At 36.7% G+C, this 72,089-nt stretch overlaps 2 protein-coding genes and 1 long non-coding RNA gene across 37 annotated transcripts; 2 read left to right on the plus strand and 1 right to left on the minus strand.

Annotated features, from left to right (window-relative positions):
• The first annotated feature begins 20,930 nt into the window (after positions 1–20,930).
• LOC121805244 lies at positions 20,931–29,176 on the plus strand. 10 transcript variants are annotated; one of them, XR_006051321.1, is made up of 18 exons: positions 20,931–21,190; positions 21,637–21,715; positions 21,858–21,945; positions 22,420–22,576; positions 22,741–22,857; positions 23,349–23,552; positions 23,857–23,939; positions 24,711–25,178; positions 25,342–25,424; positions 25,507–25,708; positions 25,821–25,945; positions 26,278–26,391; positions 26,921–27,292; positions 27,455–27,539; positions 27,622–27,737; positions 27,827–27,975; positions 28,340–28,422; positions 28,956–29,176. XR_006051321.1 is itself a non-coding variant. In XM_042205047.1 (7 exons), exons 2-7 carry the CDS (start codon positions 21,684–21,686, stop codon positions 28,978–28,980), a joined length of 549 nt encoding a protein of 182 aa, XP_042060981.1. In that variant the 5' UTR covers positions 20,931–21,190; positions 21,637–21,683; the 3' UTR covers positions 28,981–29,176. The 10 variants fall into 10 exon arrangements, 3 of the variants coding, with proteins under 3 accessions (XP_042060981.1, XP_042060980.1, XP_042060979.1); XR_006051318.1 differs by having other exon boundaries at positions 26,924–27,292; XR_006051320.1 differs by having other exon boundaries at positions 26,309–26,391.
• A 94-nt stretch (positions 29,177–29,270) lies between these two features.
• On the plus strand, positions 29,271–29,731 carry LOC121805255. Its single transcript, XR_006051404.1, has 3 exons — positions 29,271–29,355; positions 29,515–29,599; positions 29,681–29,731. It is a non-coding gene; the product is annotated as an uncharacterized LOC121805255 (long non-coding RNA).
• Positions 29,714–43,057, minus strand: LOC121805246. 26 transcript variants are annotated; one of them, XR_006051323.1, is made up of 21 exons: positions 42,798–43,057; positions 42,273–42,351; positions 42,043–42,130; positions 41,440–41,568; positions 41,137–41,253; positions 40,443–40,646; positions 40,056–40,138; positions 38,820–39,284; positions 38,574–38,656; positions 38,290–38,491; positions 38,053–38,152; positions 37,607–37,689; positions 36,694–37,074; positions 36,447–36,531; positions 36,248–36,364; positions 36,010–36,158; positions 35,563–35,645; positions 34,650–35,030; positions 32,340–32,424; positions 32,141–32,257; positions 29,714–29,732 (listed from the first exon to the last, which is right to left on the minus strand). XR_006051323.1 is itself a non-coding variant. In XM_042205048.1 (7 exons), the coding sequence occupies exons 2-7, from the start codon at positions 42,302–42,304 to the stop codon at positions 30,899–30,901; spliced, it is 552 nt and encodes a 183-aa protein (XP_042060982.1). In that variant the 5' UTR covers positions 42,305–42,351; positions 42,798–43,057; the 3' UTR covers positions 30,552–30,898. The 26 variants fall into 26 exon arrangements, 2 of the variants coding, with proteins under 2 accessions (XP_042060982.1, XP_042060983.1); XR_006051329.1 differs by having other exon boundaries at positions 34,650–35,033; XR_006051325.1 differs by having other exon boundaries at positions 35,563–35,676.
• Between the last annotated feature and the right edge of the window lie 29,032 nt (positions 43,058–72,089).

Consider the following 72,089-nt stretch of genomic DNA (forward strand, 5'->3'; position numbering starts at 1 on the left):
ACCACTACACACTATATACAAAACACTAAATATAAATATTATAAATATATTATACATACGCAGCACATACTACATACATTATTACACACTATAAATAAATTACACAAAACACATGCACAACACACAGACATAGCACAAACTACGAATACTAACAAAAAAGACACTATCTATACACTACGTCAAATGCACAAAGAAAATACACAATTTATACATGCATGGTATTACAAACATTAAAAGTGGTATAATAAAATACACAAACACAATACAAATAAAATACACAATTTATAAATACATCTAATCCTATTTTTGCATTATCTGTAACAGTTTCGTTCCTAGATGCTCGATTAAACTTTGACTCCACAGAGTCAGCTAAATACAAAGAGCAAAATCTCAAACATTCTTCCGCTAGATATCCTTCGCAATCGAACTTTCAGGTTTACTTCGATTACGCACATATGATTTCAATGTGCTCATATATCTATTTACATAAAAAATCAAGTATTAGATTTTCAAATATTTTAAATGGTTCATCATTGAAAAAACATCATTCATTATATACACTATTAAATTTCATAAATATAATATTACCTCTCTACTGGATACATCCAACGGTAGAGAACCAGCCCATATAGCTTCACTTCTGTAGCCAAATGCAAAGTCAAGTGCACCATTACATCGAAGAATGATGATGGAAATATCTTCTCCAATTGGCAAAGTACCACAACATATCTTTCTCTAAACGAATGATATCAGCAGGACATATTACTTTAGAACAGAGTTCCCGAAAGTACTTACTAAGCTGAATCAAAGGTGAACGTATTGTCCTAGAGAGTGTATTTCGCAATGCTATAGGTAATAATTGTTTCAAAACCTGACAAAATATTATTCTCTCCTTCTTGCTCATTGTAAACGCTGCCGCAGGTAAATAAACTTTTCCCCGCTCCTTAGTAATTGGATGAAATTCAGGTCTTATTCCCATCTGTTCCAAGTCTTGGCATGATTTATAATTGTCTTTTGATTTACCATCCAAATCCAACAATGTGCCACAGATACTCTCGCAAATATTTTTTTCAGTATGCATGACATCAAGATTATGGCAAACCATATTATCTTTCCAGTATGGCAAATCAAAAAATATACTCTCTTTTTTCCAACTGAAAAGCTTTGGATTATCTTTAACTAGCTTACCATATTTCATAGTAAAGTCTCTCTAGTCATCCATCACCATATCGCCTGATAGTTGTTGTGGTGCTTCTCCATACTCAACTGTGCCATCGAAGAGTCGTCTATTCTTCCGAAACTCGTGTTCTTTAGGTAGGAATCTTCGATGCCCCATGTAACAATACTTTCCACCATGTTTCAGTCTAATAGAATGTGCTTCTTTGTTACATACCGGACATGCATATTCACCTTGGGTACTCCATCCGGATAAATAGGCATATCTAGGAAAATCACTGATTGTCCATAACAATGAAGCGCGTAGCTGGAAATTTTTCTTTTTGGATGCATCATACGTTTCAACTCCTACTTCCCACAAATTCTTTAGATCAACAATAAGTGGTTGCAAATAAATATCAATATTTTGTCCAGGAGCTGATGGACCAGGTATCAGTAGAGATAACATAAAAGAAGACTCTTTCATGCACATCCATGGAGGAAGGTTATATGGAAACAATATGACAGGCCACGTGCTGTGTGAAACACTCATATTTTTTAAGGGATTAATTCCATCCGACACTAATCCCAATCGAACATTGCGAGATTCATCGGCAAAATCAGAATGCAAACTATCAAATGTGCTCCATGCTGGGGAATCGGCGGGATGTCTCATATACCCATCCTTCGTAGGACTTTCAACTGCCATCTATATGGGATGTCGTTTTTTAAGACATTAACAACCTTTGCAAACTTGGTTTGAGTAGAAAATACCACAACACTTTTTGGGCAACCTTTCTTTTCTCACCTATGGGATCTTTATCAGTAGTACACCATCTAAGCTTATGGCATGTGTCACATGAAGTTTTGTTTTCATTCACCCTAATCATTTGGACAAGCGTCAATTTTCTCATAACCAAGTCCTAGCTTTTTCATCAATTTATCAGCTTCATAATAAGACTTCGATAGACCAACCATGGCATCAGGAAAATCATCTCTTAGTAAGTCCAATTGCATATCAAATACCTTATTATTCAATCTCCTAAGACACTTTAAATGCAACAAACGGATTATGAATGATAGTTTTGAGAATTTAGCACATCATTCATATAAAGGCGGTTGTGAATCATCAATCAATCTATAGAACTCTCTTTCTTGCCCATTAGCAATTTCAGAATCCATTTGGGAATTGGTACCGTCCGTATATCCATCTTCATTTGGAACTCCAAAGACGTCATGAACTAAGCCCTGCATATCATCATCGCCTAAATCCTCTGCATTATTATGTTGGTTTTCCATGCCTAGAAGTAAGAATACTAGGAAGTTCTCCATGAGATATCCAATCCGTGTATCCAGGAATAAATCCATCGATTGTCAAATGTTCATACGCCTCGTCTCTACTCGCAAATATTCCCATTTGGCAGCGTTTGCATGGGCACAAAATCTTATCATTTATGCTTGCATTGCGAAATGCATAATCTAAAAAGTACTGAAGTCTATTTTGGTACTCATCTGTTACTGTTGACTTTGTCATCCAACTTTTATCCATATTAATAAATTCCTACCAAACCTACATAGATCATAAATTAATGTAGACAACTTAGTCAATAAAAGAATGAATAGTCATATAAAATGTCAAACAACATGAGATAAACATATTAATTTTGTAATATTAATTGTGCTAGTTTCACGAACAATTCCCAGATTGTAGGGTTTTAATTCATTCTAATTATTGGACAAAATCTTTATAAAAAATATATATTGGTTTTTAACATTCAAGTCATCGAGTATTTGTTCAATTCATATGCAATAGAAAAAAAAATGTTCAAAAATTGTTATCTGTATGAGAATAATAAGTGCTTAGCTTAATAATTATGAATTCCGTATAAGCAATGACAAAAAACAAAAATAGCTAGAAACAAGAATATCGTAGGTTTTAAACAATTTGAACCAACTACTCCCTGTGAAGGGAACTAACAAATGTAGGTACAAAGGCTCCTTCAAGCCTTAAAGGTTACTTAACTAGCTAACATTGAGAGTATGGAATATTTTGCATCTAGACCCACCGAGTGATACGATATTATTGATCATTGAAGTGTATCCTAAGATATTTTATATAAAAACTAAATCCTCATATTCTGTGTACAACCACAAGTATAGAATAAAAGAGCAATTTTCACTTATCCAACAATAAAACTTAGATATTACAATCTAGAAAAACATGGTGAACACAAACATACTCAATAAGCACAAACTGGAACAACAGGGTGAGCAAGCAAAACCTTAAAGCTCAATCTTATTGTTCATATTCATTAAATCCTTCAAACTCTTTCAGTAGGACAATAGGCATTGACTATGCAAAATAAAAAATCATATAAGCAAATGTCAGAGTCAATAATTACCAATCGCTATGAAATTTGGGAGCCCAAAATCAAAATTGTTGTTAAAACAGTAATATGAATGCTCTTCACTTCAATCCAAAATATCCACTGCAATCGTTCACCATAGAAACTTATGTGATTCGATGTAAATCATGGGCAAACTAAAATTGAAGTGAAAGGAAAACAATAAACTACCTTCAAATTATTTGATGATAACAAGAAGCGCCACTTCTGCACATGGAAATCTTGAATAATTTAGTTTCTCTGTGTAGCTGGAAATATTAGGGTATTTAGTTATTTTATTCATTAGTTTGTTAAAAATAATGATTAAGTGAGGAATTGAAAGTGCAAGTAAACAAGCATTATTATGGCATTTGTATTTGATAGCATTAGTATTTGATATCAGTGCAGCAACACGCTATTGTAATGACAAGTGATTTATACTGTCAAGTTTAATATAGACCTAAAGATATCCTATGCTTTGGAAAGAATAACTAAATAACAAAAGGACAACTACTAAATTTAAAAGATTACTACTACTGAATTTGTGTCACGACCACAACTCCCTAGTGCTATTGAGCGTAGTTATTTCATAACCAAATTAAACTCATCGGTCATGGGCTCATCGTAAAAGAAATACTTAATTCAAGGCAATAGTGTAACATCCCAAATTTTGTGACATTTATTTATGATATGTCGATTGAAAATTTCTTTTATGAAATTTAAATTGTTGCTACGTGATTGAGTTTGATTATGTGGAATAAATCGTCATGGGGAAATTGGAATGAAGTGCTAGTTATATTTAATGTGGGAAATCAATTTAAATAAAGATCATGTATTTTGTTCTAGCCAAATAAAGTGGCTATTGTCGGCCCCTCCAATTATTGGAAATTTTCTTGGATTTAGTTAATTGTTTTGGGATATTCATCCAAATTAAATCCAAATCAAATTATCCCTAAATTGTGCTACATGAAACTCGAACTCTAACCTATTATTTTTGTGAGTTTCGGATATCCTCTACTTGAATTAAGAGGATGAATTAGTTTCTTTGATAAAATTGGTACCTTGTTGATTCCTTCATTTATTTTAAATCCAATTAAATCTTGCCACATTTTATTCCCTCAGCCCAATTAAATTAAGAGTTGCATTATTTCCTTGTGGCTAATTAAGCCAATTTTCGGCCCCCCTATTTGTAGAGGAGAATATATTTGTTTCCTATTTTGGGGAATTCCCTTTATTCAATACCAAATTAATACCTAAGCCAAATTAACTGGGGATGTGAATATTTTCCTTCTATTGTGTCTCCATCCCACACTTTTTTTAGCTTAATTTCCTTGGGGGAAATCTATTTTATTGCTGCATATTTTATGAGAGTCTTTTCCTATAAAGAAATTATCAAATTTAAATCATATTCTATTTAATTGAGGATTTAAATAATTTCCTTGTGCACACCATCAAGATTTTCGCCCCTTCCCTCATTATTTCCTACTTGGAGATTTAATTTATTTTGTTCCCTTGTTTATGGAATATTCATTGACTTATTTCCTAAATTGTGAATCTATTGCTCTCCAAGTAAATACCAAATAAATTCCTTATTGAATTTATTAACCTAATTTTCGAAATTTTTCCTTCCTTTTAATTGTGGGATATTTATTGGCCTCTATTTTATTCCTCCATAATTAATTAATTAATTAATTAATGGGATTAAACCTAGGACTATATAATCACCTAAACTAAACCCTAGCCACCATTCTCCCTCATAATTTTCGTGCCTCACATCTCCTCCCTCTCTTCATTCTCTCCAAAATTTCTTCCATCATTGTTCTTGCATCCATTGAAGTTTGATTTTCAAGATTTCCCGACGAATCACATCAATCTTTGCTTCTACCGTTTGGTTTTCGATTCAAGAAGGTATAACTAAATATTTTCCTCATCTTCTCCATTAAAACCTTGTTCTTGATTCCTTCATGCATATAGTGAGTGTAGGAATCATAGATCGCAAAACTAATCGGTGGGAATTTGTGTTTGTATGAGAAAAACTGTGAATATGCGATTGTGAATGAATATGTGTAAAGTTTGACTGATTCATTGGTGAATGATGTGTGGTTATATGAGAACATGATTGTGAGAACCTTTTGAAGCATGTTTGTGTGTGGGAAGCATGAAAAAATTGTGTTTGGTTGAATGAGGAAGAAACCCTAATTTCGAAATTTTGAAACCTGAAAACTGTGGTGTTCAGACAGTGGATTCCGACGTGTGTTTGACTGGCCAAAGGATCTTATTTTGGTTCGAATTTTTAACTGAGTAAACTTCAAGGTGTTTTCTGTGTGGTGTGTAAATTTCAGCCCCTTTTGACAAAAGATGAATATTTAATAAATATTTGAAGTTGACTATGCAATTCTGCGAGAAACTTGTATTCTCGTCCAGAAAGTTTCGTTTTCTATTTGACTGACCAAATGACCTCATTTTGATGTGAATTTTGAACTGGATAAAATTCGAAGTGTCTTCTGTGTTTTGTGAAAATTTCAGCCTCATTGGGCATCGGATGAATTTTTGGTGAATTTTTCAAATGAACTGCGCAGTGCTGCCAGAATTTTTATGTTCCGACCAGAGACTTGCATTAATGTTTTGACTGACCAATCCACATGATTTGAGTGAGAAATTTTAACTGGATGAACATGAATGTGTCTACTGTGTTGTGACCAAATTTTAGCTTCATATGAGGTCGGATGGATTTTTGGTGATTTTTACAAACAAACCGCGCAGTTCTGCCAGATTTGTTGTTATGTGGAAATATCACTTGTTGCCAAGTTTTAATGAATTATATGATGCATGTATGATTTGGAAAGGTATCCTGTGACGTGATTATGTGTGACACGTTGAGAAATATTATTGCATGTTGTTCCTTAGGTTGATGAATGTTGGGATGGGTAAATTAAGGGAATGATAAAAGGAACGATAGGACATGCATGGTAATGTGAATTTATGGAAGGCTGATTTGTGTTGTGATGATTGACAAGGGTTATTGTGTGTACGTGAGCACAAGGAACGAGGGTTGCCTTAAGTGGATATTGAATTGATTAAATCAACGAGATGGGCTTTCCTTACGAATCTTTTTATTTTCCGAAAATATGATGTGGTGTTATAAGGGTGGTTTAACTTGTTATGTCATGCCATGGATTGTTTTGATTGAGATTGTGTGCCTGATGCCTAGTTCGTCTGAGTTTACTCCGTTAGGCTATATGGCTGTGTTGTGAAATGAATTTGGGTCTGAGTAGGGCCGTAAACCCTATCAGGCTGTGTACACTGGTGAGATCGGGAGCCGTCCTTGCTAGTCAGACGGTCTCGTGGGCGAATAGTGTGGCCACACTTTCGTCGCACTGTGGATTGATGATTGTGATTGATGGATTGTTGAGAAAATGGGGAGATTATTTGACTGGCCAGTCTATGAAACATTTTTGTGTTCTCAATGATATTTCTTTACTACGTATAAAACTCGAGATCACTGGTATGGATGACATAACTGTATAATTATTTTCGGCATGAGCCCATTGAGTACAACAAGTACTCAGCCCTGCATATGTTTTTCCCTATGTGCAGGTTGAGCGGGATGTTGCGGTGGATGTTGAGTTGGCCTAGGAACTTTGGATGCGTTGTGTCTTCATACATAGATGTCATCCTTGACTCTCTTTAAACCTTATTTCCGCTGCTATATTTTTGAACTATGCCTCAAGACTTTATTCTGTTTCGTACTGTGTTTGAGCATGTTTGATTGTGTTAGGTGTTAATCTGATGTTTACCCTGTTACTCTGAAATGGTTTTTCGTGAACTAAACCAAATGTTTTTCTTCCTTTGAGCTAATTGAGTTTTCGTAAACTGTTATCCTTGTAAGTTGTCATTTTTGTCGTCCCTTGGTCACGATCGCCGCGTTTGTAATACCCCTAGTATGGGCGGTCGTGACAAATAGTCTTGAAGGCAAATGGGTTACAACCAAGTCAAAATCAGAGTATTTAGGCCAGTTACATTGTTCACTAGGACAACGCTCAAACATGCAGCGGAAGGTTCCAAGAAGAAGTAATATGTATGGGGACATATTAATTCAACTACCTAACTACTTATTCATAGGTTTCTCCCAACACCTTCATCACCTTGGTCACGATCAACCTGCACGTCAGAGAAATAAACATGCAGGGCTGAGTATTTGATATATACCCAGTGGACTTAGTGCCAAAAACAGTTCATATTCAATTGTCAGCCATACTTGAGTGAACGCGGGGTTTTTATTTGAAATAAGGCCCGCGTCACTAAATCCTTTTTCATTACGTGAATTTGATTGCGCAATCACATAGACATCATATACCATATATGATCTTGTGTGAACCGGGAATATGACCACATTCCACGACGGTCACTGGACCGGCCAACTCGAAGGCTAGCACCCAGTCCCATATGTGTACACTAGTCCGAGTAGGGTTTGCAGCTCTATTGGGACCCGAATTCGATTTAACATGATTGGCATAACCAACAGATAGGTAATCATAACATAAAACGTGGCATGACAACTCATTCAAAATATATTATCCAAGCCCCTTGGCCTAGCGGTAAAGGGTGCTGGATACCGCGTCCATCCTGGAGGTCTCGAGTTCGAACCCTACGTGGCGTAATTTGTCTTTCCTCCTTGTTATAGGAGTTGATTTGTAATTTCCTCCTTCATATATATGATATAAATATATGAAGTTAATTTAAATAAAAAAAAAACTCATTCAAAATATATTCAAGTTTTCACATAAAATCACATTTTGAAAGAAAAGCACACCTCGTTTGCTTAAATTCCCAAACGAGCGTTCATCGACTTGCTTTTACTTGTTGTGCGACGACTCCCCTTATACACAAATAATATACTTAAATTAGGCTTAAGTAATTATTTATTTACGTGCATGCATTCCTAAGCGTGCGATTATTCTTACTTTCTTTTTTCTAAATCCAAAAATTTTTAATTATTAATTAAATCAAACGATTTAATTATCTGGGCATTTTGCCGAATTATTCAATCATTAGTTAAATTTTAGAAGTTATAATTTCGTTGCCGTAAAATTAAGTGACGGCTGCCCCTCATTTAATTTGGCAACATTAGGAGATCCTATAACTTCATTCAAAGTTTTTATCCTACTAGTCTTTTAAATTAGCAGCCTATTCTTTGGTTTAAATTTTATTATCATCCCATTCTTAATTTAGTTCCTCTTGGATTAAATATAACATGAAATTTTAATTCGTAAGGCCCAACTAAAAGTAACCGGCTCCATCTTCCATTTGCTGGCCCAATTTAATTAATTTACTTAAGCAGGCCCATTTTAATTAAAATTAAAAAACATGGCCCAAAAGGAGAAGACCAAAACTCCCACTACACTCCCATCCGGGGGCCCTATCCCTCTCTTTATTCCCCAATTCTTCGAAATCCCAAATCCATGGAATCCTAATGAAATCGGCGCCGGTTTTCTCCTCTCGCCTCCTCCGGCGAGTTCGCGACCGCCGTCGGCTCGCCCTCCAACGCCGACGTCCTCTATTCTCCGTCGATTTCTCTATTCGACGAAGTCCCGGTTGGGAGGAAGGCGTCGCCTCCCCGGTGCCGTTTCTTGGTGAGCCGCCGCTCCGTCAGCCTCGGCGTCGAGGCTCCGTCGTCCCTCTACTTCAGCCGGACAGCCCTTCAACTAACCTAAGTCTCCTTCCTTCTCCCTCTTGTTTTAAGTGTATAGACACCGGGAGAATTATGAGAAAAACGCGTTTCTAGGCGACTTGGCCTTTAAAATAACGCAAATGTACCCATTTTGTTATTAATTCCATTTATGGGAAAAACGCCGATGAAGTTGGCGTGTTTATAAGTAAAAACGCCAGTGATATTGGCGTGTCTATACGCAAACACGCCAACATAGTTGGCGTTTTATACTTGTTCCGTATTTTGGGCGTATTCTTTCCAATGATCATTACGTTAAAACACGCCATTGGTGTTGGCGTGTAGTATATAAAACACGCCAATGACATCGGCGTGTTTAAAAGGAAAGACGCCAATAACATCGGCGTGTTTAACCAAAAAACGCCAATTTGAGTGGCGTGTTTTAACAGGCTGATATAGCAGCCTCCACCCCCAAATCGCGAAAACATCACAGCCACACCACACTTTGCGATTTTTCTCCAAGCAGCGCCAATCTCCGCGAATTCGCCCTCCTCTCCGTGATTTCGCCCTCCATTCATCAATCGGTGCTATTCTTCCCCAGATTCATATATTTTCTTCGGTTAGTATGCTTATCTTTTACATTATTAGTTGAAATATTGTAATGAGTTGTGAATTGAGTTGAAATATTATGCATTTTGGATTGGTTGAATGACATTATTGTTGATTATTATGTTGGATTGTTTGGGTTTAAGTGAATTTGTGTATAAAATTGATTATAAACCTAAACCCTAGGGTTGTTATAGCTAAAAAATTGGGCAAATTGTTTTGGTTTATGTGGGTTTTGGTTGATGTATGTTGATTAGTTTGAATTGTTAAATTTGTTTATATTGTTAGGTTTGTCAAATTGAAATTGGACAAATTGAAATTGTTAGGTTGGACAAATTTGTAATTGAAATTGTCAATTTTGTGTAGATGAATTGTGTTATGATTTTGGATGTGAAATGTTGTGTAGGTGAATTTGTGTATTGTGAATTATTTGATTTTGGTGTTCCATTTTGTGAAATTGGATTAAATTGTATGTAATTATTGAATGCTGTGTAGGTAAATTATGGCATCATCTTCGACTTCTGCTCGTCGGCTTGCGTGTGGTCCTGCGGATCCTTCTGTACTGTATCTTCAGAGACAACACGTCTCTAATAACATATGGGCAGGAGTTCCATCCGAATACGTACGCTGCCGACGATATGAAGGAATAATTTGGAGTGTTCCCATACATCACCGTGTTTTGGCACTAGTGGACCAGATGGGGTTCGGCGGTTTATTGAGGTGTGGTCAGCCAAAGGAAATTGACCACCATCTGATCACCGCTTGATTGAACGTTAGAGGCCAGAGACTCACACGTTTCACTTTCCAGTCGGTGAAGCGACTGTAACATTGGAAGACGTGGAGGTTTTATGGGGCCTGAAAGTTGATGGAGAGGCTGTGACGGGTTACATCCCTCCGACACAACCGGGATATTGGCAGGACAGGTGTTTGGATTTTCTAGGATTCATACCGGAAGCATCCGAGCTGAAGGAAATGACTTTTAAGCAGACAAGCTTATCGTGTCAATTGAGGATTGAGCTGAATGATGAGCACGAACACAACATATATGCTCAGCGGGCTCGTATCTACTGTCTGCTATTAGTTGGTGGTCTGATGATCCCGAATGCCACCGGAAATAAAATTCTGTTCTTCTACCTGCAATTTTTCATGGATATAGAACGGTGTTCTACCTATAGCTGGGGTGGTGCGACGCTTGCTTGCTTGTACCACAATTTGTGTGAAGCTGCCGTTGCTAAGAGGACGGATGTCGGGGGAGCCTTAACTCTATTACAGTTGTGGGCTTGGGAGAGAATCCCAAATATTAGACCGAGGATGCTAGATCCCGTGCATACAGACTATCTACCATGTGCAAGCGCGTAAGTTGTTCACTAATTCATTTTTGAAGCTTTATGTTCATCAATCTTCGTGTTATTTGCTCATAATTTACATTTTGTAGATGGAATGGTCCGGCGTCATATGTAAAAGCACCCAGACATTGTATTGAAAATTTCCGAGATCAGTTTTCCATGATGCATGCCAACCAGGTACTTCATATACTTATAAATTGTTTTTTGTTTGTTGTTTTTTATTGAAATTAATTTGAATAAATTTGTGTTACATGTAGTTTATTTGGATGCCTTATCTCCAACGGCAGTTGCCGGAAAGTTGTGATGCCGGTCTCCTGTATGGATGTCGATAACAACGCTTATTTGCTGGAATCTGGCTGAGCCACACCTGCCACACCGAGTGTTGCGCCAATTTAGGATTGTCCAACCGTATATCCCGCAACTCCCCTGGTTCCACGGTACTGATTTTGCGAAACAGGATCGTCGTGGAAAAGCTGGTCGAAATTGGGTTGATTGGCACGCCAATTTTATACAGGAGTGGGACAACAGGCACTTTTTGGTGTGGACTGATCTGGAGTACAGTGATGAGCCTGTTGCAACCGAAGAATATATGGATTGGTTTCGGCAGATAACTGTGGTTTATTTAACCAAACCCGGCGTCCATTCTGAATAGGGCTTCCACGAAACGGCATCTTCTCATAGATTCGCGGTAAATTATTCATACTTAACCAAACCCTAGTTAATTATTTAAATTCATATTATGATATGTATTTAACTTTGATAATTGTAGGTGGAGACACTTCACAACGTGCGCCACTTTCTAAGTGGCCAAGATACGACAGAACATCCGGCTTTGGGAACCATTTCGAGGATGATTGAAGAAGGACTGCGGATATCCGGGGAGGCTGAGCGGATGGACTACCGTCCTTCGCAGCGCTCTGCAATGGACGTGGACGTACCCGTAAGGCAAAAGGCAAAACGACGAACCAAAAAGAAAACCGCCTGCGGAGAGTCGTCATCTCAGCCCGTACACCGCTCCGATGACGATTTTGTGGAACCACCTCCACCTAGATCTGCAGTTCGAGGCCGTCATTCTGTCAGCCACACCGGTGGTACCGGAGAAGATATTGGCCTCAGTGATGTCCCCACTTCTCCACCGCGGTCGTCTGTGCAAGATGACTTTTTTGGGGTGGATCTAGAGAAAGCTGTTGTTCAAGATACTCCTCCCTCAAGGATCCCTAGATCTACATCCAGAATTGGGAAGGGGATACGGGGCTTGTTTATGCGGAAACGGCGAGATGATTAAACTAATTTGATACTTTCTATTGATATTGGTGGTTTTTCATTGATTTGAACTCGTTATATTAGTAATTTGATAAATCCTCTTTTTACACGTATTCATATTGATATTTTTAACTCTTTATATTACTTATTGGTCGACGATAGGAACAAACACGCCATTCCCAGTTGGCCTTTTCGAGGCGCTAAGATTTTGAAAAAAACGCCACTCCAATTGGCGTTTTTAACTTGGGGAAAATTTGGCCAAAATTCCCTACGTCGTAGTGGACATTCTGCATAAACACGCCACTGTCGTTGGCGTGTTTTAAAAAACGCCAATAATATTGGCGTGTTTAGTGGAAAACGCCAACGAAGATGGCATTTTTACCTTGGGAAAAATTTTGCCAATTTTTCCTTCGGTGAAGCGGACATTCTGCATAAACACGCCACTGTCGTTGGCGTGTTTTAAAAGACGCCAATATTATTGGCGTTTTTAGTGGAAAACGCCATCTTCGATGGCGTTTTTACCTTGCGCAAAATTTTGCCAATTTTTCCTACGTTGGAGCGGACATTCTGCATTAACACGCCACTGTAGTTGGCGTTTTTAGTGGAAAACGCCAACGGAGATGGCGTTTTTACCTTGGTAAAAATTTGGCTTCGGAAAATTTTGACGAGTAAAACGTTACAATGTTCAATTCAGTAAATAGCTACAATTATAAACAGAACAATGTTCAATTCAACTAAATAGTTGTTACACATTCAATTGTCTCGCCTTCTCCGGGTAAAGAAGCTACGGATACCCTTCCCGATTCTGGCGCTGGAGAGTCTAGACGGAGGAGTATCTTGCACAACGACATTCTCTAAATCAACCCCGAAAAAATCGTCTCGCACAGAAGACCTAGGTGGAGAATGTGGAATATCACTGAGCCCAATGTCGTCGCCTGTACCACCAGTGTGGCTGACAGAATGCCGACCTCGAACTGCAGATCTTGGTGGAGGTGGAGGCATAAAATCGTGATCGGCATCATCAGTGTGGCTGATAGAATGACGACCTCGAACTGCAGATCTTGATGGAGGTGGAGGCATAAAATCGTCAGCAGCATCATCTACCAACTGAGTATCCATCCTTGAAGAAGCATTCGGGCAGTTGCGTCTGTCGTGCCCTGGTTGACGGCAATGTTTACATCGGCGTTGGGCGCGTGGCTGGTCAGCTTCACGGACATCCATCTGATTAGGAATCCTAGTAGTACGATATCGACCTCGACTTTTAGGCATTAACTGGGCTCGTGAACATTGCAAAGTCCATTCAGGCACAGCCCAATAATCTTGGTGTCTGATTGGATTGAACACCGTAGAATATTGGTGTACCCAAACACTTGTGCGGTATACGTTATCAACAAGCGACAACATAGGCTCGTTTCTAAACCGCGCAACTGCCGCTGCATGTGAACATGGAAGTCTCCACATCTGCCACTTTTGACATTTGCAGTTCGACTCCAAGTACTTTACCTTCCACTTATTACCGCCCTTTCCACCAATTCGACGCTTTGTTCGAACCACGTAAAGCCCTGCAATTGTGTTTGGGACTCTCACATTATGTAATTGACCTTTTACATCATTTTTGCATACCTTTTCATGGGCCCCGGGGTAAGTGGTGTGGCACACTGTGTTGATGCAATTGACCGCTCATTAAACCATTCTATTGTCCTCCAAAATATCAGATCAATGCAAGCTTTAATTGGGAGTTGTCTTGCGCCTCTCAACACATTGTTGTAAGATTCAACCATATTAGTGGTCATCTCACCACATCTTTTGTGTTTGTCATACGCCAAACTCTATTTTTCTAACTCCACGGCATCAAGGTACTGCACAGCCTCGTTGTTGATGGTTCGAAGTAAACGACGTCTGATCTTAAACTTGCGTTTCTTTGTAGCAATACCAATTTTCCAAACAAGTTTTTTTACCATGATGCCTTTGTGATTCTGCAAAACATTTTTTCTAACATGTACCAAGCAAAATCTGTGATGCCCCACATTAGGTTCTTCTTTCCATATGGGAGAATTCATTGCATCTATGATTCCCACATGCCTATCAGATATTACACATATTTCATGCTTGGCTACGTGAATTCTAATACGTTCCATAAACCAATTCCAACTTTGTATGGTTTCCTCATCAACAATGGCATATGAAATAGGCAAACATTTCTTATTAGCATCAAATCCAACGGCAATAAGAATTTTACCTCGATATCGTCCACGTAGATGAGTTCCATCAACGGTTAAAACTGGTTTGCATAGTTGAAAAGCCTCCACAGCTGGACCAAAAGCCCAAAATACGTACTTGAAAACCTTGTTCATACCGTTGCTTAATCTTTCATCATGTAACCATTCGACAATTGTGCCAGGATTTTGTCTTTGCAACTCATTCAAATAACCTGGTAAAACTTTGAAATTCCACGCCCACGAACCATACACAAGCTCAATAGTTGTCCTCCGAGCATACCATGCTTTCTTGTAACTAACTTTCACATGAAATCTATTTTCAATATCCGCCACAATTGCTTTTACCTTGTAGCAAGGATCGTTTTCTATCTGATGTCGAACATTCAACGCTATCATACCCGACGAAAGATTAGCGTGCCCATTATAATTACGATCCCCCATGCAAGTATGAGCAGTGCTAAACACTCTAATTTGCCAGTGTTCATCATGCTTCCTCAATGTTGCTCGACACTCCCACAAACATGGCGGTAAGGACTTATCTTTCGGATTTCCTTGTGGCCACTTACAAACTGCATGCCATCTCTTTCCTTTACTTTCAACAACTGTATATTGTCGGATTTTTTCCAAATGCCAAAAAGTCACAGCTGACTTCAATTCCAATTTGGTTTTAAATTTAGTATGCAAACCGACATTGCTCGGATCTTTTTCACTCCAATAATGCACATTGAGATCATCAGACTCAAAGTTTTTTGGATCAAAACTATCATATGGACCTGGTAAGGTGCGAAAATAGTTCATACCAGGCTGTGGGAACTGTGGAACTACTCTTTCTCGTACTGCTCTTCCTCCAATTGATGTTTCTCCAACCACTGTTTCTCCAACCGGAATGGATGTTCTTGGAGCAACAAACTGGTCCTCATCCGACGAAGCACCATCTGAATCTGTACTATCCGGATCGACATCTTCAGAATCATAAGATGATTGTGGATCAAGAAAGTCGGCTTTATCAGGACCAATTATGTCCTCAACCACATAACAGTTGTCACTGTCCCCTAAATGCACGCCTCCAATATCAAAATCTTGTGTTGTATCGAAGCATGGTTCTTGGCCTCTCGTTGACGTACCAACATCAAAATCTTGTGTTGCAGCGACATATGGTTCTCGGCCTCTCGTAGACGTACCAACATCATTACTCATGAGATGATGACTATGTTGTTGAGTAATTGACGAATACTCAACATACAATTCAATTTGACCTCCTATAGTCATACTCTCACTAAACATTAGTGGCATGTATACTTCTTCTCGTAAAATACCTATATACGTGATTGAAGATCCATAGAATATATGACGTTTCCATACTATTTGAAGTTTGTTTTCAAATATGTTTATCCCCATTCTTTCACAAATTGTTTTCACAAGCTTTTCGTAGGAAATACTTTCATCCAACATAATCAATCCTTTTGCAAAAGGAGGATCATATGAAATAACTGTTCCGGGAATTATATTTCCACCCCAATATAAATGGACACACCACGTCATACTATCTGCATTAATGTCAAACACAAATGTTGGTCAAAAATATTTCTTTACAGTACACTACAATATATACTATCATAACAACCTATCAAATATGGGTAAAAATTAGATATACTACAACATATAATACCATAACAATTGGTCAAAATATTTCTATTAATTACAATACAATTTATAATACTATAACAATCCATTAAATAATTATATAAATTACACTACAATATATACTATCATAATAATCCATCAAATATTGATATTGGTAGACTAATGTTTGGAAGAATGAGTTAAAAATTAGCTATACTAACCTATTGCGAGTACTAATATTTGGAAGAAATGAGCCAAAATAGAAATCTATACTCTTCAATCCACCACCGGGTTGACCCGACCAAGGCAAGCGTTTTCGCGTTTTTCAGCTTTGGGAAGGTTTTTCGCGTTTTGGGGAGGGAGGAAATGTGATTAGGGTCTGCGATTTTGGGGGAGATCTGAGAAATATGGTTCAACCAAAAAATGCCGATCAGGTTGGCGTTTTTTACGTTAAACACGCCAATGACCTTGGCGTTTTATATCGTAAAGACGCCATCAAGATTGGCGTGTTCAAATTTAAGTATTTTGGTTAAAAATACGAGCAAGATACGGTGCCATTGTAAAATGCCAACTATGTTGGCGTGTTTGCGTATAGACACGCCAATATCACCGGCGTTTTTACTTATAAACACGCCAACTTCATCGGCGTTTTTCCCATAAATGGAATTGATAACAAAATGGGTACATTTGCGTTATTTTAAAGGCCAAGTCGCCTAGAAACGCGTTTTTCTCGGAGAATTATCTTGGAGTGGTTATTCAGCCTCGTTCGGTTTCAGGCCATTCTTGCCGATTAATACCATTGTGATGCCGTGAGATTATGTTCGATTTGTATGTGCCTAGGTGCCTAGGTTCCATTCATTCTCGGATTTGGTGTAGGGCTGACTTGTTATGTTAGCTTGGGGAAATGGTGAGCATTGGGCTAATGTTTTACCTCAATCTTAAGGCAGCATGCTGGGGTTTCTGATCACTTGAATGGAAACTTGTATATATATAAGTGTTCTTATATTGTGAGCACTACCTAGACTGGTGATTCCAACGTAGAGGCAGTAGTTTAGGGTTTCTAGTCTTAGTGTTTCTATATGTGACATGAGGATATGTTGGAAAGAGGGATGGAGGAAGGGTTACCTCTGTTGTTAGGGCTCTTGATTTTCAGCTCCTAAGCCTTCGTGGGTTGCAGGGGCTTGAGCAATTCCTCCTATTCTCCAATTTGTAATGGTATGTGGTGGTGAAAAAGGCAAGGCCGAGAGGATACAATATATATAGGGCATGTGTAACCGAAAGCCTGCTAGGCTGATTGTGTGTGCAGGGAAAAGGGGTTCTTGTTTTGACTGGATGTTGGCCGTTCTCCTGCCATTATGCAGGGCATGTACTCGTGAGAAATAAATGCAATTCCATCCTCATTTGCCACTTACTTTGTAAGCTTTTGGTAAGTTTGTTTTGGTTAGTTTGTTTTGACCGAAAGCCCGTCATTTTTGCTTGTTTTGGTAAGTTTTTGGTCTCCATTCTAAAGTAGTATTGTCTCCTACCTCCACTTACTTTGTTTGTTAGCTATTGATTCACTAATGGCCTTTGTTTGGTGTTGTTTGCATGTTGATCTTGTAGGGATGGAGGGAGTAGATGGCTGCAGAGAGAGACGGCCGCTCGCGTCACGGTTCGTTACTCTTGACCGACGGCCGATCGAAGACACAGCGTGGAAAGTAGCTTGGCTCGATAAGATAGACACATTTTTCCTTTCTATCATCTTGTACATCCCCATTTGTAACTTAGTCACTTTAGTGCATGTAAAAGACTATTAGAAGCTATGTTCTTAGTTTTCTTTCTTGTATGACTTGTTTAATTTGGAGAAGTTAATAAAAGAACGCGATTTCGTTTTAGCTTGCTCGTGCATCACTTTAGATTTTCTTTCTTTTACGAATTAGCAACACTAATCGTTCAATAATTACATCCATTCCGAAGCCCAAATTTAGAACTTAGAATTTATTTGTTCGACTTGATCGTTTTCTACCGGATGACAAAAAGGGGCGGTCATTACATTTTGTATCGCAAGGACTCATTTGAAATAAGTCTACTAACAAATCAATTCTAAAAGATGAGAGTGGATATTCATGTTTCCTGATCGATATCAAACTAAACAAAAATGTCAAAATTAAAACCAAGCTTTATTGTAACTTAATCAACCATTCAACCACATTATCTTTATTTGATTATACAATAGTTAATTGTGACTGAGAAACTCTTATGCAATAAAAAGTAGTAGAAACAAAAATTAATTATTATGGAAATTCTTACAAAAAAAAGCTATAAAACCAAAAATTAATTAAGAAGGAGAGATGATGATGAGCTGACCTGAGAGAGAAGACAATGCACGACAGTGGTGTGGTGGCACGACAACCCTTCGGCCGAGATAGAGCACACAAGAAGAGAGACATTGAATTCGTTCGACTCAAATAGAATCGGCAGATGTGGAGAACGATAGAGCAGTAGGGGAGAGAAAGACAAGAACGGTGTGGAGAACGATAGAGTAGTAGGGGAGAGAAAGACAATAATGGTGGGGTTGATGAAGAGAGTTGATTCTGTTAATTTAGCCTCTGTTAGGGATTCTGTTTTTGCTTAATGTAATTTTGACAATTTGCTATGAAGCCCAATATTTAATTAAAATGATAAAAGCCGGAACATTGACAATTTGACTATTTGCTAATTCTGTACTTTTTAAACTTGCTATTGTATTTGTGAATATTAAATGAATTTTGTAATAAATATAAATAAGAATAGAGCTAAACTTATACTCTCTCCGTCTCATAAGAATATACACTCTTTCTTTTTTAATCCGTTCCACAAGAATATGCATTTTCTAATTTTATAAACTCTTTTATAGATGGGATCCATTTCCCACTAATAATAATTTAATTATTTTTTCTCTCCATCTTTTTCTTACTTTACCAATTTTGTATTAAAATTTGTGTTAAACTTAAAGTACATATTCTTTGGGGAATTTTAGTGCAAAATGAATTGAAAAGCTGAAAAGTTTGAAAATTGAAAATTTAGGGGAAACGTAGGGTGAAATTTTTGAAGAAAATGTTTGAGCGAAATTTTTGAGGGGAAACATATTTGGAGTCCATTTTATTTTGAGGCGAAACAAATTTTTCAATGTATTATTTATTGGTACGACCCATGGCACAAGTGCCACTACATGAATCTCTTCATGGTATTTATTTGGAGATGCAATATTAGTTTAGGATATGAGTGTGGCAAAAGGTTGGTGTATTGAGTGACTATCTGTAGTGGCAGTTTTTAAAAAGTGCCACAAACTTAATGTAGTCTTAGGCTAATTTTCTAGTAGTGGCTGGCGGCGGATAGCAGCGCCGGACAACTATTGCAAAGAGAAGACGAGAGGGGAAAGGAGGTCGGTGGCTCTAGGCAGGGAACGTTGAACCTTCCTCGATGAAGCCGTGTGACAATGGTTCACCTTTGCCGCCAGAAATGCACCTCTTTGGCTCTTTCTCTCCCATCAAAGCTAAAACTAATTTTGTTAGTTATACTCTCTTAAAGTAGGGCTTCAATAAGAGTGGAAGCTTTTGGGTTGGGCTTTGCTTGATTTAATTTTATTTCAACTATATTTTGATAGTTAAAGAGTAAATAACAATAGTTAATTGTTTCTAGAGCTTCTTTGGGAAAAAAATTTTTGCATTATTTTTAATATGCATATGCCAAAGTGGTCCACTGTTTCATGCTCAAATTCATGATAATAAGGTACAAAAGTAAAATTATCTAACTGCGTTTGACACACGTTCTAAACACTCAAATTTGCACAATTTATATTCAAGGGATGTGCTATATTGATAACTCATAGTTAAGTTGCTAACTACAATTAAATGATAGGCATTAAATCTTAAAATCAAAGGCTAAGATCATTCAACTACGAGTATCAATACATTGAATAAAAAATGTCAATTAGGTATTTATGTCAATTAACACCAAAGTAGTTATAACTAACTTTTAAAAATATCTCAAAACTTTAAATTATTTTTTCACACAACATATATCAAATTAAAGATAATTTTAGAACGATTCCAACGATATCCTATATGCATATGTTTCGAAGTCAAAATTGGAAAAAAATCTTGAATTTTTTTATTTTTGAAGAAGCAGTTTTATATCAATACAAATTACATAATAGGTCAATATAATACTTGTACAATGTCAATATGAAATTGTGTTGACATTTGTCATGTCTTCGTGTTGATGTATTTCATACACTATATTGATATTGTGTTCCTAAACCCTAAATTTGATAGTTGTTATTATCTTTTTAATATTAAAAAATGAAAAACGAAATTACACATGGTAAATTATAGACCACAATATTTCTAAAATACTATAATTTTAAATAAATTGTAGTTAACGAGGGAAGAATTAGCAATTGATCATATTCCTATATAAAAAATAAGTTTTATGATTTTGAATATTTGGAAATATGTGTCACAGTAAAATATTATTGATTATTGATTGTTTGCCCCAAAAAGAATTAAAATAAGGTGGTAAAAAAGAACTACTCCTACTTCTACAAAACTAATGAACTAAAAGAAAAATGGAAAAAGAAAAAGAAGTCGAACGAATTTAAATATTTGCACTCTCTCTTTCAAAACAAAATCCCATTCCCATCCCATTTTCCCGTTGCAATCTATTTCATATAATAAAATTAGGGCTCCCCAACTTCATCCCATTCCGTCACTCTCTCTCGCTAGGGCCCTTACTCCGACTTCCTCCTCATCAGTTCTCTCCCGCCGGCGATTGGCCAAGTCGCTGTCCATCCCACCGTCCCTTCTTTCCGCTCTCTCTCTCCCACATGAATTGATTTGACTGGAGAATTTTGTTAATCTTGGAGACAATTGCGCAAAAGCAACCCGTGAGAAAATTAAGATTGTGGTATGAATGTTTTGCTAACTTTTCCATGCTTCAAATTACTGCTCATTGTTCCTCAGATATCAATGATGATCATAGATATAATACCTTGATATGTATAGGTAGCAGGAGGTGACGGGTAAGGTTGGTTTTGTGTGACATTCTTGTACTGACCATTAAACATTACTTTTTGAGTCCCTATTTGAATATTTTTTAGATTTGTCAGTGTATTGACCATGCTAACCAGATAACTACAATATTGTCATTCTTGCTCAAGGTGGTTCTTTATCATTGAAACATCATCTGAGCTCTTTATCAGCAGTGGTTTTCTTTGCATGAACAACTTTATTATAACATGTTTACATGTTAGCTTCTGGCTTTCTTTTTTGAGTCACATTCAGGTTGTTTAGTTCAGTCTTTCAATAATACGTTGTGTCATTATTCAATATGCTCTTCACATTGTTGCCCAGGTCTTTGAAGAACATCTTGAGGATTTACGTAAAGAAGGTCGTTTGAAATGGGAGAAATGCAAATTCCAGTCTTATCAAGGTTGATTTTATCTTTGGTACTTAAAACAAATCAAGTTGGATAATCTTGATAGGAGTGTCCTAAGCCATTTTACAATTATTTTGGTCTAATATGATTACATTACATTATGAAATAACTAACCGAACTCTGATGGATCTTCCAGCGTGAGATCTATTGTTGTTCTTAATCTTCCTAACTATGGAAGCGGAAGAAATCCATGGAGCAAGCTAAAGCCAGATTATCTAGAGAAGGTACTTAAATAATCCACAACTTATAACTTCAGCTGTTTAAGAAAATACCATTATTCATTTATGTTTTGTTTTCAAGAAAAGTACATATTATGGCTTGCTTGAGTGCAGGATTAGTTTTATATTCACAACATTTTTCTAGAAATGTGTTTTCTACAGCAAAGGCCAATCTTGGGTTTTAGATATTTATCTTCAAATCATTACTATTCTTGCACAGATGCATTTTGATTTCTCTCCTGCTGAGGTGTTAAATTTAGTTTTTTCTCCATACAGCCTGCTTTCAATGGCGCTTCATGGTTTCATTCTTCACATTAAAACACGAAAATATTTTGTGGGGTACTTTATAGATGGTGCATTTCGTCCTATTGAATGTCACACTATTCCTTGAATGCTTCACTTTCAAAAGTAAATTTTAAAATAGATAAGACATTAAGTAGAAAGTGAAACTGATAAAGAACATTTCTTTGGAGATTGCAGTAAGCGGTTGCACAACAACAGTGGATAGGGAAAGAGCCCCCCCCCCCCCTCCTGGTTTTTTGGGAGATCAAGGCATAGTTACTTTTATATAATACATATTCTGGTGGCTTCTGCGGCTCCTCTCAACTGATGCCGATAAATTTTCTCTATTGAGAATGTAGGAATTCTATTTTATATCTATTCATAATTATTTTCCTCTTAACTTTTAATTGACCAATTTTATTTGATCACTTAAGAGGAGGGTTTTATAGGTACACGATGATGAATCTTTTATTCATTTTTATCTCATTTTCTCATTCTTCCTCCTTTTTGTTTTGCCAGAGGGGGTTTGTTCAGGCTTACCCCAATGATGATTGTCTCGAAAATTTTGGTCTTAAACATGGATGGCTTGCTTTGATGGTTATGGCTGAAGTAATATCCTCCAAACACATAGAACAGGTAGTGTACTGCTTTTCCAGCTAGGTTGAACAAAAATAAGTAAAGTTCTTGTGTGTGGGTCAATGAAAATATATCATTTTTAATACTAGTTATGATAGAGCATAACATGATTGTTTTTCATTTGTCCCACCTCTCAAGCAAATGGCTAGCAACTACTGTTGGGGTGAGGGGGACCTCACTAGAAGTTTTCTTTTTTTTTTCTACCTTCTTTTTTCTCTTCGTCAACTTATGCTTGAATTTTTCTATCTCAAAATGTTTTTCAATGGTTGAACTTACATAAGTTGGTGCTCTGGTCACCTTTTTAGTTAGTCTATTCTCGTATTTTATTCCGTACGAAAAGTACAAAACAGTTTTTTGAACAGTCCAATGCACAAAAATTCCTATGTAAGGGAAGCCATCCATTGTGGTGCATATGAAAAGTTACTGCAGTCTTTAGGCCTTCTCCTAGTTGTGTCTGAACTTGAGTTAGTTTCTTGCTATGCACTCTGCAGATGGTGCAAAGGTTGAAGAGGAGAAATATATGCAGTACTTCTTTGATGATTGGTTTAGTTTCATTGATCAACATCAACCTAAGGCTGTCATATTCTCCGATGCTTGTCCGGACACAAGGTGGATTGGGGACGAGGCTGCTGTCGCTGGAGTACCTGTTGGTCTCTCTTCAACCGCATCAATCAATTACATTATTGGCAACACTGGTAAGTCCACATCTAGATCATTGCCCACATCTCACTATTCATATAATTGTTCCTCATATCAAATGATACTAATGATTGTTAATCATGGCCTAGGACCAAAGTATTCTGATTTTTAAGTTGTCTGACGGCATTTCTCTTTATATCAAAGTGTGTATGCTAAACGTAGTGATGCAATATTTTGGTTTATTTGTATGCTAAACTTTCTCTTTAATATGTTTATCGTTTGTATTCTAATTATTTCAGCATAGGTCTGTATTTGTATGCTAAACTTTCTCTTTAATATGATACTACATGGGTTATGAAGATATGGATGCTCAAGTTGCATATAGTTTCCACCATTTACGAAATGAAAAACCTTACCTTGCTCAAGGTCCCATTTCAAATAAGGTAATATCATTCTTCCATTTTCTAACACTGATATTGAACCATAGGATGCATGAAATTCTGATATAATGATCCAACATCAAGATTAGGGATGTCAATCCAGCTGAAACCCGTGGGTCAACATGAATAACAGTTTATAAAGTTAAAGGGTCAAGGCTAAAAATTGTGACCTGAATATGAAATCGGATTATTTGGGCCAGCCCTAATGGGTTTACGGGTTACTTGGGCTGGCCCGGTCAGGCTGACCCTATTTTAGTTAAAAAAAATTGGATTCGGATTTTGCCTATATTATATGCTGCAACCTACATGTATTATAGTTGCCCTTATCTACACACCACGCGTACACATACGGACATGTAGAAGTCACCACACCAATCCTCCCTCGATCTCTGTCGTTCCAACGTCCTCTTGGTTTCCGGTGATTGGTTTTGTTGGGAACCTATTTATTCCAAATTTGATCTTTATCGATTTTAATACTTTTCAATTCTTATACAAGACTTTCATTGATTTTGGCGAGTTCAATATGATATGTATTTTTGGCACTGTGTAACTATCCATTAGATGTCTTAACTTAAGTTTTCTTTAGCAAATATCTAGCCAAATGTAGGATGTGTTATTGTATTAAAATGGCATGCATATTCCTTCTTTAATAAGTTGAAAATGCAAGGTAGAGAATTGTATGTGCTAGTAGATAGATGATTCATAGAAGTTGTTATCTAGTTTTATGTATATACACTCAGATTTGTTATGAAGCTCCAACCTTTCTCCCTGCAGGACTTCTGTAATCAGGCAACACCAGGGCAGAAAGTGTAGAAAGAAACAAGGGAGGGTTGGAATAAGAGCAAGATGGGGAGAAAAGAAAAAAAAAGAGGAAGCAAATATGTGAAAAAAAAAAAGAAAAATTGGTGGAACAGATGTTGAAAAGCAGAAAAAGAAGAAAAAGAAGTGAAAAAAGAGAGGAAGTAGATATGAGGGAAAAAAAAAAGAAAAAATGGTGGAACAGATCTAGAAAAAGAAAAAAACAGAGAGCAGTATAGGCTATTGGAGAAAGGGACGGGGAGCTTCGTGATGGAGTAGGGGGAGGGGAAGACGACGATTTTTCGAGGTTTCAACCTAAAGCACTACTGGACGAGAAATCAAGAGAGGAAAATGAGAATGCAAACTTGACTAGGGAAAACCAGCTACCTGAATCAGCTAGTGGAGTACCCTCACTTAACAGATCCGAAATCGCATGAAAATAAGGTAAGATCATTCTTTTATATCCTTAACACTGATTTTAATCCACGGGATGCATGGATTTTGACCTTTTTATTCTGACTGAATGATACTAATTATTGTTAATCATGGCCAAGGGCCAACGTGTTTTGATTTTTAAGTTTTCTGATGTCATTTCTCTTCATGTCAGAGTGTGTATGCTGAAAGCTGCAAAGGAACTAGATGGATAATGTCAGCTTGCTATCCAATTTTTCTTATTCATGAAATTAAGAGGTAAAGAAAATAGAAACAGAACATTTTCTGCCAAAGTGTCAAATTTTGTTACGTCTCTTACTTGTATTTATTTTTTGAATAGGTACGAGAACTATTGTAGTGATCAGCAAAGTATATCAATCATCATCAGGAATCTAACCTGGAAAAAGATGCAAAAGTTGAGGAAACTCCTCCCCAAAAGAGAGCTCTAAAGATAAAAAAGAAAATGGTCCAGATTCGGGAAAAGCACCCAGTCTATTATTGAAGACAACGAGTATAGTTCCGTCTAAGACTGTCCCTTAAAGGTACCACAAATATTGCTTCCTTCTCCTTTTGAAATTAATGCAAATTCAATTTTTAGAAAGCTAAATAGAGCCCCCTAGTATCTACACAGCCTATATTGTCCTTGTTTTGAAGGCAGATAGTGCTACTGATAAGGCAGAATGGATAAATACACTAAGAAATATCATCAGTTCAAAAGGAGGACAAGAGAAGGGCGAATCTGGCCCTCCATTGCGCCAAAGTCTTTCCATGGTTCTCTTGTAAGTTCATTAGCTTCCAAGCACCGCCAAATTTTTCCAACATTTATGTCCTTCTAAGTTCGTTAACTTTGTGGACATAATAAATCCTTAAAGTTGTTCTTATTGCCGTTAAATTTTTCCGTCGCTTGATTTATAAAATCTAAATGTTTGGCTTGTTTTAGTTTCTTTCCGTTTGTAAATTAAAATTTTGGTTGATGTTCTTCTATGCTCATTTACTCCTTGTGTCCTTAGAAATAGGTTACGTGAAGCTTCATGAATTTGTGTTTTATAATTGTTTCAGCATAGGTTTGTATTTGTATGCTAAAACTTTCTCTTTAATATGTTTATCACAGACAATCTGACAAGATACTATATGTGATGAAGGTACGGATGCCCAAGTTGCATACGGTTTCCACCATTTATGCAATGAAAGACCTTACCTTACACAAGGTCCCATTTCAAATAAGGTAAGATCATTCTTTTGTTTCCTAACACTGATTTTGATCCACGGGATGCAGCCTGCATGTATTATAGTTTCCCTTATTCACACACCACAACTATACGTACGGACATGTAGTAGTCACCATACCATCGTCCCTCGATCTTTATCGTTCCAACGTCCTCATGATTTTCAGTGATTGGTTTTGTAGAGAACCTGTTTATTCCAAACTTGATCTTTATCAATTTTAATAGTTTTCAATTCTTATGCAAGACTTTCATTGATTTTGGCGTCTTCAATATGATATGTATTTTTGGCATTGTGTAACTATCCATTAGATTTTTATCTTAAGTTAGTTAAGTTTTTATTAGCAAATATTTAGCCAAATGTAGGTTTTGTTATTGTATAAAAATTGCATGCATAACCCTTCTCTAATAAATTGAAAATGCAAGGTAGAGAATTGTATGTTCTAGTAGAGAGATAATTCATAGAAGTAGCTTATCTAGTTTTATGTACATACACTCAGATTTCTTATGAAGCTCTTACCTTTCTCCCAGCAGGACTTTTGTAATCAGGCAACACTAGGGCATAATGTGTAGAAAGAAACATGGAAGGGTTGGAAAAGAAGAAAAAAAATAGAAAAACCAAGAAAAAAAAGAGGAAGCAGATATGTGAAAAAAAGAGAAAAAAAAATGGTCGAAGCATATAGGTGGTAAAAAAGCAAAAAAACAGAGAGCAAAATCAAAGAAAGAGACGGGGAGCTTCGTGGTGGAGTAGTGGGAGGGGAAGACGGCGATTTGGCGAGGCTTCGACTTAAAGCACTTCTGGACCGGAAAATAAGAATGAAAACTTGACTAGGGAAAACCAGCTACCAGAATCAACTAGTGGAGTACCCTCGCTTAACAGATCCGAAATCCAACGAAAATAAGGTAAGATCATTCTTTTATTTCCTAACACTGATTTTGATCCACGGGATGCATGAATTTTGACCTTTTTATTCTGACTGAATGATACTAATTATTGTTAATCATGGCCTAGGGCCAACGTTTTTTGATTTTTAAGTTTTCTGAGGGCATTTCTCTTCATGTCAGAGTGTGTACGCTGAACGCTGCAAAGGAACTAGAGGGATAATGTCAGCTTGCTATCCAATTTTTTTCTTATTCATGAAATTAAGAGGTGAAGAAAAGAGAAACAGAACGTTTTCTGCCAAAGTGTCAAATTTTGTTATATGTCTGACTTGTATTTATTTTTTAATTAGGTACAAGGACTATTAGAGTGATCAGCAAAGTATATCAATCATCAATATGAATCTACCTGGAAAAGTCTAGTAATCAAGATAACAAGTATAGTTCTGTCTAAGATTGTCCCTGAAAGGTGCCACGAATATTGATTCCTTCACATTGTGAAATTATTGCAAATTCAATTTTTAGACAACTAAATAGAGCCCCCTGGTATCTACACAGACCATAGTGCCATTGTTTTGAAGACTGAAAGTGCTTCTGACAAGGCAGAATGGATAAATACAGTAAGAAATATCATCAACTCAAAAGGAGGTCTTATGAAGGGTGAATCTGGCCCTCTATTGCGCCGAAGTCTTTCCGATTGTTCTCTTGTAAGTTCATTAGCTTCCAAGCGCTGCCAATTTTTTCCAACATTTATGTCCTTATAAGTTTAATAACTTTATGGACATAATAAGTCCTTAAAGTTGTTCTTATTGCCGTTAAATTTGTTAGCCTCTTGATTTATAAAATCTAAATGTTTGGCTTGTTTAGGTTTCTTTCCGTTTGTGAATTAGAATTTTGGTTGAGGTGCTTCTATGCTCATTTACTCCTTGTGTCCTTAGAAATATTCCAGACATGACGCCTCATGAATTGTGTTTTATAATTATTTCAGCATAGGTTTGTATTTGTATGCTAAACTTTCTCTTTAATATGTTTATCACAGACCAATCTGACAAGATACTATATGTGATGAAGGTACGGATGCCCAAGTTGCATACGGTTTCCACCATTTACGCAATGAAAGACCTTACCTTGCACAAGGTCCCATTTCAAATAAGGTAAGATCATTCTTTTGTTCCTAACACTGATTTTGATCCACGGGATGCAGCCTGCATGTATTATAGTTTCCCTTATTCACACACCACACTTATACGTACGGACATGTAGTAGTCACCATACAATCGTCCCTCGATATTTATCGTTCCAACGTCCTCATGATTTTCAGTGATTGGTTTTGGTTGAGAACCTGTTTATTCCAAACTTGATCTTTATCGATTTTAATAGTTTTCAATTCTTATGCAAGACTTTCATTGATTTTGGCGTCTTCAATATGATATGTATTTTTGGCATTGTGTAAACTATCCATTAGATTTTTATCTTAAGTTACTTGAGTTTTTATTAGCAAATATTTAGCCAAATGTAGGTTTGTGTTATTGTATTAAATTGCATGCATAACCCTTCTCTAATAAATTGAAAATGCAAGGTAGAGAATTGTATGTGCTAGTAGACAGATAATTCCTAGAAGTAGCTTATCTAGTTTTATGTACATACACTCAGATTTCTTTTGAAGCTCTTACCTATCTCCCAGCAGGACTTTTGTAATCAGGCAACACTAGGGCAGAATGTGTAGAAAGAAACATGGAAGGGTTGGAATAAGGGTTGGAAAAGAAGAAAAAAAAAAACAGAAAAACCAAGAAAAAAAAGAGGAAGCAGATATGTGAAAAAAAAAAGAAAAAAAAGAAAAATTGGTGGAAGCAGATAGGTAGAAAAAAAGAAAAAAAACAGAGAGCAAAATCAAAGAAAGAGACGGGGAGCTTCGTGGTGGAGTAGGGGAGGGGGAAGACGGCGATTGGGCGGGCTTCGACTTAAAGCACTTCTGGAAGACAAAACAAGCCGGAAATGAGAAGAAAACTTGACTAGGGAAAACCAGCTACCAGAATCAGCTAGTGGAGTACCCTCGCTTAACAGATCCGAAATCCAATGAAAATAAGGTAAGATCATTCTTTTATTTCCTAACACTGATTTTGATCCACAGGATGCATGGATTTTGACCTTTTTATTCTGACTGAATGATACTAATATTGTTAATCATGGCCTAGGGCCACGTTTTTTGATTTTTAAGTTTTCTGATGCATTTCTCTTCATGTCAGAGTGTGTATGCTGAACGCTGCAAAGGAACTAGATGGATCATGTCAGCTTGCTATCCAATTTTTTTCTTATTCATGAAATTAAGAGGTGAAGAAAAGAGGAAACAGAACGTTTTCTGCCAAAGTGTCAAATTTGTTATGTGTCTGACTTGTATTTATTTTTAATTAGGTACAAGGACTATTGGAGTGATCAGCAATGTATATCAATCATCAGTATGAATCTAACCTGGAAAAAGTCTAGTAATCAAGATAACAAGTATAGTTCTGTCTAAGACTGTCCTGAAAGGTGCCACGAATAATGATTCCTTCACATTGTGAAATTATTGCAATTCAATTTTAGACAACTAAATTAGCCCCCTGGTATCTACACAGACCATAGTGCCGTTGTTTTGAAGGCTGAAAGTGCTACTGACAAAGCAGAATGGATATATAAATACAGTAAGAAATATTCATCACTCAAAAGGAGTCTTGTGAGGTGACTCGGCCTTATTGCCCCGAAGTCTTCCGCTGGTTATTGTAAGGTCAAGCTTCCAAGCGCGGCAAATTTTTCCACATGATGTCCTATAAGTTTAATAAACTTTATGGAATAATAAGTCCTTTAAAGTTGTTCTTATTGCCGTTTTTAAATTTGTCAGCCTCGTGATTTATAAACATCTAATGTTTGGCTGTTTTGGTTTCTTTCCGTTGGTGAATAGAATTTGGTTGAGGTGCTTCATGCTCAGAGACGTAACAAAATTTGACACTTTGGTAGAAAACGTTATGTTTCTCTTTTCTTCACCTCTTAATTTCATGAATAAGAAAAAAATTGGATAGCAAGCTGACATTATCCATCTAGTTCCTTTGCAGCGTTCAACATACACACTCTGGCATGAAGAGAAATGCCAACAGAAAACTTAAAAATCAAAAAAAGGTTAGCCCTAGGCCATGATTAACAATAATTAGTATCATTCAGTCAGAATAAAAAGGTCAAATCCATGCATCCCAAGGATCAAAATCAGTGTTAGGAAATAAAAGAATGATCTTACCTTATTTTCATTGGATTTCGGATCTGTTAAGCGAGGGTACTCCACTAGCTGATTCTGGTAGCTGGTTTTCCCTAGTCATGTTTTCATTCTCATTTTCCGGTCTTGATTTGTCTTCCAGAAGTGCATTAAGTCAAAGCCTCGCCAAATCGCCGTCTTCCCCTCCCACTACTCCACCACGAAGCTCCCCGTCCCTTTCTTTGATTTGCTCTCTGTTTTTTTTTTCCCACCTATCTGCTTCCACCAATTTTTCTTTTTTTTTTTCACATATCTGCTTCCTCTTTTTTTTCTTGGTTTTTCTGTTTTTTTCCTTCTTTTCCAACCCTTATTCCAACCCTTCCATGTTTCGTTCTACACATTCTGCCCTAGTGTTGCCTGATTACAAAAGTCCTGCTGGGAGAAAGGTAAGAGCTTCATAAGAAATCTGAGTGCATGTACATAAAACTAGATAAGCTACTTCTATGAATTATCTGTCTACTAGCACATACAATTCCTCTACCTTGCATTTTCAATTTATTAGAGAAGGGTTTATGCATGCAATTTTAATACAATAACACAACCTACATTAGGCTAATATTTGCTAATAAAAACTTAAGTAACTTAAGATAAAAATCTGATGGATAGTTACACAATGCCTAAAATACATATCATATCGAAGACACCAAAATCAATGAAAGTCTTGCATAAGAATTGAAAACTAATAAAATCGATAAAGATCAAGTTTGGAATCAGGTTCTCAACAGAACCAATCACTGAAAATAATGAGGACCTAGGAACGATAAAGATCGAGGGATGATGGTATGGTGACTACTACAAGTCCGTATGTATAGGCGTGGTGTGTGAATAAGGGAAACTATAATACATGCAGGCTGCGTCCGTGGATCAAAATCAGTGTTAGGAAATAAAAGAATGATCTTAGCTTATATTGAAATAGGACCTATGTGCAAGGTAATGTCTTTGATTGCGTAAATGGTGGAAACCATATGCAACTTGGGCATCCATACCTTCATCACATATAGTATCTTGTCAGAGTAATAAAGCATATTAAAGAGAAAGTTTAGCATACAAATACAAACCTATGCTAAATCAATTATAAAACACAAATTCATGAGGCTTCACGTCTGGAATATTTCAAAGGACACAAGGAGGTAAATGAGCATAGAGGCACCTCAACCAAAATTCTAATTCATAACGGAAAGAAACCTAAAATAAGCCAAACATTTAGATTTTATAAATCTAGCGGCTGAAAATTTTAACATCAATATGTACAACTTTAAGGACTTATTATGTCCATAAAGTTATTAAACTTATAAGGACATAAATGTTGGAAATATTTGGCAGTGCTTGGAAGCTAATGAACTTACAAGAGAACAATCGGAAAGACTTTGCGCAATGGAGGGTCAGATTCACCCTTCACTTGACCTCCTTTTGAACTGATGATATGATATTTCTTACTGTATTTATCCATTCTTCCTTGTCAGTATCACTTTCAGCCTTCAAAACAACGGCACTATGGGCTGTGTAGATACCAGGGGGGCTCTATTTAGCTGTCTATAAATTGAATTTGCAATAATTTCACAAAGTGAAGGAAGCAATATTCGTGGCACCTTTCAGGGACAGTCTTAGACAGAAATATACTTGTTATCTTGATTACTAGACTTTTTCCAGTTAGATTCATACTGATGATTGATATACTTTGCTGATCACTCCAATAGTCCTTGTACCTATTTAAAAAATAAATACAGGTCAGAGACGTAACAAAATTTGACACTTTGGCAGAAAACGTTCTGTTTCTCTTTTCTTCACCTCTTAATTTCATGAATAAGAAAAAAATTGGATAGCAAGCTGACATTATCCATCTAGTTCCTTTGCAGCGTTCAGCATACACACTCTGGCATGAAGAGAAATGCCAACAGAAAACTTAAATATCAAAAAACGTTGGCCCTAGGCCATGATTAACAATAATTAGTATCATTCAGTCAGAGTAAAAAGGTCAAATCCATGCATCCCAAGAATCAAAATCAGTGTTAGGAAATAAAAGAATGATCTTACCTTATTTTCATTGGATTTCGGATCTGTTAAGCGAAGGGTACTCCACTAGCTGATTCTGGTAGCTGGTTTTCCCTAGTCATGTTTTTCATTCTCATTTTCCGGCCTTGTATTTGTCTTCCAGAAGTGATATTAAGTCGAAAGCCTCGCCAAATCGCCGTCTTCCCCTCCCACTACTCCACCACGAAGCTCCCCGTCTCTTTCTTTGATTTTGCTCTCTGTTTTTTCTTTTTTTCCACCTATCTGCTTCCACCAATTTTTCTTTTTTTTTCTTTTTTTTTCACATATGATGCTTCCTCTTTTTTTCGTGGTTTTTCTGTTTTTTTCTTCTTTTCCAACCCTTATTCCAACACTTCCATGTTTCTTTCTACACATTCTGCCCTAGTGTTGCCTGATTACAAAAGTCCTTCTAGGGAGATAGGTAAGAGCTTCATAAGAAATCTGAGTGATGTACATAAAACTAGATAAGCTACTTCTATGAATTATCTGTCTACTAGCACATACAATTCTCTACCTTGCATTTTCAATTTATTAGAGAAGGGTTATGCATGCAATTTTAATACAATAACACAACCTACATTTGGCTAAATATTTGCTAATAAAAACTCAAGTAACTTAAGATAAAAATCTAATGGATAGTTACACAATGCCAAAAATACATATCATATTGAAGACGCCAAAATCAATGAAAGTCTTGCATAAGAATTGAAAACTATTAAAATCGATAAAGATCAAGTTTGGAATAAACAGGTTCTCAACAAAACCAATCACTGAAAATCATGAGGACGTTGGAACGATAAATATCGAGGGACGATTGTATGGTGACTACTACATGTCCGTACGTATAGGTGTGGTGTGTGAATAAGGGAAACTATAATACATGCAGGCTGCATCCCGTGGATCAAAATCAGTGTTAGGAAACAAAAGAATGATCTTACCTTATTTGAAATGGGACCTTGTGCAAGGTAAGGTCTTTCATTGCGTAAATGGTGGAAACCGTATGCAACTTGGGCATCCGTACCTTCATCACATATAGTATCTTGTCAGATTGTCTGTGATAAACATATTAAAGAGAAAGTTTAGCATACAAATACAACCTATGCTGAAATAATTATAAAACACAATTCATGAGGCGTCATGTCTGGAATATTTCTAAGGACACAAGGAGTAAATGAGCATAGAAGCACCTCAACCAAAATTCTAATTCACAAACGGAAAGAAACCTAAACAAGCCAAACATTTAGATTTTATAAATCAAGAGGCTGACAAATTTAACGGCAATAAGAACAACTTTAAGGACTTATTATGTCCATAAAGTTATTAAACTTATAAGGACATAAATGTTGGAAAAATTTGGCAGCGCTTGGAAGCTAATGAACTTACAAGAGAACAATCGGAAAGACTTCGGCGCAATAGATGGCCAGATTCACCCTTCACAAGACCTCCTTTTGAGCTGACGATATTTCTTACTGTATTTATCCATTCTGCCTTGTCAGTAGCACTTTCAGTCCTTCAAACAATGGCACTATGGTCTGTGTAGATACCAGGGGGCTATATTTAGTTGTCTAAAAATTGAATTTGCAATAATTTCACAATGTGAAGGAATCAATATTCGTGGCACCTTTCAGGGACAGTCTTAGACAGAACTATACTTGTTATCTTGATTACTAGACTTTTTCCAGTTAGATTCATACTGATGATTGATATACTTTGCTGATCACTCTAATAGTCCTTGTACCTAATTAAAAAATAAATACAAGTCAGACATATAACAAAATTTGACACTTTGGCAGAAAACGTTCTGTTTCTCTTTTCTTCACCTCTTAATTTCATGAATAAGAAAAAAATTGGATAGCAAGCTGACATAATCCCTCTAGTTCCTTTGCAGCGTTCAGCATACACACTCTGACATGAAGAGAAATGCTCTCAGAAAACTTAAAAATCAAAAAACGTTGGCCCTAGGCCATGATTAACAATAATTAGTATCATTCAGTCAGAATAAAAAGGTCAAAATTCATGCATCCCGTGGATCAAAATCAGTGTTAGGAAATAAAAGAATGATCTTACCTTATTTTCATTGGATTTCGGATCTGTTAAGCGAGGGTACTCCACTAGCTGATTCTGGTAGCTGGTTTTCCCTAGTCAAGTTTTCATTCTCATTTTCCGGTCTTGATTTGTCTTCCAGAAGTGCTTTAAGTCGAAGCCTCGCCAAATCGCCGTCTTCCCCTCCCACTACTCCACCACGAAGCTCCCCGTCTCTTTCTTTGATTTTGCTCTCTGTTTTTTTGCTTTTTTTCCACCTATATGCTTCCACCATTTTTTTTTCTTTTTTTTTCACATATCTGCTTCCTCTTTTTTTCTTGGTTTTTCTGTTTTTTTTCTTCTTTTCCAACCCTTCCATGTTTCTTTCTACACATTATGCCCTAGTGTTGCCTGATTACAAAAGTACTGCTGGGAGAAAGGTAAGAGCTTCATAAGAAATCTGAGTGTATGTACATAAAACTAGATAAGCTACTTCTATGAATTATCTGTCTACTAGCACATACAATTCTCTACCTTGCATTTTCAATTTATTAGAGAAGGGTTATGCATGCAATTTTAATACAATAACACAACCTACATTTGGCTAAATATTTGCTAATAAAAACTCAAGTAACTTAAGATAAAAATCTAATGGATAGTTACACAATGCCAAAAATACATATCATATTGAAGACGCCAAAATCAATGAAAGTCTTGCATAAGAATTGAAAACTATTAAAATCGATAAAGATCAAGTTTGGAATAAACAGGTTCTCAACAAAACCAAACACTGAAAATCATGAGGACGTTGGAACGATAAATATCGAGGGACGATTGTATGGTGACTACTACATGTCCGTACGTATAGGTGTGGTGTGTGAATAAGGGAAACTATAATACATGCAGGCTGCATCCCGTGGATCAAAATCAGTGTTAGGAAACAAAAGAATGATCTTACCTTATTTGAAATGGGACCTTGTGCAAGGTAAGGTCTTTCATTGCGTAAATGGTGGAAACCGTATGCAACTTGGGCATCCGTACCTTCATCACATATAGTATCTTGTCAGATTGTCTGTGATAAACATATTAAAGAGAAAGTTTAGCATACAAATACAAACCTATGCTGAAATAATTATAAAACACAATTTCATGAGGCGTCATGTCTGGAATATTTCTAAGGACACAAGGAGTAAATGAGCATAGAAGCACCTCAACCAAAATTCTAATTCACAAACGGAAAGAAACCTAAACAAGCCAAACATTTAGATTTTATAAATCAAGAGGCTAACAAATTTAACGGCAATAAGAACAACTTTAAGGACTTATTATGTCCATAAAGTTATTAAACTTATAAGGACATGAATGTTGGAAAAATTTGGCAGCGCTTGGAAGCTAATGAACTTACAAGAGAACAATCGGAAAGACTTCGGCGCAATAGATGGCCAGATTCACCCTTCACAAGACCTCCTTTTGAGCTGACGATATTTCTTACTGTATTTATCCATTCTGCCTTGTCAGTAGCACTTTCAGTCTTCAAAACAATGGCACTATGGTCTGTGTAGATACCAGGGGGCTCTATTTAGTTGTCTAAAAATTGAATTTGCAATAATTTCACAATGTGAAGGAATCAATATTCGTGGCACCTTTCAGGGACAGTCTTAGACAGAACTATACTTGTTATCTTGATTACTAGACTTTTTCCAGTTAGATTCATATTGATGATTGATATACTTTGCTGATCACTCTAATAGTCCTTGTACCTAATTAAAAAATAAATACAAGTCAGACATATAACAAAATTTGACACTTTGGCAGAAAACGTTCTGTTTCTCTTTTCTTCACCTCTTAATTTCATGAATAAGAAAAAAATTGGATAGCAAGCTGACATTATCCCTCTAGTTCCTTTGCAGCGTTCAGCATACACACTCTGACATGAAGAGAAATGCTCTCAGAAAACTTAAAAATCAAAAAACGTTGGCCCTAGGCCATGATTAACAATAATTAGTATCATTCAGTCAGAATAAAAAGGTCAAAATTCATGCATCCCGTGGATCAAAATCAGTGTTAGGAAATAAAAGAATGATCTTACCTTATTTTCATTGGATTTCGGATCTGTTAAGCGAGGGTACTCCACTAGCTGATTCTGGTAGCTGGTTTTCCCTAGTCAAGTTTTCATTCTCATTTTCCGGTCTTGATTTGTCTTCCAGAAGTGCTTTAAGTCGAAGCCTCGCCAAATCGCCGTCTTCCCCTCCCACTACTCCACCACGAAGCTCCCCGTCTCTTTCTTTGATTTTGCTCTCTGTTTTTTTGCTTTTTTTCCACCTATATGCTTCCACCATTTTTTTTTCTTTTTTTTTCACATATCTGCTTCCTCTTTTTTTCTTGGTTTTTCTGTTTTTTTTCTTCTTTTCCAACCCTTCCATGTTTCTTTCTACACATTATGCCCTAGTGTTGCCTGATTACAAAAGTACTGCTGGGAGAAAGGTAAGAGCTTCATAAGAAATCTGAGTGTATGTACATAAAACTAGATAAGCTACTTCTATGAATTATCTCTCTACTAGAACATACAATTCTCTACCTTGCATTTTCAATTTATTAGAGAAGGGTTATGCATGCAATTTTTATACAATAACAAAACCTACATTTGGCTAAATATTTGCTAATAAAAACTTAAGTAACTTAAGATAAAAATCTAATGGATAGTTACACAATGCCAAAAATACATATCATATTGAAGACGCCAAAATCAATGAAAGTCTTGCATAAGAATTGAAAACTATTAAAATCGATAAAGATCAAGTTTGGAATAAACAGGTTCTCTACAAAACCAATCACTGAAAATCATGAGGACGTTGGAACGATAAAGATCGAGTGACGATGGTATGGTGACTACTACATGTCCGTACGTATAGGTGTGGTGTGTGAATAAGGGAAACTATAATACATGCAGGCTGCATCCCGTGGATCAAAATCAGTGTTAGGAAACAAAAGAATGATCTTACCTTATTTGAAATGGGACCTTGTGCAAGGTAAGGTTTTTCATAGCGTAAATGGTGGAAACCGTATGCAACTTGGGCATCCATACCTTCATCACATATAGTATTCTGTCAGATTGTCAGTAATAAACATATTAAAGAGAAAGTTTTAGCATACAAATAGAAACCTATGCTGAAACAATTATAAAACACAAATTCATGAAGCTTCACGTAACCTATTTCTAAGGACACAAGGAGTAAATGAGCATAGAAGAACATCAACCAAAATTTTAATTTACAAACGGTAAGAAACTAAAACAAGCCAAACATTTAGATTTTATAAATCAAGCGACGGAAAAATTTAACGGCAATAAGAACAACTTTAAGGACTTATTATGTCCATAAAGTTAACGAACTTAGAAGGACATAAATGTTGGAAAAATTTGGCGGTGCTTGGAAGCTAATGAACTTACAAGAGAACCATGGAAAGACTTTTGCGCAATGGAGGGCCAGATTCACCCTTCTCTTGTCCTCCTTTTGAACTGATGATATTTCTTAGTGTATATATCCATTCTGCCTTATCAGTAGCACTATCAGCCATCAAAACAAGGACAATATAGGGTGTGTAGATACTAGGGGGCTCTATTTAGCTTTCTAAAAATTGAATTTGCATTAATTTCAAAAGGAGAAGGAAGCAATATTTGTGGTACCTTTAAGGGACAGTCTTAGACGGAACTATACTCGTTGTCTTCAATAATAGACTGGGTGCTTTTCCCGAATCTGGACCATTTTCTTTTTTATCTTTAGAGCTCTCTTTTGGGGAGAAGTTTCCTCAACTTTTGCAACTTTTTCCAGGTTAGATTCCTGATGATGATTGATATACTTTGCTGATCACTACAATAGTTCTCGTACCTATTCAAAAAATAAATACAAGTAAGAGACGTAACAAAATTTGACACTTTGGCAGAAAATGTTCTGTTTCTATTTTCTTTACCTCTTAATTTCATGAATAAGAAAAATTGGATAGCAAGCTGACATTATCCATCTAGTTCCTTTGCAGCTTTCAGCATACACACTCTGACATGAAGAGAAATGCCATCAGAAAACTTAAAAATTAAAACACGTTGGCCCTTGGCCATGATTAACAATAATTAGTATCATTCAGTCAGAATAAAAAGGTCAAAATCCATGCATCCCGTGGATTAAAATCAGTGTTAAGGATATAAAAGAATGATCTTACCTTATTTTCATGCGATTTCGGATCTGTTAAGTGAGGGTACTCCACTAGCTGATTCAGGTAGCTGGTTTTCCCTAGTCAAGTTTGCATTCTCATTTTCCTCTCTTGATTTCTCGTCCAGTAGTGCTTTAAGTTGAAACCTCGAAAAATCGTCGTCTTCCCCTCCCCCTACTCCATCACGAAGCTCCCCGTCCCTTTCTCCAATAGCCTATACTGCTCTATGTTTTTTTCTTTTTCTAGATCTGTTCCACCATTTTTTCTTTTTTTTTCCCTCATATCTACTTCCTCTCTTTTTTCACTTCTTTTTCTTCTTTTTCTGCTTTTCAACATCTGTTCCACCAATTTTTCTTTTTTTTTCACATATTTGCTTCCTCTTTTTTTTTCTTTTCTTCCCATCTTGCTCTTATTCCAACCCTCCCTTGTTTCTTTCTACACTTTCTGCCCTGGTGTTGCCTGATTACAGAAGTCCTGCAGGGAGAAAGGTTGGAGCTTCATAACAAATCTGAGTGTATATACATAAAACTAGATAACAACTTCTATGAATCATCTATCTACTAGCACATACAATTCTCTACCTTGCATTTTCAACTTATTAAAGAAGGAATATGCATGCCATTTTAATACAATAACACATCCTACATTTGGCTAGATATTTGCTAAAGAAAACTTAAGTTAAGACATCTAATGGATAGTTACACAGTGCCAAAAATACATATCATATTGAACTCGCCAAAATCAATGAAAGTCTTGTATAAGAATTGAAAAGTATTAAAATCGATAAAGATCAAATTTGGAATAAATAGGTTCCCTACAAAACCAATCACCGGAAACCAAGAGGACGTTGGAACGACAGAGATCGAGGGAGGATTGGTGTGGTGACTTCTACATGTCCGTATGTGTACGCGTGGTGTGTAGATAAGGGCAACTATAATACATGTAGGTTGCAGCATATAATATAGGCAAAATCCGAATCCAATTTTTTTTAACTAAAATAGGGTCAGCCTGACCGGGCCAGCCCAAGTAACCCGTAAACCCATTAGGGCTGGCCCAAATAATCCGATTTCATATTCAGGTCACAATTTTTAGCCTTGACCCTTTAACTTTATAAACTGTTATTCATGTTGACCCACGGGTTTCAGCTGGATTGACATCCCTAATCTTGATGTTGGATCATTATATCAGAATTTCATGCATCCTATGGTTCAATATCAGTGTTAGAAAATGGAAGAATGATATTACCTTATTTGAAATGGGACCTTGAGCAAGGTAAGGTTTTTCATTTCGTAAATGGTGGAAACTATATGCAACTTGAGCATCCATATCTTCATAACCCATGTAGTATCATATTAAAGAGAAAGTTTAGCATACAAATACAGACCTATGCTGAAATAATTAGAATACAAACGATAAACATATTAAAGAGAAAGTTTAGCATACAAATAAACCAAAATATTGCATCACTACGTTTAGCATACACACTTTGATATAAAGAGAAATGCCGTCAGACAACTTAAAAATCAGAATACTTTGGTCCTAGGCCATGATTAACAATCATTAGTATCATTTGATATGAGGAACAATTATATGAATAGTGAGATGTGGGCAATGATCTAGATGTGGACTTACCAGTGTTGCCAATAATGTAATTGATTGATGCGGTTGAAGAGAGACCAACAGGTACTCCAGCGACAGCAGCCTCGTCCCCAATCCACCTTGTGTCCGGACAAGCATCGGAGAATATGACAGCCTTAGGTTGATGTTGATCAATGAAACTAAACCAATCATCAAAGAAGTACTGCATATATTTCTCCTCTTCAACCTTTGCACCATCTGCAGAGTGCATAGCAAGAAACTAACTCAAGTTCAGACACAACTAGGAGAAGGCCTAAAGACTGCAGTAACTTTTCATATGCACCACAATGGATGGCTTCCCTTACATAGGAATTTTTGTGCATTGGACTGTTCAAAAAACTGTTTTGTACTTTTCGTACGGAATAAAATACGAGAATAGACTAACTAAAAAGGTGACCAGAGCACCAACTTATGTAAGTTCAACCATTGAAAAACATTTTGAGATAGAAAAATTCAAGCATAAGTTGACGAAGAGAAAAAAGAAGGTAGAAAAAAAAAGAAAACTTCTAGTGAGGTCCCCCTCACCCCAACAGTAGTTGCTAGCCATTTGCTTGAGAGGTGGGACAAATGAAAAACAATCATGTTATGCTCTATCATAACTAGTATTAAAAATGATATATTTTCATTGACCCACACACAAGAACTTTACTTATTTTTGTTCAACCTAGCTGGAAAAGCAGTACACTACCTGTTCTATGTGTTTGGAGGATATTACTTCAGCCATAACCATCAAAGCAAGCCATCCATGTTTAAGACCAAAATTTTCGAGACAATCATCATTGGGGTAAGCCTGAACAAACCCCCTCTGGCAAAACAAAAAGGAGGAAGAATGAGAAAATGAGATAAAAATGAATAAAAGATTCATCATCGTGTACCTATAAAACCCTCCTCTTAAGTGATCAAATAAAATTGGTCAATTAAAAGTTAAGAGGAAAATAATTATGAATAGATATAAAATAGAATTCCTACATTCTCAATAGAGAAAATTTACCGGCATCAGTTGAGAGGAGCCGCAGAAGCCACCAGAATATGTATTATATAAAAGTAACTATGCCTTGATCTCCCAAAAAACCAGGAGGGGGGGCTCTTTCCCTATCCACTGTTGTTGTGCAACCGCTTACTGCAATCTCCAAAGAAATGTTCTTTATCAGTTTCACTTTCTACTTAATGTCTTATCTATTTTAAAATTTACTTTTGAAAGTGAAGCATTCAAGGAATAGTGTGACATTCAATAGGACGAAATGCACCATCTATAAAGTACCCCACAAAATATTTTCGTGTTTTAATGTGAAGAATGAAACCATGAAGCGCCATTGAAAGCAGGCTGTAGGGAGAAAAAACTAAATTTAACACCTCAGCAGGAGAGAAATCAAAATGCATCTGTTCAAGAATAGTAATGATTTGAAGATAAATATCTAAAACCCAAGATTGGCCTTTGCTGTAGAAAACACATTTCTAGAAAAATGTTGTGAATATAAAACTAATCCTGCACTCAAGCAAGCCATAATATGTACTTTTCTTGAAAACAAAACATAAATGAATAATGGTATTTTCTTAAACAGCTGAAGTTATAAGTTGTGGATTATTTAAGTACCTTCTCTAGATAATCTGGCTTTAGCTTGCTCCATGGATTTCTTCCGCTTCCATAGTTAGGAAGATTAAGAACAACAATAGATCTCACGCTGGAAGATCCATCAGAGTTCGGTTAGTTATTTCATAATGTAATGTAATCATATTAGACCAAAATAATTGTAAAATGGCATAGGACACTCCTATCAAGATTATCCAACTTGATTTGTTTTAAGTACCAAAGATAAAATCAACCTTGATAAGACTGGAATTTGCATTTCTCCCATTTCAAACGACCTTCTTTACGTAAATCCTCAAGATGTTCTTCAAAGACCTGGGCAACAATGTGAAGAGCATATTGAATAATGACACAACTTATTATTGAAAGACTGAACTAAACAACCTGAATGTGACTCAAAAAAGAAAGCCAGAAGCTAACATGTAAACATGTTATAATAAAGTTGTTCATGCAAAGAAAACCACTGCTGATAAAGAGCTCAGATGATGTTTCAATGATAAAGAACCACCTTGAGCAAGAATGACAATATTGTAGTTATCTGGTTAGCATGGTCAATACACTGACAAATCTAAAAAATATTCAAATAGGGACTCAAGAAGTAATGTTTAATGGTCAGTACAAGAATGTCACACAAAACCAACCTTACCCGTCACCTCCTGCTACCTATACAAATCAAGGTATTATATCTATGATCATCATTGATATCTGAGGAACAATGAGCAGTAATTTGAAGCATGGAAAAGTTAGCAAAACATTCATACCACAATCTTAATTTTCTCACGGGTTGCTTTTGCGCAATTGTCTCCAAGATTAACAAAATTCTCCAGTCAAATCAATTCATGTGGGAGAGAGAGAGCGGAAAGAAGGGACGGTGGGATGGACGGCGACTTGGCCAATCGCCGGCGGGAGAGAACTGATGAGGAGGAAGTCGGAGTAAGGGCCCTAGCGAGAGAGAGTGACGGAATGGGATGAAGTTGGGGAGCCCTAATTTTATTATATGAAATAGATTGCAACGGGAAAATGGGATGGGAATGGGATTTTGTTTTGAAAGAGAGAGTGCAAATATTTAAATTCGTTCGACTTCTTTTTCTTTTTCCATTTTTCTTTTAGTTCATTAGTTTTGTAGAAGTAGGAGTAGTTCTTTTTTACCACCTTATTTTAATTCTTTTTGGGGCCAACAATCAATAATCAATAATATTTTACTGTGACACATATTTCCAAATATTCAAAATCATAAAACTTATTTTTTATATAGGAATATGATCAATTGCTAATTCTTCCCTCGTTAACTACAATTTATTTAAAATTATAGTATTTAGAAATATTGTGGTCTATAATTTACCATGTGTAATTTCGTTTTTCATTTTTTAATATTAAAAAGATAATAACAACTATCAAATTTAGGGTTTAGGAACACAATATCAATATAGTGTATGAAATACATCAACACGAAGACATGACAAATGTCAACACAATTTCATATTGACATTGTACAAGTATTATATTGATATATTATATAACTTGTATTGATATAAAACTGCTTCTTCAAAATCAAAAAATTCAAGAATTTTTTTCAATTTTGACTTCGAAACATATGCATATAGGATCTCGTTGGAATCGTTATAAAATTACCTTTAATTTGATATATGTTGTGTGAAAAAATAATTTAAAGTTTTGAGATATTTTTAAAAGTTAGTTATAACTACTTTGGTGTTAATTGACATAAATACCTAATTGACATTTTTTATTCAATGTATTGATACTCGTAGTTGAATGATCTTAGCCTTTGATTTTAAGATTTAATGCCTATCATTTAATTGTAGTTAGCAACTTAACTATGAGTTATCAATATAGCACATCCCTTGAATATAAATTGTGCAAATTTGAGTGTTTAGAACGTGTGTCAAACGCAGTTAGATAATTTTACTTTTGTACCTTATTATCATGAATTTGAGCATGAAACAGTGGACCACTTTGGCATATGCATATTAAAAATAATGCAAAAAATTTTTTCCCAAAGAAGCGCTAGAAACAATTAACTATTGTTATTTACTCTTTAACTATCAAAATATAGTTGAAACAAAATTAAATCAAGCAAAGCCCAACCCAAAAGCTTCCACTCTTATTGAAGCCCTACTTTAAGAGAGTATAACTAAAAAATTAGTTTCAGCTTTGATGGGAGAGAAAGAGCCAAAGAGGTGCATTTCTGGCGGCAAAGGTGAACCATTGTCACACGGCTTCATCGAGGAAGGTTCAACGTTCCCTGCCTAGAGCCACCGACCTCCTTTCCCCTCTCGTCTTCTCTTTGCAATAGTTGTCCGGCGCTGCTATCCGCCGCCAGCCACTACTAGAAAATTAGCCTAAGACTACATTAAGTTTGTGGCACTTTTTAAAAACTGCCACTACAGATAGTCACTCAATACACCAACCTTTTGCCACACTTATATCCTAAACTAATATTGCATCTCCAAATAAATACCATGAAGAGATTCATGTAGTGGCACTTGTGCCAAGGGTCGTACCAATAAATAATACATTGAAAAATTTGTTTCGCCTCAAAATAAAATGGACTCCAAATATGTTTCCCCTCAAAAAATTTCGCTCAAACATTTTCTTCAAAAATTTCACCCTACGTTTCCCCTAAATTTTCAATTTTCAAACTTTTCAGCTTTTCAATTCATTTTGCACTAAAATTCCCCAAAGAATATGTACTTTAAGTTTAACACAAATTTTAATACAAAATTGGTAAAGTAAGAAAAAGATGGAGAGAAAAAATAATTAAATTATTATTAGTGGGAAATGGATCCCATCTATAAAAGAGTTTATAAAATTAGAAAATGCATATTCTTGTGGAACGGATTAAAAAAGAAAGAGTGTATATTCTTATGAGACGGAGAGAGTATAAGTTTAGCTCTATTCTTATTTATATTTATTACAAAATTCATTTAATATTCACAAATACAATAGCAAGTTTAAAAAGTACAGAATTAGCAAATAGTCAAATTGTTAATGTTACGGCTTTTATCATTTTAATTAAATATTGGGCTTCATAGCAAATTGTCAAAATTACATTAAGCCAAAACAGAATCCCTAACAGATGCTAAATTAACAGAATCAGCTCTCTTCATCAACCCCACCATTCTTGTCTTTCTCTCCCCTACTACTCTATCGTTCTCCACACCGTTCTTGTCTTTCTCTCCCCTACTGCTCTATCGTTCTCCACATCTGCCGATTCTATTTGAGTCGAACGAATTCAATGTCTCTCTTCTTGTGTGCTCTATCTCGGCCGAAGGGTTGTCGTGCCACCACACCACTGTCGTGCATTGTCTTCTCTCTCAGGTCAGCTCATCATCATCTCTCATTCTTAATTAATTTTTGGTTTTATAGCTTTTTTTTGTAAGAATTTTCATAATAATTAATTTTTGTTTCTACTACTTTTTATTGCATAAGAGTTTCTCAGTCACAATTAACTATTGTATAATCAAATAAAGATAATGTGGCTGAATGTTTGATTAAGTTACAATAAAGCTTGGTTTTAATTTTGACATTTTTGTTTAGTTTGATATCGATCAGGAAACATGAATATCCACTCTCATCTTTTAGAATTGATTTGTTAGTAGACTTATTTCAAATGAGTCCTTGCGATACAAAATGTAATGACCGCCCCTTTTTGTCATCCGGTAGAAAACGATCACGTCGAACAAATAAATTCTAAGTTCTAAATTTGGGCTTCGGAATGGATGTATTTATTGAACGCTTAGTGTTGCTAATTCGTAAAAGAAAGAAAATCTAAAGTGATGCACGAGCAAGCTAAAATGAAATCGCGTTCTTTTATTAACTTCTCCAAATTAAACAAGTCATACAAGAAAGAAAACTAAGAACATAGCTTCTAATAGTCTTTTACATGCACTAAAGTGACTAAGTTACAAATGGGGATGTACAAGATGATAGAAAGGAAAAATGTGTCTATCTTATCGAGCCAAGCTACTTTCCACGCTGTGTCTTCGATCGGCCGTCGGTCAAGAGTAACGAACCGTGACGCGAGCGGCCGTCTCTCTCTGCAGCCATCTACTCCCTCCATCCCTACAAGATCAACATGCAAACAACACCAAACAAAGGCCATTAGTGAATCAATAGCTAACAAACAAAGTAAGTGGAGGTAGGAGACAATACTACTTTAGAATGGAGACCAAAAACTTACCAAAACAAGCAAAAATGACGGGCTTTCGGTCAAAACAAACTAACCAAAACAAACTTACCAAAAGCTTACAAAGTAAGTGGCAAATGAGGATGGAATTGCATTTATTTCTCACGAGTACATGCCCTGCATAATGGCAGGAGAACGGCCAACATCCAGTCAAAACAAGAACCCCTTTTCCCTGCACACACAATCAGCCTAGCAGGCTTTCGGTTACACATGCCCTATATATATTGTATCCTCTCGGCCTTGCCTTTTTCACCACCACATACCATTACAAATTGGAGAATAGGAGGAATTGCTCAAGCCCCTGCAACCCACGAAGGCTTAGGAGCTGAAAATCAAGAGCCCTAACAACAGAGGTAACCCTTCCTCCATCCCTCTTTCCAACATATCCTCATGTCACATATAGAAACACTAAGGCTAGAAACCCTAAACTACTGCCTCTACGTTGGAATCACCAGTCTAGGTAGTGCTCACAATATAAGAACACTTATATATATACAAGTTTCCATTCAAGTGATCAGAAACCCCAGCATGCTGCCTTAAGATTGAGGTAAAACATTAGCCCAATGCTCACCATTTCCCCAAGCTAACATAACAAGTCAGCCCTACACCAAATCCGAGAATGAATGGAACCTAGGCACCTAGGCACATACAAATCGAACATAATCTCACGGCATCACAATGGTATTAATCGGCAAGAATGGCCTGAAACCGAACGAGGCTGAATAACCACTCCAAGATAATTCTCCGAGAAAAACGCGTTTCTAGGCGACTTGGCCTTTAAAATAACGCAAATGTACCCATTTTGTTATCAATTCCATTTATGGGAAAAACGCCGATGAAGTTGGCGTGTTTATAAGTAAAAACGCCGGTGATATTGGCGTGTCTATACGCAAACACGCCAACATAGTTGGCATTTTACAATGGCACCGTATCTTGCTCGTATTTTTAACCAAAATACTTAAATTTGAACACGCTAATCTTGATGGCGTCTTTACGATATAAAACGCCAAGGTCATTGGCGTGTTTAACGTAAAAAACGCCAACCTGATCGGCATTTTTTGGTTGAACCATATTTCTCAGATCTCCCCCAAAATCGCAGACCCTAATCACATTTCCTCCCTCCCCAAAACGCGAAAAACCTTCCCAAAGCTGAAAAACGCGAAAACGCTTGCCTTGGTCGGGTCAACCCGGTGGTGGATTGAAGAGTGTAGATTTCTATTTTGGCTCATTTCTTCCAAATATTAGTACTCGCAATAGGTTAGTATAGCTAATTTTTAACTCATTCTTCCAAACATTAGTCTACCAATATCAATATTTGATGGATTATTATGATAGTATATATTGTAGTGTAATTTATATAATTATTTGATGGATTGTTATAGTATTATAAATTGTATTGTAATTAATAGAAATATTTTGACCAATTGTTATGGTATTATATGTTGTCTACATTAATTTATGATCTATGTAGGTTTGGTAGGAATTTATTAATATGGATAAAAGTTGGATGACAAAGTCAACAGTAACAGATGAGTACCAAAATAGACTTCAGTACTTTTTAGATTATGCATTTCGCAATGTAAGCATAAATGATAAGATTTTGTGCCCATGAAAACGCTGCCAAATGGGAATATTTGCGAGTAGAGACGAGGCGTATGAACATTTGACAATCGATGGATTTATTCCTGGATACACGGATTGGATATCTCATGGAGAACTTCCTAGTATTCTTACTTCTAGGCATGGAAAACCAACATAATAATGCAGAGGATTTAGGCGATGATGATATGCAGGGCTTAGTTCATGACGTCTTTGGAGTTCCAAATGAAGATAGATATACGGACGGTACCAATTCCCAAATGGATTCTGAAATTGCTAATGGGCAAGAAAGAGAGTTCTATAGATTGATTGATGATTCACAACCGCCTTTATATGAAGGATGTGCTAAATTCTCAAAACTATCATTCATAATCCGTTTGTTGCATTTAAAGTGTCTTAGGAGATTGAATAATAAGGTATTTGATATGCAATTGGACTTACTAAGAGATGCTTTTCCTGATGCCACGGTTGGTCTATCGAAGTCTTATTATGAAGCTGATAAATTGATGAAAAAGCTAGGACTTGGTTATGAGAAAATTGACGCTTGTCCAAATGATTAGGGTGAATGAAAACAAAACTTCATGTGACACATGCCATAAGCTTAGATGGTGTACTACTGATAAAGATCCCATAGGTGAGAAAAGAAAGGTTGCCCAAAAGGTGTTGTGGTATTTTCTACTCAAACCAAGTTTGCAAAGGTTGTTAATGTCTTAAAAAACGACATCCCATATAGATGGCAGTTGAAAGTCCTACGAAGGATGGGTATATGAGACATCCCGCCGATTCCCCAGCATGGAGCACATTTGATAGTTTGCATTCTGATTTTGCCGATGAATCTCGCAATGTTCGATTGGGATTAGTGTCGGATGGAATTAATCCCTTAAAAAATATGAGTGTTTCACACAGTACGTGGCCTGTCATATTGTTTCCATATAACCTTCCTCCATGGATGTGCATGAAAGAGTCTTCTTTTATGTTATCTCTACTGATACCCGGTCCATCAGCTCCTGGACAAAATATTGATATTTATTTGCAACCACTTATTGTTGATCTAAAGAATTTGTGGGAAGTAGGAGTTGAAACGTATGATGCATCCAAAAAGAAAAATTTCCAGCTACGCGCTTCATTGTTATGGACAATCAGTGATTTTCCGAGATATGCCTATTTATCCGGATGGAGTACCCAAGGTGAATATGCATGTCCGGTATGTAACAAAGAAGCACATTCTATTAGACTGAAACATGGTGGAAAGTATTGTTACATGGGGCATCGAAGATTCCTACCTAAAGAACACGAGTTTCGGAAGAATAGACGACTCTTCGATGGCACAGTTGAGTATGGAGAAGCACCACAACAACTATCAGGCGATATGGTGATGGATGACTAGAGAGATTTTACTACGAAATATGGTAAGCTAGTTAAAGATAATCCAAAGCTTTTCAGTTGGAAAAAAGAGAGTATATTTTTTGATTTGCCATACTGGAAAGATAATATGGTTTGCCATAATCTTGATGTCATGCATACTGAAAAAAATATTTGCAAGAGTATCTGTGGCACATTGTTGGATTTGGATGGTAAATCAAAAGACAATTATAAATCATACCAAGACTTGGAACAGATGGGAATAAGACCTGAATTTCATCCAATTACTAAGGAGCGGAGAAAAGTTTATTTACCTGCGGCAGCGTTTACAATGAGCAAGAAGGAGAGAATAATATTTTGTCAGGTTTTGAAACAATTATTACCTATAGCATTGCGAAATACACTCTCTAGGACAATACGTTCACCTTTGATTCAGCTTAGTAAGTACTTTCGGGAACTCTGTTCTAAAGTAATATGTCCTGCTGATATCATTCGTTTAGAGAAAGATATGTTGTGGTACTTTGCCAATTGGAGAAGATATTTCCATCATCATTCTTCGATGTAATGGTGCACTTGACTTTGCATTTGGCTACAGAAGTGAAGCTATATGAGCTGGTTCTCTACCGTTGGATGTATCCAGTAGAGAGGTAATATTATATTTATGAAATTTAATAGTGTATATAATGAATGATGTTTTTTCAATGATGAACCATTTAAAATATTTGAAAATCTAATACTTGATTTTTTCTGTAAATAGATATCTGAGCACATTGAAATCATATGTGCGTAATCGAAGTAAACCTGAAAGTTCGATTGCGAAGGATATCTAGCGGAAGAATGTTTGAGATTTTGCTCTTTGTATTTAGCTGACTCTGTGGAGTCAAAGTTTAATCGAGCATCTAGGAACGAAACTGTTACAGATAATGCAAAAATAGGATTAGATGTATTTATAAATTGTGTATTTTATTTGTATTGTGTTTGTGTATTTTATTATACCACTTTTAATGTTTGTAATACCATGCATGTATAAATTGTGTATTTTCTTTGTGCATTTGATGTAGTGTATAGATAGTGTCTTTTTTGTTAGTATTCGTAGTTTGTGCTATGTCTGTGTGTTGTGCATGTGTTTTGTGTAATTTATTTATAGTGTGTAATAATGTATGTAGTATGTGCTGCGTATGTATAATACATTTATAATATTTATATTTAGTGTTTTGTATATAGTGTGTAGTGGTTGTTTAATATGTATGTGTTTAAAGTGTGTGTACTTTGTCTATATTGTGTGTGTAATGTGTGTTACTGTTGTGTAGTGGTAGTATGCTTATTTTGTGAATTATGTACTAGTGTGTATTTTGAATATTATATGTGTAGTATGTGCAATCCATTTAATGAGTAGTGTATTTTATTTATATTGTGTTTCATGTTTGTAGTATGTGCCATGTATGTATAAATTGTGTATTTTATGAGTATATTGGTTGTATAGTATATAAATTGTGTATTTTGTGTTAATATTAGTGTGTACTGTACTTATGTATGTTTGTTGTACATGTGTTGTGTATTTTATTTATAGTGTGTTTAATATTTGTAGTATGTACCGCGTATGTATAATGAGTGTAGTGTGTATATAAATTGTGTATTTTGTGTTAATATTTTGTACTAAATTCGTATTTCGTGTATAATGTGTGTAGTATGTGCAATCCATTTAGTGTTTTGTATTTTATTTATATCGTGTTTGTGTATTTTATTTATATTGTGTTTAATATTTGTACAGTACACGTGCCACGTATGTATACTTAGTGTAGTGTTTTTATCATATTTGGATAGTATGTACCATGTATGTATAAATTGTGTATTTTTATCATATTTGTATATTGCACCGTGTCTATTTTTTGTATATTCACCACTATATACATTTTGAATTGTGTGTTTTTATCATATTTGTATATTGCACAAGTGTCTAATTTTTTTGTGTATTCACCACTATATACATTTTGTGTGTACTGTACGTGGCGTATATACTTTGTTTGCAATGTGCAGTGTGTCACACCCAACCATATATGACGTAACTACTTATAGTAAATAAATTCAAATATTAAAATAAATAAACCACACGTCAAGTAAATAAAACACACATATTGTATAACTTCAAAACCAACATTTATAAAGTACATATTTCAAAACCTTCTAAGCAGTAGTGGGATTCTCTCACCACTCAATATACTATACATTTATTTACATGAAAAAATGATGATGAGGAGGAGAAGGTTGCCAAAATGCGTCAGCCGCAGAACCTGATTACACGTGCAGTTTCTACGACCCACGTCAACTAAAAACTCCACTGATATCTTATTCGTGAAAAATTATAGTGGTTTATATGAGCCACAACTCAGTGTATATAAACCTTACCTTTAATTCCACATCCCAACAATCAAACATATTCTTAAACCAAAATATATAGCAATAACCAACAAATATTAAAAATAAATTCATATACATATGCACATGCTACTTTGTTCAGTTTATTATTCTGTGACAAATCAAGCCTAGTATCTGCCCGGGATTCCATTGTATATGACCCGAACGTCCATTGCCATTGTATATATGACCTGTAGGTCCCATTGCCATTGTATACATATATATATGACCCGTAGATCCATTGCCATTGTATATACGACCCGTAGATCCATTGCCATTGTATATACGACCCGTAGGTCCATTGCCATTGATATTAGACCTAGGGCAAGACGGTCACAGATCCTATTTAATCCAATGATTCAAATAATTCCATAACCATGTGCAAACATATCCATTGCATTAATTATATATTTCTATCATATAATTAATTTACAATATATAAAACATATTCATTGCACCAATCACATATTCATACCATATTCCACCATCTATATCAAATAACACATAATTATATCTGAGTCACTGAAGGGGTTGGCAGCGGAAGCGTGCGTTCTAACGGATCACATAATTCTGATCTATTTAGCAGATTATTTAGATAAATTCTATTAGCGCAATTATCACATGTATCATGCTAATAACTTGAATTCAAAACACGTTTTAGTACAAATAATCCCTAAAACATGCGTACTACGGAGTTAGCCAATTTACCTCGTTGATTCACTTAAGAATCGAAGATGGCTTGCTTCTTCTCCACGTGAAGATCTTGAGAAATCGACCTCGGATCTTCTGACTGGTATCCCGGACTGTAGACTGGTATTTGTGTGGGCAAATCTCACCAGTGTACTAGGACTTAAATAATGAAGACAAAAATCTACTCACGGAAGGAGAACAATTTTCGATCCTTTCTCAAAGATGAGGGGGACGAAAATTATGATGTGGAAAAAGTGTTAATTTTATCTCCTTTATTCTCCTATATATATTAAGTCACATATTGGGCCCAGTCAGGGATCTAAGGAAGAATTTGGATATAGCCTCACCCCAATTAGCTTTTCACTAATTAAATTGAACCCACAATTTAATACAAGCTTATATTGGAATATTACAAGTAGCCACTACAGAAGTAATATTGCATTGCCTTTCCAAATCCGAAATTACAAGTATTCCGGGTTTCCTTTTAGTGTGTTACATTCATTTCCCGCGCTTAAGATAGAAACATCCATTAATTAATCAATGTCTGCTATGGACTTAATTAATTAACATATTTTAATCTCCAAGAGTGGACTTAGCAAGAAACTCTTATTTATTATTCATAGAGTAATCAAACTCCAACTAGCTAGGTTCCGAATAATAAAACCCTGTTTCGAGCTCCTATTGTGAATGTTATCAAACGAGACTCTCCTCGCACACGATTCAACATAATAGCAATCCTAGCACCGCTAGATAATGATCACCACTACCCAATATACCTGGATCGTTGGGTGACGAAAAACCCGCACCTTTGGTAAGTCAAAGTAGTAGATACTCAATATCGTATGCTCAATGCTAACGTACATTGATTAAGAAATTATTATCAAGACCTCGTCTTTCAGTAGATAGCATAAAGACTTGTCTTGCCGTTTAGATCCAATTCAGTGCTATACCACACCAACGTCATCTTATTTCAATAAGGCTTAGAAATAATCTGACTGACATTGCAACCTTTCACGATAGGTAGTCTAGGCCTATCTAGGTTGTGAAATTCTTATTTTTTCTTTATTCAGAACTGACCGTGTTACCTTAAATTGGACGCGGTCCACAACCGGTCTACTAAAACAAAGACTTAGACTTTGTTACGTTTGCTTATACATTTAAATATGCAATAAACATCCATTAAATGTAAAACATAACAACATTATGACAAAAATAATCTGTTGCATTTACTTGGAAAATAATAATTAGAGTTTTACAGTATTCAATCACTCGATAGGTGATTTCTAGTATACAAACCCTAACAATCTGCCACTTATACTCAAAACAGCTTTCGAGTATACAAAACAATAGTGCGCACATCTAAATTTCTCCCACTTATACTGAAAGCGAGTTGAGGTCTTGAATGAGTCGAACTCTCATCCCTTCAACGTGGCCTCAAACGGTTTCACCGCCAATGCCTTTGTAAAAGGATCTGTCAGGTTGTTCTCTAACGCAATCTTGACCACTTGTATGTCTCCTCTCTACACTATATCTGTGATGATATGATACTTCCGCTCTATGTGTTTGCTCGCTTTGTGAGCTCTTGGTTCTTTCGAGTTTGCCACAACACCAGAATTGTCACAATAAATGGTGATGCTCTTGGGCAGATTCGTGACCACACCTAAATCCATAAGGAAGTTCTTGAACCATACTGCCTCTTTTGCAGCCTCTAAAGCGGCCACATACTCGGCTTCCATGGTCGAGTCCGCGATGCATTTCTGTTTCACATTCTTCCAAATTACGGCTCCACCTCCTAAGGTGAACACATATCCTAAAGTAGATTTTCTCGAGTCCTGATCAGCTTGAAAGTCTGATTCAGTATATCCCAAAGGGCAGAGCTCGGCTGCTTTGTAAACTAGAGCATAGTCCTTAGTCCGTTTAAGGTACTTGAGTATGTTCTTTACGGCAGTCCAATGTCCTTGGCCCGGATTCGACTGATATCTTGCCACCATGCCAACAACAAAGCAAATATCAGGTCTCGTACAAAGCATAGCATACATGAGACTTCCAACTGCCGAAGCATATGGAATCCTTCTAATTTCTTGTATCTCAGACGACATTTTGGGGCACATCTCTTGAGATAAATGGATGTCGTGTCTAAAAGGTAAGAAGCATTTCTTGGCGTCCTGCATGCTAAAACGGCTAAGTACTGTGTTGATGTAAGGTTCTTGAGATAAGCACAACATCTTCTTTTCTCGATTCCGAAGAACCTTGATCCCGAGGATGTGTCCCGCGTCTCCCATATCCTTTATCTCGAACTGGTTTGACAACCAAGTTCTTACTGATGACAACATCTTTTTATTGTTTCCAATTAGAAGAATGTCATCTATATATAAAACTAAGAACACTATATTCCCTTTTTCAACCTTCTTGTACACGCAGCTTTTATTTGGGCACTTTTCGAATCCAAACTTCCGAACAGTTTGATCGAAACACTGGTTCCATGATCTAGATGCTTGCTTAAGGCCTTAAATAGCCTTCTTAAACTTCCAAACCATGTGTTCCTTGCTCTTTTCGGCATGTCCATCGGGTTGTTCCATGTAGATGGTCTCTTCAAGACCGTCGTTTAGAAACGTAATCTTAACGTCCATCTGCCATACATCCAAATCCATATAAGTTGATATAGACAATAGTATCTGGATTGGTTTGAGCATGGCCACCGGGGAGAAAGTCTCGTCGTAATCGACACCTTCCTTTTGGGTATACCGCTTGGCCACTAGTCTTGCCTTGAAGACTTTAACTCGTCCATCAGGTCCATATTTACGTTTATATATCTACTTGCTCCCAATAGCAGTACAACCGCCGGGTAGGACGAACAAATCGTAGACGTCTTTGTCTATCATAGATTGTAGTTCTGAATCGATTGCTTTCACCCATTCGCAATGATCGACATCTGCCAGCGCCTCTGCAAAGTTCCAGGGATATAATACATTGCTGTCTGAGGAGTGATCCATGGATTCCCCCAAACCAATGTATCTTTCGGGCTCATGCGAGACCCCCCCACTGCGGCGCGGCACTACAATACTTGGAGTAGAAGTTGAAGTTCCGGGAACTCTTTGTACAGTTGGTACTTGTTCTTGGTTAATGGAACTTGTGACAGAAGTTAGCTCATCAAGAGCCACTTCACTGCTGGGTTTATGATTCATTACATAGTCTTCCTCTAAGCATGTCGTGTGAGTGCTCACAATAACTTTCTTATCTCGGAGACTATAGAATTCGTAAGCTTTCGTCCCTCTAATCAAACATACCTCCGTCCTTGATCCTAGCTTAGTTGGATCTTTTTCCAATACATGAGCCGGGCAACCCCAAATCCTGATATGTGCTAGATTGGGCTTGCTCCCAGTCCACAACTTATAAGGAGTAGTAGGTACAGATTTTGACGGTAAATTGTCTAATATATGGCTTGCAGAACGCAAGGCATGTCCCCAAAACGAAGTAGGTAGCCGTGCATAACTCATCATCGATCGGACCATGTTTAACAAGGTCCTGTTCCTTCTTTCAGCCACGCCGTTCTGCTGGGGCGTGCCCGGCGCAGTCAGTTGGGATTCAATTCCCGACTCCGATAAGTAGTCCAAAAACTCGGCTGGGGTATTCGCCTCCATAATCAGATCGCAGGCATTTGATACTCTTTCCATGATACTTCTCCACTTGAGCCTTAAAGCCCTTGAACTTGTCAAAAGACTCTGACTTGTGGGTTTATCAAATAGACATACAATTTTCGAGAAGTCATCAATGAATATGATGAAGTATCGAAAACCTCCTCTTGCTTCAGTACACATTGGTCCACATACATCGGAATGAACGAGCTCAAGTACTTCCTTGGCCCTATTGCCCTTAGCCTGAAAAGGCCTCTTGGTCATCTTGCCTTCTAAGCATGACTCACACTTATGAAAGGGTTCCTCCTCTAGACCTTTAATAAGATCTTGTTGAACAAGAGAATGGATCCTCCTTTCATTGGCATGACCAAGTCTAAGGTGCCACAAGTACGTTTCGTTCATTGAACTTGAAGGTTCCTTTATTTCTTTGAAATTTTCAATGTTGTATTGAGTTCTGATTTGCGATTATTATACTGTGTAAATGTGATTGTGTACAGATCGTTTTTCGTGATACCACGACATATATAAGAACCATCTTTCTTAATAATGCAATTGTCATTAAAAGAAATCGAATATCCATCAAAAACCAATTTAGAAACTGAAATTTAATTTCTTCTAAAAGAAGGTATCAACAAAATATTCTTCAAAATAAAAAATATATCACTACTAAAACACAAACATATGTCTCCCACTGCAACGGCCGCCACTTTCGTAGCGTCGCCCAGCTGGACTTCGATCTCACGATCATGTAGTCGTCTTGTCACATGCATTAAGTCAGGATCAAAACAAATATGATTAGTGGCTCCTGTTTCAATAACCCAAGTGAAAGTAGACGTCGATGCCAAACATGACTCAACTACTAAAGCTTGGTGCATACCTGTAGCCTTGCCCTTTTTAGGACAGTCTGGCTTCCAATGCCCCTTTTCCCCACACTTGAAACACTTCCCCGTTGACTTCTTATTTTCCCTCTTCTTCTTCTTTCCCTTAGCCATCTTGGCCGCTTCTGAGTTCGGTGCCTGCCTTTTTCCTTTGCTAGGCTTAAAGCCAGAGGAACGAGGCGCCGAAGTCATCATGGCCGCCTTAGCCTGGACCATAAGGTCCTGTTCCGACTAAAGCTCAGTCAACAACTCTGCCAAGGTTAATTCCTTTTGTTTATCTCGATATTGAGCTTGAATTGCTGGAAGCTAGGGGGAAGACTTTGAAGGATAATAGTCACTTGGGACTCGGGATCGATCGTCCCTCCCAAGACCTCAATCTGGTTGAGGTGGCCTATCATCTCGAGGACATGGTCCCTCACTGATGTGCCTTCCTTCATTGTCTTCGACATGATACCCCGAAAAGCTTGAGACTTAGTCGTTCGATTCTGAGTACCAAAAAGATTCTTGAGATTCTGCATGATGTCAGCGGCTGTTTCCATGGCAGAATGCTGATGCTTGAGTACTGAAGACATAGAAGCCAACATGTAGCACTTAGCCATCTCATTCGCCTTATGCCACCGTTTGTGTGCATCTCTGACTCCTGCCGCAGCATTAGCCGCCGACACTGGAGGTCGCGGGGTTGTGAGTACAATGATGTACTCATCTGCTGTAAGAACGATGTCCAAGTTTTGTTTCTATTCTATGTAATTTTGGCCCTCGAGTTTGTTTTCTTTAAGAATTGCAGAAAGAGGATTGAACGACATCTTGACGATTTGATTTGCACTGTAAAACAGAGTATTTACTATTTGTCATAAACTTATGTAAGATGTTTGATTAGATTAACCATAAAACTTTTCAAAATCTTACAACTGTAAAATTAAAATGTTGTACCCTCCAGAGGAAGTCAATACGCATTAAAATCTTACAATTTTACTGGTCACAACATCGACGAATAGTCCAGAGACCACAGAGTGGCATGGCCGCCTAATGTTGCCTAAGCGATACCACCTAATTTAGCATTGCAGAGTCTCATTTCTACAACACACTCCCATAACAATGCCCATGTGTTGCTAACAAGATCAAGCTATCTCATAAATCCTGTGTGAATTTCTTAATCTCGCAGCTTCTTAGGATTATTGTCCCCACAGAGCAGGTGGCGATAATATTGGAAACCACATTCCAGTTCATACTATTTATTTTTGAGAAGTCCGCCCTCATGAACTCACTGTTTCTTAGGATTATTGTCCCCACAGAGCAGGGGCGATAATATTAGAAAAAAGCTTCATAAATTGCAGACCAATTGATGGAGACCATATACAAACGTTGAGTTCGTAATTATAGCTTAGATATTTGGGTTATGGTTTTTCTTTAATTATCCTTAGCCTTGAGGTAGAGTAAGGCTTTAATTAAATTCTGTTGGTATTTAATATGCTGGACAATTAAATCTTTTAATCATCATTGGTGTCTTCCTTTAGGAAAGTATTGTTCTAGAATTTAATTCTTATTCATGTTTACTATAAGATATATCTAAAATAATTAGGTTATTTAATTCTTAATAAGACATGAAAAATTAAATTTAAATTATTTTCATGTTCAAGATTTGGAAGAGAAGTTTTATTATTTAATGTATTTATACATATCTATCCTAATTAGGATTCTAGATACATAAATTTTAGGAAACTATTACATTATTCTTATCAATATCATCTAGGAATAAAATAATATTATTTATTTCCATTGATATAGATAATAATAAAAATATTCCTAAAATCTAGGTAAATCTTCCCAAAAGATTTTATTCCCATTAAATAATAATATTTTAATGATATCTTTTAATTAAAAAAATAATCATTAAAATAATCTTTCATCGTTATCTCATTGCTCGAGGTTCGCACGAACGATGAACGATGAAAATCTGAGGAGTTCATGGCCGGATCACGACGCGTCGACCATGACCACGTCTCGACCAGCCGCACGCACACACGGCGCTGCTGTTATCAGTCACGCAGTCTCGACGGGTGGCGTGTCTGTTCGGCCAGCCCGTCGCCTCCGTCTCGTCGTCTCGTCACGTCGGGTGATGTGATTTCTCGGCCAGCGGCTTGCACGTCGGTGTTGCTGCTCTCGGCCGATGATCGTCGCCCGTCTCGGCATACCGAGACCTGAAGTTCCCACTGTCTCGGCCAGTTGCGCACAAAGGTGCGTCGCTCTCAGCCACCGCCTGGAGCCTCGTCTCGGCTGTCCTTCCACCTAGGGTTCGGGGTGGTGTCTCGCAATGTCTCGGTGGTTCTCGGACGAACCACCACGCCGCGCCAGCCCGTCGCGTCGATCCTGGTCCAGGCGCTGCCTAGGGTTTGGTCTCGGTCGGCGGCGCGCATGAGCCCTTGCTCGTCTGCGTGTCGCCCCGTGACTATGAACCCTTGGCTCCCACTCAATCGACAACCCTATTCCCGATTGCGCGTGGCGCGATCTGTCTCGGCGCGAGCACCGATGGATCGCACGTCTCGTACGATCGAAAAATTCAAGTTCTTTGATTCGATTGTTCTTGAGTTCAACATGCATAATATTAAACAAAAACCACAAGAACATGCTTCGTAATCAAATAACACATGTATACATGAATTTCGCGAAATTTAAATCCAAACAATCAGAACCAAAGGCTGGCTCTGATACTAATTGAAGGGGTTGGCAGCGGAAGCGTGCGTTCTAACGGATCACATAATTCTGATCTATTTAGCAGATTATTTAGATAAATTCTATTCGCGCAATTATCACATGTATCATGCTCATAACTTGAATTCTAAACACGTTTTAGTACAAATAATCCCTAAAACATGCGTACTACGGAGTTAGCCACTTTACCTCGTTGATTCACTTAAGAATCGAAGATGGCTTGCGTCTTCTCCACTTGAAGATCTTGAGAACTCGACCTCAGATCTTCTGACTGGTATCCCGGACTGTAGACTGGTATTTGTGTGGGCAAATCTCACCAGTGTACTAGGACTTAAATAATGAACACAGAAATCTGCGCACGGAAGGAGAGCAATTTTCGATCCTTTCTCAAAGATGAGTGGGACGAAAATTATGATGTGGAAAAAGTGTTAATTCTGTCTCCTTTATTCTCCTATTTATATTAAGTCACATATTGGGCCCAGTCAGGGATCTAAGGAAGAATTTGGACATGGCCTCACCCAATTAGCTTTTCACTAATTAAATTGAACCCACACTTTAATACAAGCTTATATTGGAATATTACAAGCAGCCACTACAGAAGTAATATTGCATTGCCTTTCCAAATCCGAAATTACAAGTATTTCGGGTTTCCTTTTAGTGTGTTACATTAATTTCCCGTGCTTAAGATAGAAACATTAATTAATTAATCAATGTCTGCTATGGACTTAATTAATTAACATATTTTAATATCCAAGAGTGGACTTAGCAAGAAACTCTTATTTATTATTCTTAGAGTAATCAAACTCCAACTAGATAGGTTCCGAATAATAAAACCCTGTTTCGAGCTCCTCTTGTGGATGTTATCAAACGAGACTCTCCTCGCGCACGATTCAACATAATAGTAATCCTAGCATCGCTAGATAATGATCATCACTACCCAATATACCTGGATCATTGGATGATGAAAAACCCGCACCTTTAGTAAATCAAAGTAGTAGACACTCAATATCGTATGCTCAATGCTAACGTACATTGATTAAGAAATTAATTATTAAGACCTCGTCTTTCAGTAGATAGCATAAAGACTCGTCTTGCCGTTTAGATCCAATTCAGTGCTATACCACACCAACGTCATCTTATTTCAATAAGGCTTAGAAATTATCGGACTGACATTACAACCTTTCACGATAGGTAGTCTAGGCCTATCTAGGTTGTGAAATTCTTATTTTTTCTTTGTTCAGAACTGACCGTATTACCTTAAATTGGACGCGGTCCACAACCGGTCTACTAAAACAAAGACTTAGACTTTGTTACGTTTGCTTATACATTTAAATATGCAATAAACATCCATTAAATGTAAAACATAACAAAATTATGACAAAAATAATCTATTGTATTTACTTGGAAAATAATAATTAGAGTTTTACAGTATTCAACCACTCGAAAGGTGATTTCTAGTATACAAACCTTAACAGTCACATCATATAATCAAATTATTCACACCTAGCAAAAAATCACATAAAACATGTAAAATTAAAAGTGTGATTTATACACACCTGCTTAAGATAGATAATATGGCTGAGCACTTGTTCCTGTTTCTCGATCTATAGCCCTTGATCCTATATAATATATTGACATTTAATTTAGTATCATCGTCAAAGTATTTCCTACTTCATTAGGAACCTGGTTAGTTATCTGATAACTAATAATATTTAGTATTAAGCTGCTAACTTTTAAACATACTCTATATACATCAACATAATAATACATATTATATATAATCATGTACGATGATCTCATGCACATATGTGTATATATATATTAGACTTTTGATAAATCATTTAATTGCTTCAGTTAGATACATAAACTCAAATTGTAGTTATACATTGCTTATGTAAAGTAGACAATCCTATTAAACTTGTTCTTCTACCGTTTATAATTAAATCATTGCATGAATAATAAAGCTAGTCTACAATTATTTCCATCATTTACGTTATTAATTTATGCACTACAGAAAAGAAATCATGAAACAATTACTAATACTCTTAAATAATAGTAGGTATTGCTATCTAAGGATATAATGAATAATAGTAGGTATTGCTATCTAAGGATATAATGAATATAATGAATAGTAGGTATTGCTATCTAAGGATATTAATTGATTGATCTCATCCATTTTCATTATTTTATTTCATTTATATCAAAATTTTGAGATGACCTATTGTTAGCAACTTACACGTATTTTTTATAAGTACACCTATTACAAATAATATATAAAGTATAACATGTATGCATAGGTAATATACATATAGGTGTCTGACTAATTTTTTACAATAATAACTAATAACTAAATATTAATTTTGAATGTAAAAAATATCAAATACTAAGAAATAAATTTATCAATCTTTCTTGCATTGATAAATTATGTTTTTGTATTTATATTTAAATTTACTAGCACACTAACGCAATTATTAGTTATTACTATAAATTAGCTAGCACACTAACGCAACCTCATACGTATATATATTTCATGCGTACGTTAATATGTATATATATCAATAGGTAATCTAATCTACTTAGGTATTTAAATATGCTTAACTTTGTTTACATATACTTGTACAGAGATAACTATACAGACGTTGGAAGAAATGCTTCGTGCGTGTGTTATTGAATTTCAGGGCTCATGGGACAAGTATATTCCACTTATGGAGTTTGCGTATAATAATCAATTTCATAGCAGTATTGGAATGGCACAATATGAAGCATTATATGGTAAGAAATGTAGAAGTCCAGTATATTGGGACAAGGAAGGCTTGGAGATTCTAGAAGGATCAGAGATTGTTCAAGAAACTATTTCCAAGATTGACGTCATTAAAAGTAGGTTGAAAGCAACACAAGACAGACAAAAGAGTTACTATGATAACCGTCAAAAGGAGATGGAATATAAGGTGGGGGATAAAGTGTTTTTGCGAGTTTCACCTTGGAAAGGAGTCATGCGTTTCAGGCAAAGAGGTAAGTTGAGTCCTCGTTATATTGGTCAAAATGATATTGTAGAAAGAGTTGGACCATTGGCGTACAGGTTGGCATTACCTCCAGAGTTAGCAGTTGCATTGAGTAGGTAAACTTATAAAGAAATAAATTTTGCGGATAAAATTCTTAAAGAGGGGAAGAATTGTGACATCTCTAACCTGAAACATGCATCATTTTACACTATTGCATATTATCTTATCACTTGCAAAATAGATATATTAAAATAGTTTTATAGAGAATAATATCAAACTAATTAAGAAAAAGAAAATGTAGTTAATTATATATTTGGACAAGGTTTTAATTTTTTTATTCATAGATGATAACCCCCAATTTATGTGATAACCCTATAACCAAATTTGGACCACACATATTTTCTAATCTTGTGGCTGAGATTCAAACTTAGATTTACTTCATATAAAAGGCGCAGAGGGTAAATATGTCATTTCCCTGTTCAATTGCTGTCAGAATATAATGATAAAATGATAGTTTTGCCGGATAGAATGATACTCTGAGTTGATAAAAGATAGTTTTGCCGGATAGAATGATACTCTAAGTTGATAAAATGATAGTTTTGCTGGATAGAATGATACTCTGAGTTGATAAAATGATAGTTTTGTCGGATAGAATGATACTCTGAGTTGATAAAATGATAGTTTTGTCGGATAGAATGATACTCTGAGTTGATAAAATGATAGTTTTGCCGGATAGAATGATACTCTGAGTTGATAAAATGATAGTTTTGCCGGATAGAATGATACTCTGAGTTGATAAAATGATAGTTTTGCCGGATAGAATGATACTCTGAGTTGATAAAATGATAGTTTTGCCGGATAGAATGATACTCTGAGTTAATATGTATTTCAGTGCATCAATGTTTAGTTCTATTCCATTATTTCAACATATGTTGATCATAGGAAAAAGGAGAAAGTAAACATCAATTAAATTGCTAATACTATACATGAATGGAAGAGAGAGATTTAGACTTACAGTGCAACAACAAAATTGGATATATACAGATTCATGGATGCTTCATCTCTTACTTCTCCTGCCCCACCATTTCATTCTGTGTTTCTCCGCTTCGATTCTCCCCAGCTTGTACACTTTCGCCTTTGCTTCCTTCAACCGCGCCTTGTAGTCCTTCTTCCACGCTTCGAACCTGTCTCTCAGCCTCCGGAATTCCTCTATCGTGAGTTCTGGATGTGTCCTCGGATTCAAAAAACTGAGGCGAATCCTCTCCGTCAAATCCAGACCACATATTTTTAAAATGTGTGGTGGAGATTTAGTTATAGGGTTATCACACAAATTGGAGTTATCATTATAATGCACCCCTATATATATATATATATATATTTCCATGCACGAGCTATATTGAGAGCCTTATCCTTTTCATGTAGAGATGGCACGTCAGCGCTACACACACTGTCGACCACTCCGTGCTGGGGCAGATGTCGAGGCAGTCGTGCATTACTATCGGACCTACCAATGCTGCCACGGGGACACCTTAGCCGAGTTCGTCACCCACTACGAGAAGCTGTGGGACGAGGCGAACAGGTACGGAGTGAGGCCTTACGAGGGCATCACCAGGCTCGTGGACTTATTCCCGGAAGAGTGGCGAGGTTGGATGACAGCCACCGCCCAGCTGTACATTTCATCTCAGCCTCCTACTTACGAACCGGTGGGAGACATGCCCGGCTTTTTGAGCGCGGTTTCGGCAGGATGTTTCCATTTCGGGAACGGGCCCCCGCCGGATAAGCAGGCACCCGGGAGCGAGAGGTTCCGCAGTCTGCCACCACTGGCCCTCATGCGGGCCGCAGACGGGATCTTTGAGAAGGGACAGTCGTCCCGAGCTCCCACCTGCCGGAGAGGCCGAGTGGATATGGAGGACACGACCGACTCTAGTGATGAGCCCGAGCCGATGGAGAGTGGCATGGGCGACAGAGACGAGGATGGGGACCCGAAGTAGGAGGGTTCCGGGGGGGTGACAAGATCAGCGAGGAGGATTCCGAGGAGGATCCGGAGGAGGAGATGATGGGGGATGGCGACTCCGACGAGGAGGAGCCACAGATCGGCGACCTCGCAGACCTAGTGATGGAGTTCGTTCCCCCACCGCCTGTCGGACCTCCACCCGAGATACCCCCACCTCCAGTGGATCCCCACCATGAGGAGCTACAGCAGCCCCTCCACCCCGTGGACTTGGCTTTCTACAAGGGGCTGTACTTTTATGCAGAGCACGTGGACCGGGACTTTGTCTCCAAGCCGCACATTCCCGTGGCACCGGAGGTGACCCCAGAGCCCCCACAGCCCGCTGTCGTACCCGAGTACCCAGAGAAGCTGCTGTCCCCGATTGAGATGCTCTACCAGAGGACTAGTTACGGTGACCCGGTGTGGGTCAGCAGCGATTCCAAGTATGACCTACCAGACGGATCATAACTATGTCAATGTAGTAGACTAGCGTTCGCTTTCCTTTCCTTTATGTAATGAACTATGTAGTAATTCTCTTTTCGCCGTCACATGTAACGAATGTTAAGTCATCTCTAGAGGCAATTTTCCCTACCCTTATGAATACATGTGATGTCGCACGAACTCGTGTCTATGCTTGTTTTACTTATGTACATATATGAAAACAAGAGTGATGCTTGAAATGAATCCTAAAGATGCACAGACGTAAAGTAATGAAGAGTATAGATAATTGACACTAACCTTATCTTGTAATCAGAATGCCACCCAGGAGACGCGCTGGAAGACCGAGGAGGTACGCAGACATACCAGAGAATGCTCCCCAGAGGAACAGGTCCGGAGGAGAAGGAACACAACAACCACCTCCTCCACCACCGCCTCCTCCACCACCACCTCCTCGGCACGTTCTCGGTTGAACTGCCGTGCCACATCAGTCGCGTCGACCTCGACCCGGGTTCCGTCTGGTGCGTGTGGTCTCGGCCGGCGGCGCGCACGAGCCCTACTCGTCTGCGCGTCGCCCAGTGATCACGGCTCCCGGCTCCCACTGTCTCGACATCCCTACCTCGATCGCACGTGGTGTGTTCGAGCAATTCAAGTTCTTTGATTCGATAGTTCTTGAGTTCATCATGCATAAAATTAAACAAAAACACCAAGAACATGCTTCGCAATCAAATAACACATGCATACATGAATTTTGCGAAATTTAAATCCAAATAATCAGAGCCAAAGACTGGCTCTGATACCAACTGAAGGAGCTGGCAGCGGAAGCGCGCGTTCAAAACGGATCACATGAATTTGATCTATTTAGCAGATTATTTAGACAAAATCTATTCGCGTAATGGTCACACGTATCATGCTCATAACTTGAATTAAAACATGCTTTAGCACATAAAATCCCTAAAACATTCTTACTACGGAATTAGCCAATTTACCTTGTTGATTCAATCAAGAATCGATGATGGCTTCCGTCTCCACGTGAAGATCTTCAATACAAGACCTCGGATCTTCTGACTGGTGTCCTGGACTATACGCTGATATTTGTGTGGGCAAATCTCACCAACGTACTAGGACTCGAATAATGGAAGACAGAACTCAGCTCACGGAGGAGACACAAATTTCGAGCTCTCTCTTTAGAGGGGGACGAAAATTTTGATAATAAATTGTTATGTTTTCTGTCTCCTTTATTCTCCTATTTATATAAGTCACATATTGGGTCCAGTCAGGGATCTAAGGAAGAATTTGGAACAGGCCTCACCCAATTAGCTTTTTACTAATTAAATTGAACCCGTAATTTAATATAAGCTTATATTGGAATATTACGAGCAGCCACTACAGAAGTAATATTGCACTGCCTTCCAAATCTGAAATTACAAGTATTCCGGGTTTCCTTTAATTGCATTTGATTCATTTCCCCCGCTTAAGATGGAAACATCCATTAATCAATTAATGTCTGCTATAGACTTAATTAATTAACATATTTTGAATTCCAAGAGTGGACTTAGCAAGAAACTCTTATTTATTATTCATAGAGTAATCAAACTCCAACTAGCTAGGTTCCGAATAATAAAACCTCGTTTCGAGCTCCTCTTGTGGATGTTATCAAACGAGACTCTCCTCACGCACGTTTCAACATAATAGCAATCCTAGCACCTCTAGATAATGATCACCACTACCCAATATACCTGGATCGTTGGGTTACGAAAAACCCGCACCTTTGGTAAGTCAAAGTAGTGGATCCTCAATATCGTATGCTCAATGCTAACGTACATTGATTAAGAAATTAATTTTTCAAGACCTCGTCTTTCAGTAGATAGCATAAAGACTCGTTTTGCTGTTAGATCCATTCAGTGCTATACCACACCTTTCGCGATAGGTAGTCTAGGCCTATCTAGGTTGTAAAATTCTTATTTTTCTTTGTTTAAAACTGACCGTGTTACCTTAAATTGGACGACGCCCACAACCGGTCTACTAAAACAAAGACTTAGACTTTGTTACGTTTGCTCATACATTTAAATATGTAATAAACAACCATTAAATGTAAAACATAACAACATTATGACAAAAATAATCTGTTGCATTTATTGGAAAATAACCATTAGAGTTTTACAGTATCCAATCACTCGAAAGGTGATTTCTAGTATACAAAACCCTAACAGTAGCATCAATCAACAGTTAGTACCAACATCAAGATCAAGCCTTTAGTCACAACCATTGCCCATGCTTCTAAGATCACACATAGTTGCTACCGGAAACTCGAACAGAAAGAATTAAGTTTTAGTAGAAGTTAGAGGACTTAGCTTGAAGCCAAAGGGCTGCCCCACGACCTCCGACAGCGGCTAAGCCACGAGGGCAGCCGCGTGGACTCCTCGACGGTAGCAACGGCGATCACAAGAGCCGGAAGCGATGAGCGGAAAGGCGGCGGAGAGCAGCGCCAACCGACTGCGCGATGCCGAGCTGAGCACAGCGATGGAGACAGCGATGCCGTCGAGAGGGAACCTGCTGTCGTGAGAGTGCGACGGAGGTGGCAGCAGCGACTTTGGGTCCGGCACGGAATCGCCGCTGGGACAGCGTCGGAGGCTAGCTGCAGAGTCGCTGAGAGAAAGAGAGCTCGACAGAGAGTTATACATCGGGATGATAGAGGAGCGGCGACTGGTGGAGGCGCCGTGCGAAATCGGAGGAACCGGCATGAGGGAGTAGGGCGGCGTTGAATCGAGAGACAAGAAGGGAGGCGCTGCCTCTCCATCTTCAATTTTGAGGATTTTTAGATTTGGGATTTAAGATGTGGAATTGAGAGGAAAGGTGATCACGAGAAGCAGGAGACGATGGAAAGGGGGAGTTTAAGAATTTGGGCCGAGAACTGTTATTTGTTGGATTGGAATTAATTTAAAGGTTTGAGTTGGACCTCAATTAATTAATTCCTGAATAATTTACTAAGTTTCCGAAGATGAAAAATATTGAAGTTGGAGAAGCGACGGCCGACCGGCGTCGCGGGCCTTAAGAAAATTCAAAGAAATGAATTAGAAGGAATTCTCCTAGAATCCATATTTTATTAGATAAGTGTCCGAGTTTTGTTTTCGAGAAAATAGAATTACTCCGAACTTAGTAAAGTGAATAAATAAATTCTGTAGAGTAGTGAAGCCGAGATAGGATTAAGAAAAATCCTATAAGCCGAGACTAAGATATAGGTGCTACCTAGTAGGATGCATGCATTCTTTTCTCCAAAGAAATAGTTCAAGTAATAATTAGCATGTTACGCTGTTTTTGTTAAAAAGGCTATTTTTGGCTGGGAGGCCGACGGGAGAATTTTAATTGAGGAGTAAACGTATCAGGTGGGCTTTCTTTTAATATCCAGCACTATAGCGTAGATACAAAGCATATGTTTTGAAGTTATGAAATACCTTTTTCTCACAAATGAATATGTGATCATTTCTTTTAAAGTTGTTGTCATGCCATAAAGTGTTTGTTTTCGAGACTTGCATGTTGGAGATAATTGTTTGTTGGTTTTGGCTACGCCAAAACGTTTTGATTTGGATTGGGGTGCACAAGAGTCGTGAACCATCTAGAGGTTGGCCGGCGAGGATACTATTGAAGGTGGCCACCTTCACGGTACACTAGATTATCAGACATGACGGGATTTCACCAAGAACTTAGACTGCAGTCGGACTTTTAAGATCACAAAAGAATTTAGTATGCTCGAGCCTTTTTAAGAAAAACCCCCGTGTGATACTGTTGATGGGTGACAACTTATATATTGGTATGTTTTGTTTTTGGCACGTGTCCATTGAGTACTCCTGTACTCAGCCCTGCATGTATTTATAAATGTGCAGATTAAACAATAGGGCGGAGGCGTGTTGATCAGAGTCGATGCTACTTAAGTAAATAAGGTGGATCTCTCGACGCTTCGTGTCTTTATACGCGAGGTTGTTCTTTGGACCTTTCCGCTGCAGTTTGTTAAGAGAGTATAGTGAACACTCACCATCGAAACTCTGATTCATTTTGATGAAATGCCATTGTTATTCAAATCCTTGTAATCGAATACTTGGATCTTATCTATCATATTGTTTGACTTTTCAATGTGCTAGTTCTATCTTCATTTCTTCCATATTTCTTTAAGTCCTTTTATTAGTCGCGATTTATCCGCTTTTGCTATCCTTGGCAAAGTACGGTCGTGACAATTGGTGTGGTATAGCACTGAAAAGATCTAACAGCAAGACATGTCTTCATGCTATCTGCTGGAAGAGTAGGTCTTGATAAACAACTATTTCTTAATCAACATACGTTAGCATTGAGCATTCATTATTGATAATGCATTACTTTGACTTATCAAATGGTGCGGGTTTTTCACAACCCAATAATCCTGATATATTGGATAGTGGTAATTAATATCTAGCAGTGCTAGGATTGCTATTATGTTGAATCGCGCGCCTGGTGAGTCTGGTATGATAACGTCCTCAAGAAGAGCTCGAACAAGGTTTTATTATTCGAAAACTGGCCCGTTAGAATTTAATCATTCCATGAATAATAAATAACTGTTTCTTGCAAAGTCCACTCTTGGAATTAATAAGATGTTAGTTAATTAAGTCCATAGCAGACATTAATTAATTAATGGACATTTATATCTTAAACGCGAGAAATAATCATTTAAACGAGGAAGCCCGGATTACTTATAATTTCAGATTTGGATAGGCAGTGCAATATTATATCTGTAGTGGCTGCTCGTAATATTTATAAGCTTGTATTAAATTGTGGGTTCAATATAATTCGTAAAAAGCTAATTGGGGGAGGCCATATCCAAAACCTTCCATAGATCCTTTGACTATGCCCAATATGTAACTTAATACTCCCTTCGTCCCCGAAAGATTGTCCCATTTCCTTTTTCGCACTCGCTTTGTAAAAATAATAATAAATAGTTAAAATAGAGAGAGAGTAAAGTAAAAGAGAGAATACTATAGAGAATAGTATTACCTACATTATTCTTTCTCATATTTTACTCTCTTTCAACTTTACCTATATATTACTATTTTTGCAAAACGAGTGCAAAAATGTGAACTGGGACAATCTTTTTGGGACTGAGGGAGTATAAATAGGAGAATAAAGGAAATAGAATTAAGATTATTAATTTCCATGAAAATCACGTCCACTCCTAATTAGAGTGTGAGACGTTTTTTTAATTATTATTCTCCTCTGTGAGTTTTTCAGCTCTCCTCCGTGAGAAAGTTCTGTCTTCTTTATTTAAGTCCTAGTATTTTGATAAGATCAGCCCACCCTGATAACGAGATACAGTTTAGGAACCAGTCAGAAGATCTATGGTCTAGTATTGAAGATCATCAAGTGGAGAAGGCGCAAGCAATCGACAATTCTTTGGAGAATCAAAATCGGTAACTCTAAACCGTAGAATTCATGTTATAGGATTTACTTTCTTTAAGCATGAATTAGTTGCGTTCTAGCATGCAATTATATGTTTAACATGTGAATTGAATAATCGCATAATCGGTCAAATAGATCCTTGTCTAATATATTTGTTTTGTACAAGTCTTCCGCTATGCAAGGGGCACCAAACCCCATCAAGACGAAGATCATAAACTATCACATTTGTTTCGTGCGTATGCATAAATCATTAATTTGGAGATAAAGGAGGAAAATAAGGCTGGGGAAGATTTTAGGGATATTAGAGTTTGTGTTTTATTTTGTTATTTGTTATTTATTTTTCTATTCTTGTTATTGTACAATTAAGGTTGTTCACATATAAGTTTTTTCGTGTCTTATGAACTACTACTATTGTTTTATTGTTCTAATGTTTATATTTGTGTTTTTTAATTTGTGCATCATTCTATCTTTTTACACGATATCATTGTCCTCATTATACTTTTTAGTTGTGTATTAAATCTTTTATACCAATTTAATATTGATCATATTTTAGTATTGAAGTATGTATGTTGTAACAATGATATTATTCTTCGATGTATAGACCTATAAGTGTCGTAATTAACAAATATTTTTATGTTGGTTTAAATTAGAATTTATTTAATTTTATATGTATAATTATTTAACACATTGCACTATATTTTTTTTATTTTTTAATCTTATGTAATGATGTTATTTTTTATTTTATTTAGTTTATTCACAATGTATATAATTAATAGAACAAAAGTATTATGTGTCGCGCATAGCGCGTGGGCTAACACAAGTAACATATATAAAAGCTGAGTTTTGGGCCACATTTAAAATATTTAAGAATATATAACTAAATTTTGAATATTTTTTAAATGAAATTGGCTGTTATAAATAAAGTTAATTGCATTATCTTTTGGAGTAATTAATATAAATTGTAGATGTTTTATGATTGACAATCTAATAATTAATATTAATTGCATTATCTTTTTGGAGTAATTAATATAAATTGTAGATTTTTTATGATTGACAATCTAATAATTAATAGAATTCAGTCATTAATTGAAAATCTATCTAATTATAAAATTTATTAATTTTGATATGGAATTATGCAATTAAAAATAGATTTAATATTTTTTTTAATGCTAAGGTGTTACTTATGCATGGAGGAAGAAGTATAGGGGCAAAGCCTCATTTGTATCACTAAGCGATATTTTTACCGCTGGCTAATCACACAAACAATGATATTATTAGGAGACACAATTAGTTAAGAGCATTAAGTTGTGCGTATTATAGTAATTATGCCATTGATTATTGACATTGATTATTTAAAAACGACCATCATATTAAATTGTGCATATTATAATGATTATTGCTACTGATATTTATAAATGTAGAATTTCTTTAATATCGATTAAAATGCTGGAATTCCGATAATTAAGATAAAATCAAGAAAACTTTATTGTAACTCTAAAATACTTACACACTTTTAAACATTTATTCTATCTACCCTAAAGTTATAATATCAAATAAAATTGGAGGTGAAAATAGCTTCCTAAGTTTTTAAGAATTATTAAATCTGACTTCGTATTAAGAGTAGATATCGATTGCATATGTATTTAAATTTATTTCCCTTTACCTTACGCATTCTAGAATTAATTTAAACAATTATATACGTTT

The sequence above is a fragment of the Salvia splendens genome, chromosome 5 (genome assembly GCF_004379255.2).
Source record: "Salvia splendens isolate huo1 chromosome 5, SspV2, whole genome shotgun sequence".
NCBI lineage: Eukaryota > Viridiplantae > Streptophyta > Magnoliopsida > Lamiales > Lamiaceae > Salvia > Salvia splendens.

Coding starts and splice junctions, on each gene's coding strand:
- LOC121805244 (XM_042205045.1), top strand. CDS start 21,684: ATGGGAGAAATGCAAATTCCAGTCTTATCAAG. Junction 23,553..23,856: donor TTACATTATTGGCAACACTG/GTAAGTCCACAT, acceptor TGGGTTATGAAG/ATATGGATGCTCAAGTTGCA. Junction 23,940..24,710: donor AAGGTCCCATTTCAAATAAG/GTAATATCATTC, acceptor TTCTCCCTGCAG/GACTTCTGTAATCAGGCAAC.
- LOC121805246 (XM_042205048.1), bottom strand. CDS start 42,304: ATGGGAGAAATGCAAATTCCAGTCTTATCAAG. Junction 42,131..42,272: donor CAAATTCCAGTCTTATCAAG/GTTGATTTTATC, acceptor TGGATCTTCCAG/CGTGAGATCTATTGTTGTTC. Junction 30,927..40,055: donor AAGGTCCCATTTCAAATAAG/GTAATATCATTC, acceptor CCTTTCTCCCAG/CAGGACTTTTGTAATCAGGC.